General features: G+C 35.7%; 7 protein-coding genes and 1 pseudogene across 14 annotated transcripts; 4 read left to right on the forward strand and 4 right to left on the reverse strand.

The window, feature by feature from the left end:
* Positions 1–6973: 6973 nt before the first annotated feature.
* On the forward strand, positions 6974–13386 carry LOC140871790 (phosphate transporter PHO1 homolog 10). Of its 4 annotated transcripts, none has more exons than XM_073274495.1 (15): positions 6974–7104; positions 7670–8300; positions 8528–8599; positions 8717–9026; positions 9119–9167; positions 9381–9452; positions 10228–10357; positions 10500–10620; positions 10757–11015; positions 11097–11201; positions 11294–11338; positions 11428–11574; positions 12203–12484; positions 12577–12713; positions 12898–13386. In XM_073274495.1, the coding sequence occupies exons 2-15, from the start codon at positions 7742–7744 to the stop codon at positions 13016–13018; spliced, it is 2409 nt and encodes an 802-aa protein (XP_073130596.1). In that variant the 5' UTR covers positions 6974–7104; positions 7670–7741; the 3' UTR covers positions 13019–13386. The 4 variants fall into 4 exon arrangements, with proteins under 4 accessions (XP_073130596.1, XP_073130600.1, XP_073130599.1 ...); XM_073274499.1 differs by having other exon boundaries at positions 10757–10934; XM_073274498.1 differs by having other exon boundaries at positions 7008–7104; positions 7673–8300.
* Positions 13387–14348: 962 nt separating this feature from the next.
* Positions 14349–18926, reverse strand: LOC140871710 (serine/threonine-protein kinase VIK-like). Its single transcript, XM_073274369.1, has 11 exons — positions 18581–18926; positions 18272–18346; positions 17629–17745; positions 16866–16960; positions 16438–16558; positions 16267–16346; positions 15877–15936; positions 15657–15778; positions 15485–15570; positions 15283–15398; positions 14349–14807 (listed from the first exon to the last, which is right to left on the reverse strand). Exons 1-11 carry the CDS (start codon positions 18890–18892, stop codon positions 14681–14683), a joined length of 1311 nt encoding a protein of 436 aa, XP_073130470.1. The 5' UTR covers positions 18893–18926; the 3' UTR covers positions 14349–14680.
* A 4709-nt stretch (positions 18927–23635) lies between these two features.
* LOC140872003 (uncharacterized) lies at positions 23636–24330 on the forward strand. Its single transcript, XM_073274742.1, has 2 exons — positions 23636–23858; positions 23945–24330. Exons 1-2 carry the CDS (start codon positions 23636–23638, stop codon positions 24328–24330), a joined length of 609 nt encoding a protein of 202 aa, XP_073130843.1.
* A 4953-nt stretch (positions 24331–29283) lies between these two features.
* LOC140872004 (uncharacterized) lies at positions 29284–44048 on the reverse strand (annotated as a pseudogene).
* A 545-nt stretch (positions 44049–44593) lies between these two features.
* LOC140871828 (uncharacterized) lies at positions 44594–48202 on the reverse strand. 2 transcript variants are annotated; one of them, XM_073274565.1, is made up of 4 exons: positions 48012–48202; positions 45927–46165; positions 45152–45251; positions 44594–45062 (listed from the first exon to the last, which is right to left on the reverse strand). In XM_073274565.1, the coding sequence occupies exons 2-4, from the start codon at positions 46104–46106 to the stop codon at positions 44806–44808; spliced, it is 537 nt and encodes a 178-aa protein (XP_073130666.1). In that variant the 5' UTR covers positions 46107–46165; positions 48012–48202; the 3' UTR covers positions 44594–44805. The 2 variants fall into 2 exon arrangements, with proteins under 2 accessions (XP_073130666.1, XP_073130665.1); XM_073274564.1 differs by having other exon boundaries at positions 45927–46186; positions 48012–48198.
* A 345-nt stretch (positions 48203–48547) lies between these two features.
* LOC140871776 (uncharacterized) lies at positions 48548–54653 on the reverse strand. 4 transcript variants are annotated; one of them, XM_073274466.1, is made up of 12 exons: positions 54494–54651; positions 54279–54350; positions 54117–54172; positions 53773–53832; positions 53349–53450; positions 53165–53241; positions 52765–52888; positions 51135–51199; positions 50798–50867; positions 49972–50047; positions 49314–49404; positions 48548–49061 (listed from the first exon to the last, which is right to left on the reverse strand). In XM_073274466.1, exons 3-12 carry the CDS (start codon positions 54163–54165, stop codon positions 48903–48905), a joined length of 873 nt encoding a protein of 290 aa, XP_073130567.1. In that variant the 5' UTR covers positions 54166–54172; positions 54279–54350; positions 54494–54651; the 3' UTR covers positions 48548–48902. The 4 variants fall into 4 exon arrangements, with proteins under 4 accessions (XP_073130567.1, XP_073130568.1, XP_073130569.1 ...); XM_073274467.1 differs by having other exon boundaries at positions 54258–54350; XM_073274468.1 differs by lacking the exon at positions 54279–54350 and having other exon boundaries at positions 54494–54650.
* A 6133-nt stretch (positions 54654–60786) lies between these two features.
* LOC140872205 (uncharacterized) lies at positions 60787–62569 on the forward strand. Its single transcript, XM_073274999.1, has one exon. The coding sequence runs from the start codon at positions 61288–61290 to the stop codon at positions 62374–62376; it is 1089 nt and encodes a 362-aa protein (XP_073131100.1). The 5' UTR covers positions 60787–61287; the 3' UTR covers positions 62377–62569.
* Positions 62570–68059: 5490 nt separating this feature from the next.
* On the forward strand, positions 68060–68728 carry LOC140872005 (uncharacterized). Its single transcript, XM_073274743.1, has one exon. It carries the CDS (start codon positions 68060–68062, stop codon positions 68726–68728), a length of 669 nt encoding a protein of 222 aa, XP_073130844.1.
* The last annotated feature ends 2511 nt before the right edge of the window (positions 68729–71239 follow it).

A 71239-nucleotide genomic window follows, 5' to 3' on the forward strand; every position in this document is an offset into this window, starting at 1 on the left:
TCAGAGTGTTTGTTATTCAAGCCGAGCCACAGATGTTTGTATTGATCAAAGAAGCACAGAAGTCTGATCCAAGCATTCAGGTTTCAGTAGAAAAAGTCAGATCTAGGAATCAGTCTGAATTCCAGGTTAGAGATGACGTTTTGTTCATGAATAACCGTATTGTTGTGCTTGATATTTCGGAGTTGAGACAACGTATTCTTCGAGAGGCTCATTGCAGTCGGTTCAGTGTTCACCCTGGAGGTCGTAAGATGTACAACGATCTGAAGAACCTATTCTGGTGGAAGAGAATGAAGAGCAATGTTGCGAGGTTTGTATCTCGATGTTTGAACTGTCAGCAAGTAAAAGCAGAAAGGAAGCAACCGGGTGGTCTGTTGCATAGTCTATCTATTCCTGAATGGAAATGGGATCACATTTCTATGGATTTTATCATGAAACTACCGCGATCCATTTGAGGATGCGATGCTATTTGGGTAGTGATCGACCGATTGACAAAGTTTGTTTGTTTTATTCCATACAGGATGACGTATCGTCATGATCAGATGGCTGAGTTATATGTTAGCAATGTTGTGAGATTGCATGGTGTGCCGAAGTCGATCGTTTCAGACCGAGACCCTAGATCTACTTCGCACTTTTGGTATAGTCTGCAGGAGGCACTTGGCACTCGATTGCATCTGAGTACAACTTATCATCCTCAAACCGATGAAAAGTCAGAGCGGACTATCTAGACGTTAGAGGATATGCTGCGAGCGGTAGTGCTAGACTTTGGCACTAGTTGGCAAGATTTTTTGCCTCTTGTTGAATTTTCTTACAACAACAGTTTCCAAGCGAGTATCGGTATGGCGCCTTTTGAGGCTTTTACGTTAAGAAGTGCCGGTCTCCATTGTTTTGGGATGATTTGTCCGAGTCACCTGATTTGGGACCGGATATGCTTAGAGATATGGCAGAGCAAGTTAAGATCATTCAGTTGAGAATGAAGTCAGGTCAAGATAGACAGGCAAAGTATGCGAATGTCAGACGTAGATCTTTGAGTTTCGAGCAGGGAGACCGTGTATTCCTTAAGATTTCTCCTTTCAGAAGTACTGTCAGATTTGGGAAGAGAGGGAAGTTATCTCCGAGATTCATCGGGCCGTATGACATTCTCGAGAAGATAGGCCATCTTGCCTACAGACTTGCACTTCCTCCATCTTTATCTGGTATTCACGACGTTTTTCACATCTCTATGCTGCGGAAATATCATCCAGATCCTTCTCATATCCTTCAGCCTGACGAAGCCGAGTTAGACGAGACTCTGAGCTACTTTGAGCGAACGATTCAGATCCTTGATCGGAAAGAGAAGCAACTCAGAACCAAGTTGATTCCGTTGGTGAAAGTGCAGTGGAGCCATCATGGCATTGAGGAAGCGAGTTGGGAGGCAGAATCCGACATGAGACAACATTTTTCTGAGTTATTCGGATGACGTGAGTTCTTCTTACTTTCTTTAGTTCTTTATTCTATCTTATGAGTTGTGATTCTTATTGATTTCGAGGACAAAATCTCTTCTTAGAGGGGGGAGAATTGTAACGCCCCGTTTTTATCTTAAATGAGTTTATTTGAGTTAATCGAAGATTACAGAGTTCAAGAGCCGACTTGTTTTTTTATCAGGGTCTATTTTGCAAATTTTGGATTTTCAAGGACCAAAACGCAAATATCAAGTTTATTAGATATTTAAGGGAGCTTAGAATTGTTTTCTTGACTCCATCTCCTCCAAGCCGTCTCCTTCCCCCATTAAAGCGCCTCCAAGCTTTTCCAAACTTCCAGATTTCCGTCCGAGCTTGATCCGTCCGTTGGAATTTATTTCTGAGGGCAGATTAGCGATCACTGCAGCGAGAGCTCCGTTATATCATAAGTTTTTCTACGATCAGATACATTCTAGTTTTCGGATGTTGTTAGAATCGTTCGAGATTCGAGTATGTTGTTCTTGGCAGAGTTCTGATCATTTATTATCTGTCGGTTTTGAATTAGAGCGACGTTCGAAATTGTTATGATTTTTGGAAGCCATTTTCAAAAATCTAGTTTAGAGAGTTGTTGGAATTTCCTTGTTATTGTTGTATTAGCATTGATATGAGTTGATATCGATATTGAACTGTTGTCTGCATTTCCGGTTTGTTCAGTTTATAGCCGTTATGCCGCTGGTTTGAGTTTTGAGATTTGGAACCGTTTGAATTGTAGAACTTTGGCTATTGAGTTTGGTTGTCGTTGTTGATCATCTTGTGTCTTCGTACAGATTCATTTGGAGTTGTCGAGCCAGGTGTGGTCAGCATTGGATCGTCTAAGAGATTGGATGAAGAACGGTAAAGAGATTTCCTTGAGCCATTGTTGTTGTTTATGTTGTATATTTTTTGATACAATTTTTTGTTGTAGCTTATCCAGAGTTGGAACTACTGCATTGCAAGGTAAAAGAAGTCATCGTTAGCGGGATAGCATACTCAAGACAGTTGGTTCTCGAGTTTCCCTTAAAAATCACATACTTGCATCAATATTTGTTCTAGCATGTGGAACTCGTATTTTGTTGATTGATTGAGTTTTTATTATGTGGCTTATGTTTTTATGTTTCTTATGCATGCATCTTGAGCCAACTTTGATTTCAGCGGGCAGAACAGCCCTTTTTTTTAGACGTTTGGGGGCTATACTGTGAGTGGCCAGGGTGTAGAGGTTCACCTAGAGTCAGCATACTCCTTATAGTTGCACCAAATTCTAGAGGAGTAGGATACGTGGCACCACCTCGATGGGGAGAATCGGTGAGTTGTTACGTAATCTCATCCTCGAGATCCCAAAGCACAACAACAATCCCTTGTTTATTAGAATTGATATCCCGATTTAAAGTCATGCATTTCATTACGTTGATATTGATTACGTTGATGTCTTGAAAGCATGTTAGTTGTTGTATTACTTTTTATGTTGTTTTTACTGGGAATATCTTCTCATCGGAGTTATCCGACTGTTGCTTTGTTTTGTATGTGTACTTGGTAACAGGTGGGGCAGGATCAAGTCAGCGAAGACCCGGTTAACAACAAGAGGGAGAGTTAGTGGTGGGACTCGGTTTAGAAGTCGTGTCAGCATGTCTACCTAGTTATGTTGGAACATGTCTAGCTATCGAACTTCGTTGGTTTGTTGTATTGATTATGCGAGCCTTTCGGTTTAACGTTGTTGTTGCATGTTCTATACTTTGAGCAGTTGTTAAACTCTAGAACTTCTTATACTAGTTGAAGGAAATGAGTTTGTAATGTATGTTCATGTTTTAAAGTATTTAATGTCTTTGAATGGAATTGGTTAGCCTTGTTCTGTTTTTGTTTTTTTCTGGCAGAGGGCGCGCTCGATCGCACGAGTTTGTAGGATCGAGCGCCGCCCTTCATTTTGTTGAGGCAGAGAATCTCATTTTTTTTGTGCTCTCGATCCTATGAGTTCATAGGATCGAGCGCGAGGCTTGAGTTTTCCGGCAGAACTTGAGGCATAATTGGTGCGCTCGATCGCACGAGTTCAAGCGATCGAGCGCAGACCTGTTAAAAAAAAAATTATTATCTTGCCTTGACATTTGATTTATGTTTGAAGTTGGTTTATATTATATTAACGTTAGATGATTAGAACCGAGGTCTCACATATATACATTTCAAACCTTTTCGAACCATAATATCTGAATAGTTCACGAATAGGTTCGAATATTTTCGAGCCGAACTCGAACTCGAACTTCATTTTGAGCCGAGATCGAGCCAAAATATTTGAAATTATCGAGCTTCGAATCGAGCTCGAACTCGAATATACTTATAACGAGCCGAATTCGAGCCTTAAAATTTTGTCATTATTTGGCTTGATTCGGTTCGTTTGCACCCCTAATCTCATGATATGATCTTTATCAAACATTCAAACTACAACCACTGGTATATATAGGGTTGCTTGATATTCGATAACCACTTGAATCATCTCAGAGAACACATAGTTACATGATTACATCACATGTACGACTAGGGAACCCCTTTTCTCTAAAGCACAAATCTTTCTCTGCCCAGATATTACATGCACTGTTATATCTTCATATCATATTGGATATCCACGTTCGTTGGCAAGCGGTGAGTCCCTTATTGGAATCGCCCAAGAAACACCGAGACAAGAGAGGGAAATTTTGTGAATGAGCAAGAAATCTGATTCTCGAATGTCCTATTTATAGGCGAAGTTCTGAAGACAAAATCCCTCGATCGAAAGTTTCGATCTCTGCATGCTAGCCACGTTTTCGAACTGTCCTGATCGGAAGCTCCAATCTCTTCTTCGAAAGCTCCGATCCCATGCATGAATCTACGTGTCCAAATACGACACATCACCAGTGCGCATGGCCTAACTTTCGAAAGCTCCGATCTCGCATTCGGAAGGTCCGAACTTACCCTTTGCTTTCGATCTCAGCTGCTATGGTTTGGTGCTTCCGAACCCACTTCGGAAGGTCCGATCTCTTCGGTGGTTCCAAAGTCCTAATTCCAAATTTTTGATCCGATTAATCACTTGGTTAATTTAGATTTGTATCCCTTAATCATGTTTAACCATTAACCTCGTAAAATGGGATACGGGTTACTAAAAATTTCCTCTTAATTCAATTTATTTTTTTTATTAAAGCTACGTTATTTAAAATTTGTTTTCATAGATTTTTTTTCTAGTTATAAGATTTATTTTAAAATGTATACTAGTATTTGTAAATAAATTTTGTAGTAAAATTATAATTACTTATACAAATTTAATGAAAAAAAATATATAAAAATAAATATGAAATAATTCATATTTGTTTTATCAAATATATTTATTTAATAATAGAATAAATATGAATAAAATATTTATTTTATTTAAGTACTGTTTAAAACGGTCAATTTTGTTTTGAAGTTCATAAAATCGTAACCAAATCATAATAATTTCGGTTTGAAATTACAAAACCAAAATTACAAGAAAATCGGATTATGGTTGATTCGATTTGATTTTCGGTCCTGAGTTTGGATTTTCGATTTTTTTCGGTTTAGACCATGCATATTATGCACGCCCGCCTAATCCTTGACCCCTCCAAGAGGGGTGAGGAAACCACACGCGGAAACTTCCGCATGCGGTGATGTTGGTGCTCCCCGCGTTGAGGAGAGAAAATCTTCTGTTACAAATTGGTGTAACATTGTCTGTTACACCAATCATTTTTTGACAAGTGTGTGTTATTCCACTACATCAAAGTTCAATTTCTCTCTCTACCAAACACATGACAAGAAGTGATTGGTGTAACATATAATGTTACATCAATTTGTAACAGGAGATTTCTTTCCCGCGTTGAGAGGCGTTGCGACGTGAAGCACGCCATATATTTTTTTAATTTTTTTTTAAAAAATTACAAGCATTTTTAATCATGTGTCATTTTTAATTATGTGTGTTTTTTTTAAATTCAATCATGTTATGTTTTTAATAAATATTCATTATGTCTCGATTATATAGACTACATTTTTTAACACATATTAAGAAAAATCTTTGGAAAAATAAATTTTGTACAAATTTTCTATTTTTTCACCATTTAATATATTCAAAAAATAATTGTACAATTTTTAAATTGTAGTTAATAAGGGTATATTAATAAAAGTGTGTAAAAAATATTAGTAAATATGATATATGATTATATATTTCAGACAAAAAAAAGGACATATAACTAAGAGGGAGGGAGTATTTGTAAGTGTTAACATTTAATTATGTATAAGGCTGCGTTTACTTGCCTTGATTAATGATGTATAACATAATTAATATCGACTAATTCTATGTTTAGTTGCAAAATTAAAAAAATCATTATAAATCCTTGCGTATCTTTGGATGCTAAAAAATAGAATTTGGATTTGGATTTGAATTTGGATTTGGAATTGAAATTTGAATTGAAATTGGATTTTAAATTCATGAAATTCAAATTATATTTTGGTTTTTGGAAAAATATTAAATTACATATTGGAATTTAATACCATAAATTTTAAGAAAGTGATATTTTGTAAAAAAAAAATGTTTGGAAAACTTACATTTATAACTAAAGTTTATAAATATATTATTATAAATAATTTTATTGTTTTTATGAACCGAAATCCCATGAAATCCCATGAAATTCGATCAATTTTGTAAGGATTTCACTTAATTAAATGAAATGTCATGAAATCTCATCAAATAATAATCCCGTTTTAAAATTCCATTTTACTAAATACCAAAACAGTATTTGCAATACCAAATCCCATCAAATCCCTTCCAAATTCAGTCCACCAAACACAGTGTTAAGCTCGTTAATAATTAGATTTACAAATGATTTTTAATCTTAAATTTTAGAAGGGATTATAAATATGGACATAGTGAAAAGAAAAAAAAATCAATCTCAAATTTATTCATCAAACTAAACATATTATTATTTTTCATAACCACTTCATATCCTATCAAATTATATTAATAATTACATTTTAATCTATCCTTATACAATATCATCTCTCAAAGTAAACGTAACCTAAGTGTATTTTTTTCTCAATTATGTGCAATTTAGTTTTTTTAATTTATATACAAAATTATTAATTGAATAAAATAATATTTTAACATCATCATTATGAGTTTTCAAAAAAAAAAATCATCATTACAACATCACCATAAAAACATTGTATTTTTTTTTTCCGATACCATAAAAACATTGTTAAAAACATATGATGAATCAACACAAACATCATAAAATTATACGATCAAATTATCAACTCCACTATCGTCACACCTTTTTAAACATGCTCTCATCCGCTTCTCTAACTTCCTCCATAAAACAAGTATGACGGTGTTCCTTTTCACCACGTGTCTTGTTTAATTTATCCTCTTTGACCATATCTGACCCAAGTCCACGTAGCGTCCACTGATACCTGTGTGGTCCCGCCCACAGCAAATACTTTTCTCCATGCGATTCCGAAAGAAGCCGAGGAGCTGGGCCCCCGGTGCGCAGAACAAATTCTTCTCGAAAACCAGCGCGATTTCATTTCTCCGCTCGCATTTCGAAATCAAATATTAACGCCTCTGTTCTCTGTTCCAGTTTGCGGCGCTCCTCCGTTCAAGGTAGATTTCTTCACGCGATTTTGATGAATGTGTTTATCTTTCTGTTTCTGCGTTGCGTTATTGCTTGTTTTAAATGTGATCGCATTTGCAATGAGATTATTTTTTGGAATCGATTTTGTCGAAATGTTTAATTGTTTGTTCAAGTTTCTATTTGTTGTTGATTTTGCACCGGCGCTGATTGCATGCTGCTGGTATGATGTCAATCTCTGAGTTCTCGTCCGCTTTTTATGATTTTTTTTTCCAACAAACGTTCGTTTTCCTCGCGTCTCTTCAATTTTAGTGTTTGTACTTTGTATTGATCTTGTGCTTCATCAGTATTTTAGCTACTTCTCCTTTAAGTACTGAAGTCGGTCGATAGGATGTGGTTGTCTTTGGATTGTGGGAAAAAAATAATGTTTTCTTTATGCTCACTACGTGAATTTTCCATTACTTTTGACTTATGTGAAGCTTATATCAAAAGAACCATGACTTGCAATTCAATGATCTCAAGTTTCTTCATGAGATATTTCTGTCCCAGGTAGCAGTTTCATCCTTTTACAATTTATGATTATGATTTGTGGTGCAGAAGCACGTTCAGAGGCAAGGTTAGTGAACATCAAAAGCGTATACAGCTGCACTAATTGAAGTTGAACGCCAGATGAAATTCGGCAAGGAACTTAAGAAACAAAAGGTGCCTGAGTGGACAGAGGCCTATGTAGACTATAACGGGCTTAAACGGATACTACAAGAAATTCGCAGTTTCGAGCAATGCCAGAAACCTTCAACTCCATCTGGAAATTCTCTAAACATACCGGTAGAGGATTTCACGGATCTCAATATGCATGATCAAGATCCTTCCACGCAGGTGGACATTGAGAACCAAGTGATAGCTGTCAATTCAGAGCAGCAGCAGAACTCCAGAAAAATATATAAAACCAAGTTACTTTCGATCCCCAAAGGAGGAGAGAACGAGATAAAATTCTTTAAGAAACTTGATGATGAGCTCAATAAAACAAATAACTTTTTTAAGGACAAGGTGGAAGAAGTGATGAGGGAAGCAGCTTTGCTTAATAAACAAATGGATGCGTTTATTGCGTTGCGAATCAAAGTGATGAATCCATATTTTGATGGATCAGGTTCTCTGAAATGCCTTAACACAGATATTAGCAATTTGGCACCTTCAAAGATTACATTTCCTGGGAGAGCAGACACTTCTGGTGGGTGCTAATGACAATGAACTGCTCATGATTTTGAGTATTTCTCTTCCCAATTCTAAATTAATTATTTTTGGGCTTTTTATATCATAAATGTTTTAATAAATCTAAAACAGCCTCACTATAATGTGGTGTCTGGTGTTTTACTTTGGTGCGGTCCTTGGGGTGGGAACTCATCCCATGCTTTGTTACAGCCTCTTTCAGTTCTATTTAGTTGTTAATTTATGCAGGAAGTAAGCAAATATATAGGGGATCTGCGGCTGAAATTAATTGCAGCAGTCTGCTCAAACCTGGCTCTCCTGGTGAGTGACGAAGTTCTGTTTTAAATATTATATTCATTGTATAACATACCAACTATTGAGTTCCATAAATTAATATATTTTTAGTAATAGCGCATTTGAATTTGAAGTCTATAACAGGCTCTAGCTGTCAAGCACAGGAATCTAGTTGTCAAACTAAATTTGAAACTCATTCCATGGAAAGTTGCACTTCTGCCGCAACTACTGAGGAAAATCCCATGGAATTCAGAACATCACATTTGGAGATCCTTGATCGTGTAACGATATCAAACACGTATGATAGTCCAATATCAACTATTAAAGGAGTTCTGAAAGACTCGAAAGATAAGGGCTTGAGTTGTAACCGAGAAGAACTCAAACAAGTTGAAGAAAGGCTGAAGCTTGTGTTTGTTGAGTTCTATCAAAAGCTTTACCTTCTGAAATGTTACAGGTACATGACATCAGAAGTGTGCACCCATGCTAATGTGTTTTCAGAAATGTACTATTCTGCTATATTGATGTCATTTATACTTGAATAAACAGCTTCATGAATTTATCAGCCTTTTCCAAAATCCTGAAGAAATATGAAAAGGTGCCTTGACTCTTGAGTATTAATAAATGCTTTCTATGTTTCATGGCACATTTTTTGTGCAAAGCATTTAATGCAGATATATATATATATATATATATATATATATATATGTGTGTGTGTGTGTGTGTGTGTGTGTGTGTGTGTAGAATCATGATCAGCAGTGTGCATTATTTTCTGAAATTATTCACATTATTTACTTGTTGAATGTTCCAGATAACATCTAGAAGGGTCGCAAGATCCTACATGAGAATTGTAGATAATTCTTACATAGGAAGCTCTGACGAGGTATGTAGCCGCATCATATAGTTTTGCTAACTTTTCAATTTTACATCACGATTTGGAGTTTAGTTAATACATCGTGCACATATTAGCCTAAACAACAAACATACAATTTGTGTATGATGGTGATATGTGCAGTATTACATTCCTATGTCCTTTCAACCCATACAGTGTTTGAATAATGACTCAAAGATATGCTGGGATGGGACATAATTTTAACCTTTGATTAAGGAATAATTAAGGCTCTACAATCATTCATGTATTTCCGAAAATGTTGAACCTTGCCCATATCCTTGAGGGAAAAGCTTGCTCTTCTATATTCATTCACACTCATTTGGGTTTATACCTCTAGAAAATCATTCTTATGTTGAAGATGCATTTATATTGTATTGTGATTTATAAACCAGTTAAATTTCTATCTACACTGCATATATCTTTTATAGAAGAGTACCATGTTTAAAAAGAAAATAAATAACAAAACTAATCAGAACTATGCACCTCTTTGTTTGCCTTTAGATTGACGGATCTGAGCTGCATCTATCTCAACTTTGTAATCCAAATCTGTTGTGTATGTTAGGCAACAAGAATAAAATTGAGGATTTGAAATTCGTACTTCAAATACAACACATTTCTTATTTATTTTGGTTTCATCCAAATACTTCCATCCAAACATTTGAATCAGAAACTTGGTATTCAAGAAGCTATCATTTAGTTTTGGGTTTGTATGTTGCTTTCGTAAATGACTATTGACATCAGTCTTATTTTCTACATGTAATATCAGGTGATCTGTCTAATGGAGAAGGTGGAGTCTGTATTCGTCAAGCATTTCTTGAACTCTAATCGCCGGGAAGGCATGAAGTTACTGAGGCCAAAAAAGAAGATAGAAAAGCATAGTATAACATTCTTTTCAGGTTAGTGATACTATTAATTGTATATTTTTTTCTTGATTGTTCTTGAAGAGCTCAAGCTGCATGGCTTTCGCAGCTCTATGGTGAGTTATTCAAAAAAAGTGAACATTCTGTATGCTCCGCTAACTCTGTCTGCAATCTCCAGGCTTCTTTTCTGGTTTCTCAATCTCCCTACTTGTTGCTGTTGTTCTACTTATCTGCGATAGAAAACTAATACAGAAAAAGAGCAGAACTTCATACTTGAATGTTATCTTCCCACTTTACAGGTGAAAAGGGCATTGATATTAACTTCTTTATGTACTAGCATATACTATCAAGCTTCAATTCCTATAATTAACATTACATTGGAGCTTCTTGTCAGTCACTCTTTTTACTTTGAGATTACATTTGTATTTCTTGCAGTTTCTTCGTATATATAGTCTTCCATATGCTATTATATGGTGCAAACATATACTTCTGGAACCGTTACAGAATCAACTATCCTTTCATCTTTGGTTTCAAGCAAGGAACTGAGTTGGGCTACCGAGACGTCTTTCTCCTAAGCAATGGTCTTGCAGTGATTGCTTTAGGAACTTTCCTGGTACACTTGCACATAAAGATGGATTCAAAAAGTCAACATTTTGAGACATACATTGAACTTCTTCCATTGGGACTAGTCATTGTGAGAATGAAAAGAAGTATTTTCACATCAGTTTCTGTTTTGTGTATCCATATCTTGACCAAATATCTTCTTTTGATGTAGGTTGTACTTGCCGTTATGTTCTGCCCTTTCGATGTCATCTATCGGTCAAGTCGTTTTTTCCTCATTAAATGTGTGTTTCATTGTATTTGTGCTCCTTTTTACAAGGTAAAATTGATGTGGCAATTCTCTGGACAGACAGTATTAAGCAAATTTATTTTGGTATGGTAGTTACTGATATAATTTATCCATTCTTGTAGGTTACACTTCCTGATTTTTTTTTGGCCGACCAATTGACAAGCCAGGTTTCATGCCATGCTGATGTTTTCTTTAGTTATGAGAGTATTATCTCGTCTGTCAGGTTTTTAAAATATTTTATGCCTGCTCGCTGCAGATACAGGCTTTAAGGACCCTTGAGTATTATGTTTGCTTCTATGGTCGAGGAAAATTATCTCAAAGAAGTAAATGCAGCAGTCATGATATCTATAATGTTTTTAATTTTATTGTTGCGGTTATCCCATATTGGTTCCGCTTCATGCAGGTTCATATTTTTCCCTCTTTTTCTAGTTTTTATCGGGCAAAGTTAAATTCCCTCTCTTTATTCAGCATAGGATAGTATAGCCATTTGGATAGTTTGTTTAAGTTATGCATATATATGCTGGTCAGACCTTTCAGCTTATAACTCTTTTATATTTAAACAAGTTCTGACTTCTTAAAAGCATTTACTCATATAATCAAACGACTGTCAGACCCAGGATTTTTAGAGAGAAGGGACAGGAATAGGACTGAACCAAGGCAGATGATTCGATCTAGTGACAAAACTTGAATTTTATGAAAATTACACACGGAAATACAAATGTTATTGTTTGAGAGTAGCGACAGTTCTCCCCCTCACCCCCGTGTTCGGCCTGCCGATGGTTCAACATATATTATGATGCCTTTTTGTACCTTTAATTTTACCCCCACACCAAGGGAAAATATTGAGCCTGGCCCGAATTATTTGGTTCCTTTGGTAACTTTAATATTATCTTCTTGTTCCTTTTCAATGTATTCTTTTGCATCCCATAAAATCTGTCACTATTCTGGTAAAGTTTGCCCATTTTAGGTTCAATCATCGCTCGGACATGTAAAGCAACACTGTGCGAGTCATAATTTGTTATTTGTTGTAGTGTGTTCGCAGATTCTTTGAAGGGGAAGACTATACTGCGCATGGATTTAATGGTTTAAGATATTTCTTGACGATTGTTGCTGTTGTTATTAGAACAGCTTTTGAACTGAGAAAGACGTTAACATGGGAGGTATTAGCTGTTGTGAGCTCCGCAGTTGCTACTCTGGGGAATACATATTGGGATATTGTTGTTGACTGGGGACTTCTGCAAAGAAATTCAAAAAACTTGTTTTTGAGAGAGAAACTTCTTGTTTCACACAAAAGTGTGTACTTCGCTGCGATGGTAATTTGAAATTGTCGAATCTGAGGTCTTTCGTAGTTTTTTTTAGTCTTGTCACATATCTTGGTAATTTACCTTCAGGAATCTTGTTGCAGGTTTTGGATATTCTTCTAAGATTTGCTTGGTTACAAGTTGTCTTGCCAGTTGATTTGCAATCTTTACACGGAATGGCTTTATCAACCGTATTTGCATGTTTGGAGATCCTTCGGCGTGGAATTTGGAACTTCTTCAGGTAGTTTTTGCTTTCTAACCGGAGACAATGTTACTTAATTCAGAAGCTATTAAGTCAGTCCACGTGAGCTTCAGCATGAACCATGCAGTTCCGATGCTCAAGCATCCTATATATATGTGGTAATAAAACTTTTGCTGTACGTGTTTACATTTTATTGAAGAAACATATTTTTTTAACATTTCAGGTTGGAGAACGAACACCTGAATAATGTGGGGAAGTATCGAGCATTCAAGTCAGTGCCACTTCCGTTTAACTACTATGACGATGAAGATGAAGACTATGATGATAATGACAAAGACGACTAGTATCGAGAATTCTCTCAAATATATATCCATGCAACTGAATTCTGGCAACTGCAAATAAGTCGTCTGGGGTATGTGGTATAAATTTGAGACTTCGAGAAACCCGAATTTTATGAACTATTGAGATCGATTTTTGGGAAAAATTTCGAAATTCGATGTTACTAGCAGATCAACAGATCCATATTAGTAGATATATCTAATTGTTCTACCCCATTGGCGATACATACGTCAAAATATTTAATCTTTGAAATGGAATGTTCGATGCTGGCCTTAGGTAAGGTCAGACTCAGATCCAACAGCTGCAAGCAATTTTGAACCAAGTTCACTTGTGGTCGTTTCGGGTTTTGATAAATTCTGGTTTCCAAATTTTAATTTGCAAACCAAATCATTTTATTTAGGTTCAGTTATTCTTGTACTACAATTTGGTTAATTCAGTTCTGCTTTTATGGGTTAATGAATAAATTAATTTGTTTTATAATAAATTGTTTTAAAATCTTGATATACAAATAAATAAAATTTATTTGTTTCTTTATAAATTGTTAGTAAAATTTTGAACATATTTTTAAAATCTTGATCATTCAATATAAAATGAGCAATTCAGAATAAATATGATTAAAATATAATAATGTAATTAAATATAAATTAACAGAAGTTAATTCCCTTTTCATCTCTTTAGCTAGATTTTATCACTTTAGATACCGTTTGGTACATTGGATGAAAGTGGAATGATTCACAAATTTTTACTTATCTCATGTTTTTTTTATTTTTTTGTTAATCTAATGTCATCTTATGGCCCGGTATGACATTATATGTGGGCTTAATGAAAAATCTCTTCAAACACATGGTATTAGTGAAGGATAAATAGAAATTAGAAATGACAATTAAGATATTCTATATATAGTAATAAACACAATAATCTTACAAAATTAAAAACATACAAAACAACATAGTGTTCATATCTATGTATTGTTTATCCATATTACATCATGTTTTTAGCACACTTCTATTCATCTTTTATACATCTCATCCATGAAACCAAACAGTATCTTAGTGGATGATGAAATGCTAGCATAAGAGTATTAGTCTTGCACCACATCCAATCATCTAATTTTAATTTCAACAAGTGAGTCTAAATATTTTCATGAACCTTACATATCCAAATCAATTTTAGATCATTTGATCTTACATTAGCGTACTATCCTCTTTAACAGAAAAGAGGTGGTGCGAGAAGACTTAAAGAATCAAATAAAAGCTTATATTATTGGAATCTTCACGTTAAGACGAACTTAGTTTAGGATGCAAATCAATTAAAAACTTTGGAATTGCACAAGAATCTTATTCAAATCTAATAACATTAACATATTTTTCCAACATAATTCACATTTTTCCCAACGTATAGAAACACTTGTTTAAAGTCACTTGATGTTACTCAACTTGAGGTTACATGAGAAGAACCAACCGACAAATGAGAAACTTTCTGTAAAAATATCAGAAATCGAGAAATCTAAGGCCATGACATTGACATTTTTAAAAATCACAAAGCAAAATGACACTAAACAAGTATAAGAGTGAATCCCCAATCCTTCTCCCAGGTTTAGGGTCGAAATGAAACGTTGATCTTTATGCAATCATGCAGTCTTTGATACCTTGTTCTTGTATTTCACATCAGGATGCAAATATGTGCCAGTGATGATCAGAAGGTAGTATTTCCTTAATTTTTTCGAGACTCTTCAGAATCTCCAAGAAAGAAGGTCTCTTGTTCATGTCTGCTGCCCAGCACTGTTCTGTTAACCTGAACAATTTGTAGACTCGGATCAGGATATAAAAATTCTAGTTACTTTCTGTGCCATAATAACAGTAAACAGAGTACTAGAAAATGGTAGAGTGGCAGGTGGTGAAGATGTCATAACTAATCGTTTAAAATGAACCGGGTAGTGTACCATTAGTACCTTCCAAGAAGATATAGGAGGTACAAATAAAAGATTCAACAAAATGAGAAGATGTTATGATTAACTGATATGAAAGTTGTTGTGATTTAGTTGTTTCTAAATCTTGAATCACAAAGACAGCGCAATGGAGACTATTAAATCCACGTAGACAGCCTAACTAGATTGGACTAAGGCCTGAATGGTGATTGCTAAAAATAACCAGTTTTGAATGATTTTTATCAGTGAATTTCCACGTGACAATGCTCTTTTCTTTCACCATACATATTACTACACTGTCTATTACTGTAACCCAAGGTATTAGATTCTATAGCTACTTACTCTCTCAATTCAGGAATAAAACCTTTAGCCCTAAAAAGTGGCCTGTGTCCTTCTGACACATATCGAGCTGCTTCATATGGTTCATAGTGAGACAATGGAGGCTCTCCTTCAAGCATCTGCAACAAGATACGATCACTATCACTTCACAATATGATTTAATAAAGTTTACTCGATCATACACCATAGCAGAAATCAAATTTACCTCATATAATATCATTGCAAAAGAGAAAACATCGACCTTCTTATCATATTTCCGGTGCTTGAAGACCTCAGGCGCCATGTAACGGTCTGGTGAAGTAAAAAGAGCACACATTACTAGAAGATCATTTAAAATCCCCAGCTGTAATAGCAATGCTCTCGTAAAAGTTACTTACAGCTCCCAGTCTCGCCAGTCATTTTGTATACATCATGAGCATGTTGTACTCTGATGAGCTTGCTTAACCCAAAATCTCCTACTTTTAAATGGTCAGCATTCGTGTTGACAAGAAGAACGTTCCTGGATAGTTACCATTTTAGAGAGAGACTCTAATTGCATGCATTACCAGTGTTTTCTTGGTTGATAAAGCCATTTAATGTAGCGAAAGACCAACCAACCTTGGTTTTAGATCTCTGTGTATTACAACATTTGGTTCACTGTGGAGATAAGCCATGCCTCTGTCCAAACAAGATGGTGGTGATCAGACACCGCAATGCACATTTTTATGATGCTGAGTGAAGAAAGTTAATAAGAATGTTTCATACACTTCGGTAAGCATGCCTATCTAGTGTTTTCAGTATAATCATACGCGTTTGGACTTTCCTGGAAAGAAAAATCCAACTTCACTCTCGCTTTATGTGGTTGGGACGTATAAGTTCCCTTTGCTCTTGAAAATGATCTTGTGGCGCAAGACTTTCATTGGTATAAAAGTCGAGAAACAAGGTTTTCCTTACGGTCCGTGATTTCACTGAACAGAAATAAAATCCGTAGAATAATTCCAATTGTACCTGGCAATGTCTAGAGCAAAGTTTATTGCTGTTGATGGATTCAGGGCTCCTTTTTCCTTCAGATGCTGATGAAGATCACCCTATAAAAAGAATGTCATAAGAGAACCTACAGTGAGAATATTTAAAAGTGAAATGATACTTCTACAGGGATAAAATAAACCATTCACTCACCCCTCTCAAGTACTCTGTAATTAACATTAGAGGTTTCTTCTCAGTAACAGCTCCTAGAAATTGGACGATATTTGGATGACGAAGCTTCACTAGCAAATTGACCTCGTGTCTAAAGTCCTGACTGAATTTAGGGCAACAGACAAAGTAATTCACCATAAGTCGGGAGGAAAAGGTGAAAGTAAATAGCCTTAACATGTGCTACTGTTGTGAATAAGGAGGTCTTCAATTATTAGAACTCCATAAAAAAATATATTAATCCAAGAGATCTAGCATGGGAATTAAGATCACTAGATACTATCACTGAGTTCCACATACATCAAACAGTCATGAAAAAGGGAACAGTATTTAAATTAAAGCATCTAATGTCCTTCAAAAAGGAGAGAAATAATGGGAAGTTAGATATTGTGAGATTAAGTCGAGACACATACATCACTAATTTGTCATCTGAAAGGCTTGGGAGAATGCGTTTGACAGCTATTGGTGTTCCACGCCAAGAAACTTTTAGTATCTCACCAAAAGACCCCTACCAATATCAGCTGACCGAAATCAAATATTATACGCATTTGAAGTGACACCAACAAAAATGGATAAAAGAAACAGTGCAAATAAAATCGTAAAAATCAAACAGCTACTGGAAACAAAAGTTTGAGCTACTTAGAACTACACTACAGCCTTAACCCACCGCCTGCTGCCCCTAAAATCCATGTCTATAAGAAAAAAGGAAAAGGCACATTGCAGAACTGAAGAAGATTGTTCAACAGAAAAAACATAACAAGCCCATTAAGGCCAACATAACATGGTTATTGGTTAATATGCTATCGTGCTATGATAATATACAATAAACGCAGTAGGATCAGAAATATTTGAAATCCTACGAAGATAAACCTTGACGCGAACACCTTCACAAAAATAAGCCAATATAGAGATCCTTGTACTCAATTAGGTATGACATGGATTTCAACAGTAAATATCACGCTTCATTATAAATGTGTCCATTTGTTAAAAACTAAAAACTATATTCAAACTTAAATATTGTTAAGAGAGAAAAAATGAAGATTTTATTTTTCAACAAACTATAAATATCAAAATTTCTCGAGTTCCTTTCAGCAAAGAAAGTTGAGTTATCTATAAGCTCATTGCAGAAATCAACGGATGATTGATCGATAACTCGTTTTACAAATAAATACAGACCTTCCCAATGAGAACTGCGCCTGAGAAGTCCAGCTCAGTTGGGTCAATCTCCCAGTCGCACTTCTTCGGAAGAGGAGGCGGCACAGGCCTTGGTTCAAAATGACTACCATTCTGACCCTGCAATATGCCCGAAAGATTTATCCACATGAAAGGAGGCCAAGAAAGTAAAAAAAATCAATTTCCTCTTAAAAATGGAAAAATGAAAGCACAATTTGAAATTCAGCTCATTCGAGCATGTTTCACGAATCTCATTGCCACCTCGAAGGGTTACAAACTGTCAAGTTCCATTGCACGCCATTTCCACAGAAAAAAATAAAAAATTCTAGGGGCTTAGAGGTAAACCAAGTGAAAAGTCCCGCATCTATCCACTTACATGCAGGAGCAGAAGTTGCCTCAAGATTTCAATGCTTCAGTCTCAAAAAAAGTCACAAATGCAAAGCTAAACTCAATAACGCAAATAAACAGATATGAGAAGGTAAAACCCCTATACGCAACAATGGGCATGAAAAAGATCATATTTTCAGAAACTACTAAACAAATACTTACGAGAAATGGTGAACAAATAAAGATGATAGCACTCCAGTAATTGTAAAGTTTTATGTGCATATAGGGAATGATAAAAATCAACATGCGTTGAACTTACATAAGATAGGCCACCATAAGACTTCAACAATTCGATCATGGCAAATTTTTTTGCTCCTTCGGCATCAGCTAAAGGCTGTTTCACAAATACAAAGAGCAGAGAGCCAAAATTTCTTTAAGACATCACAAAATCACCCATCGAGTAAATCCGAAACAATCAAAATGCCAAAGCTCAACAGTCTTCATCAGCCAATAGAATTAAAGATTGAAACAAAAACTCATAAACAAAATGATCACCAAAATACTCGAACCAGAACTCAATTATTACCACGTACACATTACACGAACACTGATTAAAAAAAAAACTCACGGTATTTTTCCATCGATCTTGAGCGTTGACGTCAGCTTCATGGCCCAGAAGACACTTGGCGACGTCGATCCAGCCGTGAATTGCCGCCACATGGAGAGGAGTTCGGTTATCATAGTCCCTAGCTTGCACCAGAGACCGATCCTCCTCCAGCAACTTTCTGACCGCGGCGGCGTCATTCTGGTGAGCGTGCCATAGAATTAGGGACGTCCGGCTCACCCGTGCCTTCTCTTTCTTCTTCTCCCTCTCCGCCGCGGCGGATGACGGCGGCGGATGCGCATCAGAGTGACCCGAGCTACCTTCGCTTGCACTCATTGGTATTTGGATCACTGTTTTACTTTTCTCTTTTTGGACCCTTTTGCTTTTCTTTTATCTTCTAAATGCTATGCTTATATATTATAATAATAATAATAATAATAATAATAATGCTAAATGTATCACAAAATATATCGTGCAACGATATTAATAATAATTATACCATGATATTTATTATAATATCGTTAAATTTTAATATTATATCGTGAGATTTTGTATTTAATGTATCATTAGATTTAATAAATAAATTTTTTTGTATATCGTGTAAGAATTGTTGTATAAATTTAATTGTACATGTGGTATTGCTCAATATAAAATAATACAAATTAGTTTAATTACTTAAAATATATTTAATCATTCCTAAATCTTTATGTGTCGGTTGTAATTATTAAAGATCTTACTCTGAATTTCATGATCGTTGACTTTTCCAAAAGTCAACATTGATATATTTCCTAGCAAAATTACAGAGTTTCCATCATCGAATTATTTGAGCTTTTGTTTTCAAAATATATTTGAGCTTTTTAATTAGTTTGTAACAATAATGATAATGATTAGCCGACAAAAGAAATATGGGCTATAGTTTATAGATTTACTATTTTTATCCATGACCAGTTGGATTGCCTTATGATACACGCAATGAGTTGGATATTTTTTATTTTTTTATTTTTTTTTTTTTGACTAAGTTGGATATTTGATATTTCCTTGAATGGGTGGTGAATGGTGATGCATTTATTATTTCATTTTAATTTCAGCAAATTATTCATATTATTTGGATTATAATATACACTATAGTTCGATATTAAATATTGAAAGAAATAATGTAGAGTAGAGTACAAAAATTTTAAAAAAAAGGCCAAAAGTGCGCTTCATAATATAATGTCCATGATTTATAATTCAATTTTTAAAATTTGAGACGAAATCTTGATTTTTCTGTAGCTTTTGAATATGGGAAACAAAATCGCTCAATTGATTATATTACATCATATTTTCCGTAAGGTATAATGATTTTTTAAGGGACTTCTCTAATTGAATCGTTTAAGATGTGAGGCAAATGTCCCTTTCCGTAAATCAAAATTTTCTTCTAATTGATACATATCATTTTTGACACTCATCTCACCTTATCTAAATGAGATTAATGTCTATCACAAGAGCATTGTGACAGTCTTCGGTGTTGAATCTTTCAAGTTTCAACATCATGACTTGCACATGTTACGCCTTCAACATCCACAGCCCATGCCGAGTTCATGTGTCATAACACTTGATTTAAGGGTACTCCGCAACGTTAAGTTTTTTTTTTAAAAAAAAAAAAAAAAGTTAGCAATGCAAGCTGTGAGCGTTGCGGTCTGTTGGACGCCAACTACAACCTTGTTTATTTATTTTAAAAAAAGTTAGCAATGCAAGTTGTGCGCGTTGCGGTCTCGTTCTCGTTTCAACCTTTGTCCTTCTGAATTTTCTTAGTCATCTTATTTTCCACAAAATATTTTCACTGGTTCGAATGTTGTTCCTAATTTTTCAGAAAATATTCTCACTAGTTCAAATGTTGTTCCTAATTTTTCACATAATATTTCAACTGGTTCGAATTTCGTTCCTAACCCTCAATATTATCACCCAATGTTCCCAATCGATTATTATAATCCAAGGGGTGGCCCAGCTTATATGATGTCACACCATTCTCATCTATTCCCTCATCCACCACCATAGAATATCTCACCAAGTGAATCTCAAAACTTCAATTTCGGAGGATCTGGATCCGACAGAGAGCCAACAACACCAATTTCAAGGTTTGGTTCTAAAATGCCACAACATTTGACGCAGCCCGGGATAGAAAATATTAACCTCGATTATGATGATACGAGTGCGAAAGGAAAGAATGTTCGTCGTAATAAAGGTAAGGTGATGTGGTCAAGTGAGGAAGAGAAATGTCTTGCTAGAGCTTGGGGTCATACTACCAACGACCCAAAAGTTGGCAACGCTAAAAAAGTAAGCATTTCTGGCAAAGTACCGCCACATACTATAATAATAATCGACCCGTGGGAACACCAATGAGAGAATGGAATGCGATAAAATTTCATTATAATCGTATTATGCCTGATGTTGATAAGTTTTCGGGATGGTACAACAATTTGCTCAACAATCGGGCTAGTGGTCAAGGTGACGCTGATGTTATAGCTGCTGCATATGATATGTGGAAAACGTCGAACAAGAATAAGACATTTAAATACGAACATGTGTAGAAGATCACGTCCAATAGGGCATCAGAAGATCAAAATAAATCACAAAGCCAAGGTCACGGATGACGGAGATTTCTCATTGAAATGGGAACAAATGCAGGAATATCAAACAGAAAAATTGGCGATGAAGGAAGCCGAGCTAAGAAATAAGGAAACTGAGATAAAGAACAAGGAAGATAAAATTAAGCAGAAGGACGCCAAGATGCAACAGAAAGCACTAAAATTGGAACAAAAAGATTATGAATTACTTACGAAGGATACCAGGGGTATGACGGAAACCCAGCTTCATTGGCATTTGAAAATAGTTGAAGCAATTGCAAAGAGACATGGCATTCAGTAGATGTATCGGTTTTGTGTTTATTTTCATATGTTATTTACGTTTGTGTCAGTTGTTTGTGTATGTTTATGTTTTTAAATGTTATGTCGGTCCTTGTCGATTGTGTACAAATACGATTGATTATGTTTTTCTTTATTATCAACTAGTAATATATTATGTTGTATTTTATTTTGTTACATCATTGTAATGATTTAACTCAGAGGCGGATCCACTATAGGACCCGGGGGGGCCATGGCCCCCCCAAAAATTAAAAAAAAATTTAGTACTATATAACTAATATTTTTATGCAATTAAATATATAACAATAGCCGCTATAATTGTAAACAAAAGCTCATGTAGCTTAGCGGTAAGACGCTCCTCTACGTACCTATTGGACTAAGGTTCGAATTTCCTCCCCCTTTCTAGAATTTGTTTATTTTTTTACCTTTTATTATCTCTTTTGTTTTCCTTCTTTGTCCCATCAATATTCAATCCCCTCCTCCTTTTAGGTATTTATTTTTTTACCTTTTATTATCTCTTTCGTTTTCCTTCTTCTTTCTCCCGTCCTATTTTGTTTTCTTATTTGATATTTCCCTCTTATCTGTTAATGTCACCAAATATATCTAAATTATTATTATTATTTAACTAATAATAAATTATTTATTTACTGAAAATTTTAAAATTTATTATCTAAAATTATGTAAAATATAATGACATTATAATAACAAATAAAAAAAAGATACCATATTAATCGAAATAAATTCCAAATATCTAAAATATTTATATATTTATTGATATATTTAAAATTTATCATCTAAAGACTAACATTATACTTTGTTTCATATATAATCACTTTTTTATATTTTTTCTAAAATATATAGACTTGTATGATAATTATAAAAATATTTATTTTTGCTTTTTTTCATTAATATGCTCATATAATTAATTAGACTTTCATTAAATATATACATTACTTTCAATAATTTTTTACAACATATAAGTATTCATTAAATTAAACTTAAAAAGTTATTTACCAATTGACATTCTAAAAAAAATTGTTGATATGTGTGAAAAAGAAGTAAGTATATATATATATGGGACGGATTGAGTATAAAATAAATTGATATATATACATATATATATTTTAAAGTAATAAAATAACATATTTGAAATAAATAAAAGAGAATGAGCAAATTAAATGGAGGATGATTTTTTTTTTGTATGCATTGATGATATGTATTAAAAAAAAATTGTCAAAAAATTTTGTATTGATGTTATGATCGAAACTTTATAACTTCTATTGAACGTCAAATTCCTTTAATGTGTAAATATTTTGTTCGAAACATACATTTGATGTTTAATTAGCTGAATGTAACTGACTATATAATTTGTCTTTTCTTTTTTAATCTTGTGTCTACTTATAGGCGGCCCCCCATGACCGAAATCCTGGATCCGCCCCTGATTTAACTCAAAAAATTTTAAATAATTATAAAGTAAAAATAAAATAACCCAATACAATGCAACGAATATATAGTATACCATTGTTTTTTTTTTGTAACGGATAGTGTATCGTTGAATTGCGTGCAACAGATATTATTGTGTTGAATTGCATGCAACAGATATTATTGCATTGAATTGTGTGCCACCGATAGTTTAAAATTTAAACTTTTACTTTATAAATATGGTGTGAAACTTTCATTTTTTTCATTCAATATTTTCAACTTTTCAACACTTACAATAAAAATGTCTGAAAATCCACGTCGTGCTACAGAATGTCTCATTCGTGAGTTTTGACGAAATGAGATGTTGGAAGATGCAGAAGATGATATAGATCGAATGATGATTACACTGCTTCAAGAGGAAGAGCATAGACTCCAAACAACCCAAAGGAATGCACGATCTAGAAATTCAAGGAGATATGTGAATCGGGATCGTGAGGACGGGCATTCTCTCCTTGTCAAAGATTATTTATCTGAAAATCCTACATTTCACGTTGAAGTATTCCGGAGGTGATTTCGAATGCGTAAAGAGTTATTCGTTCGCATAGTCGATGCTCTTACAAATTATTCGGACTACTTTCGATGGAGTAGAGACGCTGTAGGAAGACAAATCTTGTCGCCACTTCAAAAATGCACAGCGACTATTCATCAATTGGCATATGCAGCCCCAGCCGACTCTCTCGATGAGTAAGTATGGATGGGTGAAAGAACTGCATTGAACTGTTTGATCATCTTCTGTCAATGTGTGATTGATGTATTTGGGGCACGATATTTGAAAAGACCTAATGAAGCAGACACTCAACGGTTGCTTCAAATGCATGAAGAGAAGCACGACTTCCCTGGAATGTTGGGCATCCATGACTGCATGCATTGGGAGTGGGGGAATTGTCCCGTAGCTTGGAAAGGACAATATACTAGATGTGATTATGGTGTCCCAGCGATAATTATTGAAGCGGTCGCAACTACAGACTTGTGGATATGACATGCTTTTTTTTTGGCATTGCAGGGTCGCGTAGTGATATAAATGTTCTTAACGAATCACCGTTATTCAACGTCGTCCTACAAGGAAATGCTTCGAATGTTCATTTCACAGTGAACGAAACATCTTATACAAAAGGATATTATCTTACAGATGGAATCTATCCAGAATGGGCTGCTTTCGTCAAGAGTTTTACATGCCCCGAGGATCCCAACAAGAAGAAATTCAAGGAGAGACAAGAGTCTGCAAGAAAGGATATTGAGCGGGCATTTGGAGTGCTCCAAGCTTGTTGGGCAATAGTTAGAGGTCCTGCACGATCTTATTATAGGAATGATTTGAGGAATATCATGTACACATGTATTATTTTGCACAATATGATTATTGAGGACGAGGAAGTTGAATCAATCAACTAGTCGGATGAAGACTCTCCTCCACCAGCACGAATTGTCATAGGATCTACCCAAGAATTTCGAGAGTACCTCTAGAATTATAGCGAGCTACGTGACAGAGAAGCACATCACCAACTTTGAGCCGACTTGGTTGAACACATATGAGCACACTGTACGAAGGCAATTATTGAGAAACAAATTTATCATTCAATATTTCGGTTGTGCACATTTATGTTTTTTAAATTTATTTCGGTATTTGTCACTTGTGCACGTTTATGTTTTTTAATTTTAATTTATGTTGGTCTTTATTTGTTGTGTACGATTGCGATTCTTGAATTCAAGCTATACTTTAATTATGAATATTTTAATTATATCATTTTTATTTTATTAAATATTCATTATAACACTTGAAATTGTAATTTAATATATTATTAGAGTTAATATTATTAAAATAAAAATATAAATTTAATAAAACTATTTCAGATGTGACTTATTTAATTAATACATTCATGAATTTTTTTAATAATAATAATTAAATTTTCATTAAATATTATTTAAATAAATAAAAATATTAAAAAAATTAATAAATTTACTTTACGTTAGAAAATTTTGATTAAAGATTAATTAATTACATAATTATATTAAAAATTAATTTATAAAATTACTTTACGTATTTAACATTATTTAAGTTAATAATTTTTATTATATTATAAGAATTAAAATTTAAATATAGATAATAAATAAGAATGAAATAATGTGTATAGAAATGATGAGTGGGACGACTCATAAAAAAGTTATTTTTTGGATTTAGAATTATAGAGAAAAGTTATAAATTTTTGTTTTTTAAAATTTTGAGGTGGCAATGATGTGTCATGGTAGGTCCCGTGCTGAAGTTGGATATACAGATTCAGGATTGTGGTTACCCTAATTAATTATATGTATGTATGTAAAGTAACATTATTTTTTTATGCAATGTACTAAAGTAGTTCTTTTCAACATAGTGTGCTTATGTCCTCACTCAGTCACACATACCATGAAAAACTCATTCACACGCACTATGACAAACTTCACAAGGGGTCACTCATCTCATAATTTCCCAATGTAAGCACGTTTAACTTTAGAGTTCTTATGTGATGAGTTCACAAAAAGAAGATGCACCTTGTTGACATGACAAGTACCTAAAAAATCTCTTGTACCTCTAATCCTAATGTGTGATTGGTCCATTCATGCCACATGTCGCTTATTTATTAGTGGGATTTATATCTTTCAAATATTCACCACTCATATTACGAACCGTTCTAAGAAGTTTGACTTCACGTGTCATACCTCTATTCTAAAAATATACACGATCTCATATTACATCTATGAATATACAATAGTGTGTGATACTTTAATGTCCTTAATTAATTTACTTTTAATTTCTCATTACAAATCGGTTTGATGGGTGCAGTTCATTGTTATTATTTTAATTTAATCGTGATACAATTATTATATTAGATTATCTTAATTATATAGAAAGAGAAAAAGATCCCAATTTATAATATTTATTATTTAACGGGAAATCAATAATATTTAGCCTTAAAGGAGTACATCGGCCTTTTTAAGGTCACTCAAATTCTTCTTCTATAAATAAATGGCATTCTCTCCATTTTGAGGTAAGTAACTTTCTTATAATAAAAAAATTCTTTAAATTTGGTTATTTCAAGAGGTGATGGCTAATTTGAGCGTCGGAGGATTATCCGGCGCTTCTAACGTTCGTTCTTGAAGCAGATGACAGCCCCAAGGAGATCAAATATTGGATTTCGAATCTTTTAAATGATCCGTTAAAGCAGGAGATCATTCGAGTTTTGGACCTCCTGATTTGGTGGACCACCCGAATCTCCCTGATTCAGTTAGTCAATTTATTGCCCACGTCATCTTGGCACTACCTATGGGAAAGTCGCCTATTCACTGAGGATGCAGAAGCAATCACATGTCACACGTAGCATCGGGGGTGTTCAGAATCTACCACATGTTGTCCCCCAAGAACAAAAGTTTCTTATCACTCCTTATGCCTTGAGAGCCTTGATGGAGGATACCGTATCACGTGCCACAATCGAAATATTAGCACGCTATTTAGCTACCCAACAACAGAGTCATGAAGGCAGAAAAAGCCAATGTGGGTGAAAAATTTTCTCTGGGAAGACAAGTCAATCCGGATGAACATATCACTCTAATAAAACAAGGCAAACCGGGTGAACAAGTATCTCCAATAGAACAAGTCAATCCGGATGAACACGCCACTTCAGGAAAACAAGTCAATCCGAGTGATCAAATCTCTCTGGGAGGACAGTCAATCCAATTAACACACTACTCAAGGAGAACAAGTCAATTTGGGTGAATACGTTACTCTAATAGAACAAGGCAATCCGGGTGAACAAGTCTCTTTGGGAAGACAAGTCATAATCCAGAAGAACGCAATTCAGGTGAACACATCTCTCTGAGAGAACAAGTCAATCTGGATGAACACGCCACTCTAGGAGAACAAGTCAATCCGGGTGAACACACCACTTCAGGAGAACAAGTCAATCCAGGTGGACACACCACTCTAAGAGAACAAGAAAATCCAGGTCAACATGTATCTCCAGGAGAACAAGTCAATCCGGATGAACACATCACTACAAGAGAACAAGACAATCCGTGTGAACAAGTTTCTTTGGGAGGACAAGTCAATCCAAGTGAACACACCACTCAAAAAGAATAAGTCAATTCGAGTGAACACATCACTCCAGTAGAACAAGGCAATCCAGTTTAACAAGTCTCTCTGGGAAGACAATTCAATCTGGGTAAGCACACCACTCCAAGAGACAAGGCAATCCAGGTGAACACTTCTTTTTGGGAGGACAAGTCAATACGGGCGAACACATATCTCCAAGAGGACAAGGCAATCAGGATGAACACTTCTATCAAGTACAAGTCAATCTCGGTGAAAACTCACTCTAGGAGAACATGCAATTCGGGTGAACAACTCTCTTTGGGAGGAATTTGTTGGCAATTTTGCCTACTAGTCATCAGCCACAGGCAAATTATAACTAATATAAGAAACAAGTCATATCGATCATAAAAAAATCACAAAATTAAGCAACAATAAAAAAATTAAACAAGTCATAACGACAATAAAAAAAATTAAACAAGTCATAACGACTATAAAAAAACTCAACAAGTTATAGCGACTATGAAAAAACAAGCAAGTCATGACGACTATAAAAATCCAATGAGTCATAGCGACTAGAAAGAATCCAACAAGTCATAGCAATTATAAAGAATTCAACAAGTCATAGCGACTATAAAGATACCAGCAAGTCATTACGACTATAAAAAATCCAACAAGTCATAACGACTATAAAAAAAATACATAAGTCATAGCGACTATAAAAAAATACAACATGCAGCAATGACTATAAAAAAATAAATCAAGTCATATCAACTATAGAAAAATAATAATGTCTAAATATGCATTATTTGCCCATGCTTTAAATACTCCTAAAGATTTCTACTCTCGACCACTTGGAACGAACTGCAACTGCTCGAAAATGGGGAGCTTATTATAGGTATTGATGGGTGTAGCTCATTTTTATTATTTTAATTTAATCATGATAAGTACTATATTAGATGATCTCAATTATATAAATATAAAAATACAAATAAAGCCAATTTATAATATTTATTGTTTAAAAATAAATCGATAATATTTAGCTTGAAAAAGGTCAATTCGCCTTTTTAAGGGTCATTCAAAATTTTCTATAAATACATGGCATTCTCTCCATTTTGGGGTAAGTGATTTTTAAATACTCAAAAGTTTTCTACCTTTGGTTATTTCAAGAGGTGATCGCTGACTTGAGTGTCAGAGGGTCTTTGCTGGGTACTCGGAACCTCTAACATTCGTTCGTGAAGCAGGTGACAGTCCCGAGGAGATCAAATATTGGATTTCAAATATTTTAGATGATTCGTTGGAACATGAGATCATTCGAGTTTCGGACAAGGGTGGAGGTACCTTATGAGCTAGAGCTACTCGGGCTGTAGCCAAGGTGGCCCAAGTTTTTTTAAAAAATTGTTGTGTTATATATATTTTTTGAAATAATTTTATATGTTATATTTGGACCAATGTTATACTAACCTGGGTAGTCCAATTTAAAAAATTAAGTAGCCCACATGTAGCCCAATGAAAAAATTAAATAGCCCACATATCCCAAAATTGGGTCTTTCTGTCCTTGTCATCCTGTTATATTTGATTTAGTCTAACCTTCATCTCTATCAATTTCTGTGTTTTAAATAATATTCCCATTTTTACAAGGTAATTAATTTGTTCTCTCCATTCTATTTTTTCTGCTTTGCATATTGTTTGTTTTAAAAGTGACTGCATTTGCAATGAGACAATTTTGAACTACAATTTTTTAATTCCTAAAAAGGTTTAATTATTTGTTTCATTCGTTCGAATTTCTATTTATAGTTGATTTTGCACCGCGCTGATCGTGTGTTGCACATAGTTTTTTTTTTTGGACAAACAATATCTCTTTTATTTTCTTCATCCTTCGAATGTCATGCTAAAAACAAATTTGGATTGTGATAAAAGTTTTAGTCAAATGTTTTGAAATAATATGAGTTCCATAAAAAAAATTGTTGAAGATCTTATTAATGAAAATCTTTTTAAAGCTACAATGAAAAATATCTTACTCATCATTCTAATTGTTATGAATTATTTTGTTTCTCGTTAAAAATTTCTAGCCCAAATGGATTTGGAATCCTGACTCCGTCGATAGTTTCGGGCTTCCTAATTTGATGAATCATCTGAATACCGGGAGTTCAAATAATCAATTTATTGCCAGCATCGCGGTTATTTCATACATAAACAATATGGGACGAGCCACTAAAATGAAACAGAAAATTTGGTAAGTTGACCGTATCCAAACAAATTACACGGAACAATTTGCACATATCTTCACACGTAATTTCCACTATAAACGGTAAACTAAACTATACAAATCAATGGTCTTCCAATGCTATAAATTCATATTATTTACCATCTTAGACTTAGTATTTGTTACGTAAGGTATTTATCCTCAAATATGCCCCAGTTTTCATGCCAATTCCTCTTGGTGCTCCTCAAGGGTCCTCTTTCGTGCGCGCAAGTTAAGCTTAAGGTTTTTGGGTACAGGAGGCATCCTACCCCTAAGGAATAGAACTGCAAGTGCCTTGTTCTTCTGGAAAAGATCAAAGACCTGAGATTGTAGTGAATATAGGAATCATTGGAGAGTTGAGTCGGATTTATATGAAACCATTTAGCTTACTGATGAGGCTTCTATCTCTGCGACCCCTTCACAATTCTGACCTCCTCCCTTGAGTAAATCACAATACTTTGCAGGTTCATTTTTATCCTCGAATGCCTGATCCAGATATTGAATGAATAGTTGAAAACATTGTCCCTTTTATATAGTAATGACAAAAGAGTAAAGCTATCTGTGTTCGGGTAATAAGCTTGTAGATTTTTAGGAACATAAGAAATGATCAAGCCCAAATAATATGCAAACTCATTGTAAAGTACAAGACATTGAAAGCAAGGAAATATGACATGATGCATCTTGCCTTCACATACAGAATGTGCTAACAAAAAGTATCTCCGTCTCCTTTCAAAAAAAAAAAAAAAAATTGGGCAAATCCAAGAATTACAAAAATATTTGACTAAAATAACAACGAAGTGACCATCATACATTCTTCTTTAAAGTGTAAAAATTGAATCTTCTAATTTTAGTCAAGCTTTATAATATGTAATATAGCTATTGATAAGAAAATAACATAAATTTATCATGATTAGACAAACGGATAGACATTTGCAGAAGGAAAAAAAACCGGTGACTACAATTAAAATACCAGGAACTAATCTATATTTTGATGATGAAAGAAAGAGTCGATTTGATACAATCCACAACAAGAGAATCAAAGTTAAATACAATTAACAAGGAAGATGATACTCTCTTCTGTTGCCCTAGTTCAAGGGGGAATATTCAAGAGTTTAACAATCCTAATGGGCCCTTCTTTTGTGTACTTTTGAGTGTTGGGGGCCAATGTGAACTGAGTCAGTGATGAATGGGTATGTAGTGGGAAAATCCACAACACCACATCAAACATCAGGAGACTTCACATGAGGAAAATGTAGGTGTTCTGGCCAGAAAGAAACATGAAGTATATGACACACCCTGAATGAACTTCTATTTTAGAATAGATTCAAATCACAAAATAATTACTTCTCAAGACTTGCACCAACAAAACCAAACAGTTAGGGATCAATGATAACTCTAAACTGTTACTAATAATTCTGTAACATCAAATGAAAAGAGTTAAGAATAACTCGATAAAGCAGGTGAGTAAGAACTTATAAGCATACCCTCTCGGACATCCTCAACGAGCATAGGAAATTTAGAACTGGTTTCTGACTGGTTTGACTGGATTCTGTTGGAAATATATTTAAATAAAATTTTTGAATAAAAATAATGGATCATGACTGTGAGAGTGTCTTTTGACTCTCCACATTCTTGAATTAATTTGAGACTTTTGGCTCTCCACATTCTTGAGTTAAATGAAAGATTAATTGATTTAATTAATCTTATGACTCTTGGTGTGCTTTTTGAAGTTTATAAATAGTGTTCTCATTTCCTCAATCCACACACATAATATTCAAGATCTCACTCAATAATTCTCTTTCATTGTCATATTGTTAGCTTTTCATTTGGCCTCCGTTAAATTTTGGTGATAAAGTGAAGGTACGATTCAAGTTCGCCGGAGTAGTGAATTGTGCTTATTTTGCTACTGGTTTTTTCGTTGTATCCTAGGAAACAGACGTCTGTACGTGTTGATCCTCAAACATCTTGTGGAGGCGACGAATCTGTTTTAAGTAAACTATACTTGTTATAGGCCTCGGTTTGCTTAACTATTTCCTTATTCGTTTCATTCATATTGTTCAGTATTTACATACTCGTTATATTGTTGTATTATACTACGATCATTACTTGTTATTAGTATATTGTTTCTGTTCAATTCACGTTTATCATTTTGGCTAACAAACTTAAAACAGACTTTTCGGTACTCATTACGTGATTTGTTTCAGAAATGGCTTCTGCTTCAAGTGAGACTACTCATGTTGCCCCTATTGTCACGGTTTCAAATCGTGTCGTTCCTCCGTTGCCCCACGTAGTGCTGCCGTTCCTGTTGCAAACAGTCACGGAGAAAATCCAGAGAAGTTCACTGGTGTGGACTTCAAGAAGTGGCAGCAGAAAATGCTCTTCTACTTGACGACGATGAACCTGACTAGATACTTCTCGGAGGATGCTCCTAAGCTCAAGGAGGGTGAGGGAGATGTTGAATCCGTCAGTGCTTTGGAGACATGGAATCATTCTGATTTCCTATGCCAAAATTACGTACTGAACGGATTGGAAGATTCGCTCTACAATGTGTATTGCGGAAAAAAAACGGCCAAAGAGCTGTGGGAATCCCTTGACAGAAAGTACAAAACCGAGGATGCGGGGGCCAAGAAGTTTCTTGTAGGCCGCTTTCTGAATTTTAAGATGGTGGATTCCCAGCCGGTTATCAGCCAAGTTCAAGAGATCCAAGTGATTCTTCACGAGATTCACGCTGAGAAGATGGCGTTGAGCGAATCCTTCCAAGTGACGGCCATTGTTGAGAAGCTACCACCAGCATGGAAGGATTTCAAGAACTACTTGAAACACAAACTAAAGGGGATGAATGTTGAAGAACTCTTTGTTCGACTTTGTATCAAGGAAGACAACAAGTGCTCTGAAAGACGACTGTTTTCTCCAGTTGCTGCTAAAGCAAATGTTGTCGAGCATGGCCAAAGCTCGAAAAAGAAACATTTCAATCTTTCGAACAAAAGGATAAAAATGGGACCAAAATGATGTCATTTCTGAAATGAATCTGGTTGGTTCAAATCCAAGGGATTGGTGGATTGACACTGGTTCCACTAGCAATGTTTGCTCTGACAAAGAGATGTTTGCAAATCTTGAGGAATCCGAGAACGGGGAAATGTTGTTCATGGGAAATTCTGCAACTTCTGAAATCAAGGGACAAGGAAAAGTGGTTTTGAAGATGACCTCTGGAAAAGAGCTGACTTTGAACAATGTATTATATGTGTCAGAAATCCGTAAGAACTTGGTGTCTGGGTCATTGCTTAACAAGCATGGGTTTTGCATTGTGTATGAGTCAGATAAAGTTGTTTTGTCTAAGAGTGAAATGTTTGTTGGAAAAGGCTATGTAAGCAATGGGTTGTTCAAACTCAATGTAATTGTTATTAAGCATGTGATCAATAAAATAAAATCTTCTGCTTACTTGCTTGAGTCTTCTAATTTGTGGCATGATAGACTAGGACATGTTAATTATGATACGATTCGTAGATTAATTAACTTGAAAAGTATTCCTACATTCAAAATTGATACACAACACAAATGTGAAACTTGTGTTGAGGCAAAACTAACAAGATCATCTTTTCAAACAGTTGAAAGAAAAAGTAAACCCCTTGATTTGATTCACTCTGATCTATGTGATTTAAAAGGAGTACAAACACGTGGTGGAAACAAATACTTCATTACTTTTATTGACGATAGCACAAAATATTTTTATGTGTATCTTCTTAAAAATAAAGATGAAGCTATTGAAAAATTTATCCACTACAAAAGTGAAGTTGAAAACCAACTTAGCAAGAAAATTAAGGTGCTAAGAAGTGATCGTGGAGGTAAGTATGAATCACCATTTGCTGAGTTTTGTGCTCAACATGGTATCAAACACGAAAGAACTGCACCTTACTCTCCTCAGCAAAATGGTGTTGCAGAGCGAAAGAATCGCACTTTGAAAGAAATGATGAATGCAGTGTTACTGATTTCTGGTTTACCACAGAATATGTGGGGGGAAGCTGTTCTGACAGCTAATTACCTTTTAAATAAGGTACCCCGGAAGAAGCAAGATAAAAGTCCATATGAATTATGGAAATGAAGAATACCTTCATACCAATATTTGCGAGTGTGGGGGTGTCTTTCCAAGGTAGCCGTACCTACTCGGAAAAAGGTAAAAATTGGACCAAAAACTGTTGATTGCATTTTCATAGGATATGCACACAACAGTAGAGTCTATCGATTTCTTGTGTATGAATCTCAAATTCTTGACATTCATAAGAATACGATAATGGAATCAAGAAATGTTTCGTTCTTTGAATATGTATTCCCTTTAAATATAAGGAAGAACCAAGTTCATCCAAAATATTACATGAGACAATGGAAAAAGAACAAGAGGCTAACTACGAGGTTAAACCTAGACGTAGCTAAAGAGCTAGAACTGAGAAATCATTTGGTCCAGATTTCAACACTTTCATGATGGAAAGTGAACCTCAAAGTTTCAAGAAAGCTGTTAATTCATCTGAAGGACCTCTATGGAAAGAGTCTATAAATTCCGAAATAGAATCCATTTTGCAAAATCATACGTGGGAACTAGTAGACCTTTCTCTTGGAAGCAAACCACTAGGTTATAAATGGATTTTTAAACGGAAAATGAAATTATATGGAACAATAGATAAATATAAATCCAGATTGGTAATCAAGGGTTACCGTCAACGTGAAGAGCTTGATTGTTTTGACACTTATTCTCCAGTAACAAGAATAACTTCAATTCGAGTGATACTTGCAATTGTCGTCTTGCGAAATCTTGAAGTACACCAAATGGATGTAAAAACTGTCTTTCTAAATGGAGATTTAGAAGAAAAAATTTACATGGAACAACCTGAGGGATTTTCTTATATGGAACAATAGATAAATATAAATCCAGATTGGTAATCAAGGGTTACCGTCAACGTGAAGAGCTTGATTGTTTTGACACTTATTCTCCAGTAACAAGAATAACTTCAATTCGAGTGATACTTGCAATTGTCGTCTTGCGAAATCTTGAAGTACACCAAATGGATGTAAAAACTGTCTTTCTAAATGGAGATTTAGAAGAAAAAATTTACATGGAACAACCTGAGGGATTTTCTGTACCTGGGCAAGAAAATAAGGTTTGTAAATTGGTGAAGTTTTTGTATGGCTTAAAGCAAGTACCAAAACAATGACACAAAAAATTTGACAAAGCCATGCTAAAAAGTGGATTTAAAGTCAATGAGTGTGACAAATGAGTATGCGTAAAGAACACTGAAAGTGGCTATGTCATTTTATGTCTTTACGTATATGACATGCTTATCATCGGAAGCAATGATAAGATGATCAAATCCACTAAAAAACTGCTGAACTCGAAATTCGACATGAAGGATTTGGGATTAGCCGATGTCATTCTTGGAATTAAAATCCATAGAACATCAGAAGGGATGGTTTTATGTCAGTCACATTATGTGGACAAAATACTTGAGAAATTCAATAAGGATGACTCTGCATTGACTAGAACCCCGATAGATACAAGTCAACATCTATCAAATAGTCGGGGTGAGAGTATCTCCCAATTAGAATACTCTCGAGTAATTGGAAGTCTGATGTACTTAATGAGTTGTACACAACCAGACATAGCCTATGCAATAATCAAATTGAGCAGATTCACGAGTAATCCAGGAGCTGAACATTGGAAAGCAATTATCAGATTGTTAAGGTATTTAAGATACACTCGTGATCATGGGCTGCACTATACTAGATATTCTGATGTTATTGAAGGATACAGTGATGCAAACTGGATATCTGATATGAAAGACTCAAAATCTACAAGTGGATTTGTATTCAATTTAGGAGGTGCAGCAATTGCTTGGAAATATTATAAACAAACTATAATAGTCAGATCCACGATGGAATATGAGTTTATAGCACTTGATAAGTGTGGTGAAGAGGCTGAATGGTTGCGTCTATTCTTAGAAGATGTTCCAGGATGGGTGAAACATGTACCGGCTATTTGCATTCATTGTGATATTCAATCTGCGATCGGAAGGGCACAAAACAAGATGTATAATATAAATTCTAGACATATACGTCGTAGACACAATACCATTAGACAACTACTCTCAACTGGAGTTATCTCTATTGACTATGTAAAGTCAAAGGATAAAATAGTGGATCCGTTAACCAAAGGGTAAAACAGAGAGTTAGTTGAAAATTCTTCAAAAGGAATGTGACTGAAGCCTATGGAATAAATTGGTGCGAAGGAAAACCCAATCTATGCTGACTGGAAATCCCAAGAACTAGGTTCAATAGGACAACCTAATCGCACTGGTTTGGTAGATCACTGTGGGGGTTATCCCTAGTCTATTCCTATTGCAAACAGTAAATTTTGAGGATAAGCATATTGCTTTAAATGATTCTGATGAAATTCAACATAGAATCACCTATGTGAGAGAGAAGTAGGGCTGCTTCGAAGGAGTTGCAAGACTCAATTCTAGACCCTCTTACAGAACCAGACGTGTGTTAATGGCCAAAACGAACACAATCATGAGAACTGAATTGTATCAGGGAGAGTCCTGTGTGAAGTATATCTTAATTTAAACAAACGGATGTACAGTTCAAATACATCGCGTCTACTGTCAACCAGTACATTACTATGATTTCACAAGGAAACGTTCAAAGGGTAATTGTGACGCCCGAGGCTGAAGAGGCAGGGAGTGATCGCCGGTGCCAAGAGGTTGCACGGACAATGAGCGGCTCCTGGTAGGCTTCTAGGCGGAGGGAGACATGAATGAAACGATCTCGTGCCGGAATGAGAGGGGATTCTGAGACTGTGTAGGTATGGGACTACATAGTTGAGGAGGGTTTAAAAGATTTCATATGTACTGCTCATATCAAGAAGGTGCATCTTCTTTTCGGAAGCTCATCAAATAAGAACTCCAAAGTTAAGCGTGCTTGACTTGGGGCAATTATAGGATGGGTGACCCCTGGGAAGTTTTTCAGGGTGCGTGTGAGTGAGGACATAAGCACGCTGAAAAGACCCATCTTGATACAGTGGGGCGTTACAGTAATACCTACATATCCTATGCCAGATTAAACTGTAGAGCTTTATCACCAAAATTCGTATCAATTTTCATTCATGTGGGGGATTGTTGGAAATATATTTAAATAAAATTTTTGAATGAAAATAATGGATCATGAATGTGAGAGTGTCCTTTGTCTCTCCACATTCTTGAATTAATTTGAGACTTTTGGCTCTCCACATTCTTGAGTTAAATGAAAGATTAATTGAGTTAATTAATCTTATGACTCTTGGTGTGCTTTTTGAAGCTAATAAATAGTGTGCTCATTTTCTCAATCCACACACATAATATTCAAGATGTCACTCAAGAATTCTCTTGCATTGTCATATTGTTAGCTTTTCATTTGGCCTCCGTTAAGTTTTGGTGATAAAGTGAAGTACGATTCAAGTTCGTCGGAGTAGTGAATTTGTGCTTAGTTTGCTACTGATTTTTTCGTTGTATCCTGGGAAACAGACGTCTGTACGTGTTGATCCTCAAGCATCTTGTGGAGGCGACGAATCTGTTTTAAGGAAACTGTACTTGTTACAGGCCTCAGTTTGCTTAACTGTTTCCTTATTCGTTTCATTCAAATTCTTCAGTATTTACATACTCGTTATACTGTTGTATTGTACTACGATCATTACTTGTTATTAGTATATTATTTTTGTTCAATTCACGTTTAGCATTTTGGCTAATAGCTTCTCCACTTTGCTCATTTGGAAAACAGAAGTCCAAGCTCTCTTTCAACTTTCCCCGAATGAAAAAACACCATCAGCCATGAACAATCGCAAACACGATTTTGTACATGCCGCCCATAGGGTGACGTGTCCCCCCATGATTGGTCCAAATCAGTGTCCCACATGGGGCCCACTGATTTGGACCAATCAAAACACGCCACGCTACCCACAGAGCACTACCCTGTCGATAGCATCGACATCTCCACCAAACACAAGCATGTACAAAAGAGTCGAGTGGAAAACAAATTTAAATCACCTGCGATTTCTCCGAGTTTTCATAGTGCACACTTGATTTTCTTGGTGAGTCAATACATAAACAGATTTTGAGGTCACTCTCCAAGGATTTGCTTGCAAGACTGTTCGTAGAAATACGCAAAATACAATATTCAATTACTCAAAGACTTGATCAAGTGCTTAAAAATTTTATATTGTTCATAATCATGCAAAAAAGAGTTGGGCCTTCTCATCATAAACTTTTTTGACTCTGACAGTACAAAGCCTGGTATACTTGCATATCAAATTTCAATCTCTCTTCCAGATGTTTACTATTGGAGAATCCATGAATCATTCACCGTGTAAACATAGAAAGGAGAGTAAAAACAAATTTGAAACAAGATTTGAAGTATCAATACGCAGTTCACACACCATCAACTGGATCATATAGCTAATTAGAGCATTTACTTGAAAGTTAAAACAAACAAACAAACAAAAAATAAATGCATAAGATGCAACTATGAATCAAATTTAGTAATCTTCAACCAATAAAAGCGAAAACGAAAAATGCTTTGTAGAAAAGAGTGTTGACTTTAGCATTAGTTGCAAATCATCTGGTCAAAGGCAGTCAAGATGATCCAACGGCTTAGACTAACAGAATCAGCTAAGGTGGTTAGTTGGTTAGTAGAGTTAGTTTAATTAGTCTTGGTCCTGGATTAACAACTTGGATAAATATCAAGATTAATCTCCAGAGATAACACTCAAGATTGAGATCTGAAATTGGAGTTTCTAAATCCTTCGAAGAACATTGAGAAACTTGCTGCTGTGAGCAAGATCAAAGATCATTGATAGAAGTGCTACCTGTCTTGGAGCTGGAACTTCTGAGAATCGATCGCATTGTTCTTGCGTATAGAAGCTATTATTCTTCTGTGTAGTTTTTCTTGGGGTTATACCTATTGCGAGGGATTGTATAGAACACTTCTTGGTTGATTGATTATTAGTGAATTCCTTTGGGTGTTACCCAAGATCCTTGGATGTAGGATTGAACAAATCCGAACCAAGTAAATCGTTGCGCATTTATTATTTGTTTGGTATTTGTTCTTATTTCTGGAATTGCTTGTTGATTGATTGCATGACATTCGCTATGAATTGTCATCGTGGTTGTGATATATATTGATTTCTTGTGCTTGGATTTACAACAAGTGGTATCAGAGCCTCAAGATTAAGATCTTGGGGCCTAAGGATCCGACTAGGTGTTCTAATATGTCTCGGCTACAAAGAATTTCCATCAAGAACTTCAAAGCTCTTGAGTGAACGATCAAAGAATGTCTACGAGCAGGGGATACTCTTTAGCTATGCCCACATCAAGGTTTGAGGTGGAAAAGTTTGATGGAAAGAATGACTTCAATCTATGGAGGGAAAAGATGATAGCACACCTGGGAAACTTAGGATTAGATGAAGCACTGAAAGGAGAATCAAAGATTCCAGATACAACCGAAAACAAGCTTGAAATATTGAAGAAGGCTAGGAACACTATAGTTCTCAGCCTGAGTGACCAAATTCTCAGAAAAGTGGTAAGGGAAAAAACGACAGCTGATATGTGGCTCAAATTGGAGCAACTCTACATGACAAAAACACTGCCCAATAGGATATATCTGAAGCAGAGATTCTATAGTTACAAGATGAATGAAAACAGGTCTATTGATGAGAACATAGATGAGTTCACAAAGTTGTTGTCAGACCTGAAAAACATGGATGTAAAAATAGATGAGGAGGACCAAGCTATTTTCTTACTCAACTCACTGCCGAAGGACTATGACCAATTGAGAGATACCCTAAAGTATGGAAAGGAAACTCTTACTCTTGAAGAAGTCACTGGTGCAGCCTATTCCAAAGAACTTGATCTAAAGGCTAATGGAAGGCATCTTAAGCCTATGGGAGAAGGACTAAATGTAAGAGGTAGATCACAAGAAAGGAAGGGATCTGCCAACAGATGGAGATCCAAGTCAAGGTCCAAGTCAAGGCCAAGAAGAACATGCTGGTCCTGTAAAAAGGAAGGTCATATTCGAAGGTTCTGCCCCTTGAGAAAAATGAATCAAGGACAGGAAGACACTCCAAATCCAAAAACAGCAAATGTACTTCAAGGATATGAAGAAGCTGAAGTGTTGACTGTTTCCACTGATGATCCAAAGGATGAATGGATCCTAGACTCTGGATGTACGTACCACATGTCTCCTAGAAGAGATTGGTTCCATGACTTTCAAGAAACAGACACAGGGTATGTGTTGCTGGGGAACAATCAGCCTTGCAAAATTAATGGCAGTGGATCTGTTAAACTCAAAATGTGGGATGACTCTATTAAAATCCTAACTGATGTAAGGTACATCCCTGAGTTGAAAAGGAACCTAATATCTTTAGGTACCTTAGACCAAAAGGGTATGAGCTATAAAGCACAAGGTGGCACTCTCAAAGTAGTAAAGGGTTCTCTTGTTATTATGAAAGCTACCTTAAAACAGGGTCTCTATGTGCTTCAAGGAAACACATTATCATCCGAGGTAAATGTGATCACATCTGACCAAGATCATACACTACTGTGGCATCAGAGGCTTGGTCACATGAGTCTACAGGGACTGCAAGAGCTCAGTAAACAGGGCTTCCTAGATCAGAAGGAAGTTAAGAATCTGGAATTCTGTGAAAGCTGTGTGCTTGGGAAAACTCATAGGCTAAAGTTTAAAACAGCCACTCACAACACAAAATCATCACTGGATTATATTCATGCTGACCTCTGGGGCTCCCCTCAGGTAACACAATCTCTATCCAAATGCCAGTACTTTATTTCTCTGATTGATGATTTTTCCAGAAAAGTATGGATCTATTTTTTGAAGTCTAAAAACCAAGATTTTAGTAAGTTTGTAGAATTGAAAACCTTAGTAGAAAATCAATCATCAAAGAAAATTAAAACTCTAAGGACAGACAATGGCCTAGAGTTTTGCAATCATGAGTTTGATGATTACTGTTCAAAACATGGCATTGCTAGACATAGGACGTGTACTTACACTCCACAGCAAAATGGAGTTGCTGAACGCATGAATAGGACAATAATGAACAAAGTAAGGTGCATGCTAAGTAAGAGTGGACTGCCTCAAAAGTTCTGGGCAGAGGCAGCATCTACAGCTTGTCATCTTATAAACTTGTCACCTTCTTCTGCTATTGAGTTTATGGTACCTGATCATAAATGGTCTAACATTAAACCAAGTTACAAGCATTTAAGGACCTTTGGTTGTTTTGTTTATATTCATACTAGTCAGGGAAAATTAAGTCCTAGAGCCAAGAAAGGTATCTTCTTAGGATACCCAACTGGTGTAAAAGGATATAGAATATGGCTTTTAGATGAACAAAAATGCATTATCAGCAGAGATGTAGTGTTTAATGAGTCGGTCTTTTATGCTAATAAATCTGTTCCAGCAGCAGCCAGCTCTAAACAAGCTGAGCAGCCTTTTCAGGATGAAGATCAGTATCAAACATTCAACAATGGATAGTATAAGGATGAAGGTGGAGCAGATCAAGGTCCACCTGAAGACTCTTATGACATAGCTCAAAATGAACTTCAAAAGTCTATTGGTAAAGGTGAACAAGGTCATGATACTGAATGTGAAACCAATCTGAAAGATTATAAATTAGCTAGAGACAGAATCAGAAGAGAAGTCAGGCTGCCCTCCAGATTTGCATCATCTGAGTTCACTGCATTTGCTCTTAATATGGCTGAATTAGTGGAGTTGCAAGAGCCAACATCTTATGAAGAGGCAATGAAAAGTAAAGACAGTGCTCTGTGGCAGATTGCTATGCAAGAGGAGTATAAATCCTTGATTAAGAACAATGACAACAAAAGAGTTATTGGATGCAAATGGATTTATAAGAGAAAACCGGGAATCCCAGGAGTTGAGAAGCCTAGGTACAAGGCTAGATTAGTTGCAAAAGGTTTCTCTCAAGTGGAAGGCATAGATTATCATGAGATATTCTCTCCTGTAGTGAAGCACACTTCAATCAGAATTCTACTTGCCATCACTGCTATGCAAGATCTTGAACTTGAACAACTAGATGTCAAAACAGCCTTTCTACATGGTAAATTAGAAGAAGAGATTATGATGGCACAACCAAGAGGGTTTGAAGCTAATCTCAAAGCTGAACAAGTTTGCTTGCTGAAGAAGTCTCTTTATGGGCTTAAACAATCACCAAGACAATGGTATAAGCGTTTTGATGATTTCATGCTTCAGCAAAGCTATGAAAGGTCCAAATTTGACAGTTGTGTTTACTTTAAAAGGTTGCATGATCAGTCCTTTATCTATTTGCTGATATATGTTGATGACATGCTTATAGCATGCAAAGATTTGACAGAAATCCAGAAGCTAAAGAACCAGCTTAATCAAGTATTTGAAATGAAAGATCTGGGTCCAGCAAAGCAGATTTTGGGAGTTGAAATTCGAAGAGAAAGACAGGCCAGGACATTGAGTTTATCTCAGGAACATTATATAAACAAGGTATTTGAATTATTCAATATGGCAGACGCAAGATCGGTAAGCACTCCTATTGGTGCGCATTTTAAGCTGCAGGCTATGAAGAAAGATCAAGAGGAACTAGAAAGTTTGCATATGAGGGATGTGCCATATTCTAATGCAGTAGGAAGTATAATGTATATGATGGTTTCAACTCGGCTAGATATAACATATGGCTTGGGTCTTGTGAGTAGGTTCATGAGTAAGCCTGGAAGGGAGCATTGGAAGGCAGTTCAGTGGTTGTTAAGGTATTTAAAGGGATCAAAACAGCTGAAGCTTCATTATTCAAAGCCTGCTGCTTCAAACACTTATGAAGTCACTGGCTACTGTGACTCTGATTATGCAGCAAATTTGGATAAACGAAGGTCAATCTCAGGGTATGTGTTTGCTTTTGGAGGAAACATAGTGAGCTGGAAGTCTAATTTACAGAATGTGGTTGCCTTATCTACTACTGAGGCAGAATATATAAGCCTAACAGAAGCAGTCAAAGAAGGAATTTGGATTTCTGGATTTGTGACAGAGATGGGTTTTGAGCAAAGCAGTATTTCTATATTTTGTGATTCACAAAGTGCAATCCATCTATCGAAGAATTCGGTATTTCACGAACGAACAAAACATATAGATGTAAGGTTACATTTTGTGAGGGACATTGTATCAAAAGGGTTGGCTAAAGTTCTGAAGATTGACACACAAGTTAATCCAGCTGACATTTTGACAAAGGTTGTACCAGTTAACAAGCTCGATCATGCATTAAGCTTGTTGAAACTGGTGGAGTAATCTAAGTTAGATTAAAGTGGGAACTCATTGGATTCACTTGATAGCAACCGAATCAGTCAAAGGTGGAGATTTGTAGAAAAGAGTGTTGACTTTAGCATTAGTTGCAAATCATCTGGTCAAAGGCAGTCAAGATGATCCAACGGCTTAGACTAACGGAATCAGCTAAGGTGGTTAGTTGGTTAGTAGAGTTAGTTTAATTAGTCTTGGTCCTGAATTAACAACTTGGATAAATAGCAAGATTAATCTCCAGAGATAACACTCAAGATTGAGATCTGAAATTGGAGTTTCTAAATCCTTCGAAGAACATTGAGAAACTTGCTGCTGTGAGCAAGATCGAAGATCATTGATAGAAGTGCTACCTGCCTTGGAGCTGGAACTTCTGAGAATCGATCGCATTGTTCTTGCGTATAGAAGCTATTATTCTTCTGTGTAGTTTTTCTTGGGGTTATACCTATTGCGAGGGATTGTATAGAACACTTCTTGGTTGATTGATTATTAGTGAATTTCTTTGGGTGTTACCCAAGATCCTTGGATGTAGGATTGAACAAATCCGAACCAAGTAAATCGTTGCGCATTTATTATTCGTTTGGTATTTGTTCTTATTTCTGGAATTGCTTGTTGATTGATTGCGTGACATTCGTTGTGAATTGTCATCGTGGTTGTGATATATATTGATTTTTTGTGCTTGGATTTACAACATGCTTGCTTCCGATAGAGCATACCATCATAGCTACTGCTATCAAAACTCTGCTGGAGGGGGCGGATTCAGGAATATTATTAAGTAAGGGCAGACGGAGAACCAAAAATCACAAATAACAAAATTTAAATACAGTACTCCAATAATGTAAATAATATTGTTACATTTTAAATTTAACTTACAATATACCCCTACAACTTGATATTTTTGGAAAATTATTAGTAACTTCAATCGAAAAACTACAAAATATATATTTTCAGTATAAGTAATTTATAATATTCGTATTAATTTTCACAACAAAAAAAATTTCTTCATTGCGGTTGTTACGACTATTAAAATCAAATTCAAACTCACAAGCTTGTAAGCTAACAATTCCTGCTTCAACAATTTGTTTTCAGGTTTAAAAAAACTTTAAACTCATTTGTGTTTAGGTTTAAAAACTTAGTGTTTGAGTTTCAATTTTTTAAAAATTATGAGCCACAAATTTTCGGATCACTTTGCACATATTAAATAACGAAAAATAACTTAAGATTTTTTACCCCTCTCTTGTATTTTCGTATTTGGTTCATAATCTATATTCATAAATTATAAATTTATTTTACATGTAAGGATATTAAAAAAGAAAATCAAGGGAAACCAGCTGCCCTCCCTTGCCCCTTAATCGAGCCGCCCCTGGGGAGATGCCTCCGCATACAATAGGCGCGTGATTAGACCTGCCTCACGAATGCGTGAATCAATATAATTTTTACGCGCATGTCTTTTACTTTGATAGTGTTGTTTTTGTACGCGTAAAGTTATCTTGAGCATTTGTGTCAACATCTTTTTTAAGGAAAGTATATTATAATGGTGACTTTAATCTATTTGATCTTGTTTTTTTAAAAAGAAATATCAATCTAGAGCACAAATTCAATCGAATAAAGGTTTTTTAGGTCGAAAAAATCATGTAGAAACAAAAGTTGAGAAGAATCCAATAGAGAGACCCATCTTACCTTTCATCTTGTAGAGAGCTTTACTCTTTCCAACCTAGCAAGGAATTGTGATGGGAAATCTTCTGTACAGTTGAGTTAAATTTAATTTGTTTCAACTTTCATGACTATACTAATGCTATAAAAATATTTAAATTTTTTTAAAGAGAAATAATTGGACATTTTTTGATCGATTCCTAAGTCATATTTGTAGCTATATTCATCCAGGCGAATAATGTCAAAATTTGAAAATTTTTAGAATTTCGAATCAATTTCTAATTTTTTTTTTTGTCTGTAGACTGTAGACATTGTTTCCGATCAAAATTAATTAGTTATTTAATTTTTTTTATTAATAATAGGTTGATATTGTAAAATGAAAATACAGCCTTCAAAGTGAATTTGAAACTAGTTAGGGTATCTTAGCTTATGAAAATATTTCCGGAAATTACAAGCAAATAAAGCCCAAAGATATGCATGTACTGAAGTTACTATGGCAATGTAGACCACTCTAAGCAAAACCTCAACTATCCTTCTTCGTTTCGTCGAATCATTGACTAGAGAAACCCAGAAACTGGTTAATAAATCTAGCAACGGGTAAGGCGTCACCAGGCTCATATGCTACAAGGTTCTCGGTGTCCATTTCCGAAATGGTGCTAAAAAGTGTCTGGGGATGAGCACAGAACAAATGCTTCCTTTCCGCAAGTTCTTCTGCTAGCTCACTTTGATGGTTGTCCATTAGATCCTCGTTAACCACCACGATCAGAGGTTTTCTCAGTCGCAGGGTCTCGAATATGCTCCCTGAGCCTGTCCAAACGAAGGAAGACTTGGTTTTGAAATTCTACGATCAAAAGAGATTATTCAATTAGTAAAGCAAAACGCAATAAATGACTTACCTGCATGACTGATAACAAGAGAGGCTGATCTCAAATGATCAGCAATACTTGGTGAAAATGTGAAATAATCTACTGAAACAAACCCATCTTCTCCAGCAGACTGGAAATAAATGTCATTATGTCAAAATCATAAATAATAGCAGGGGAAGAAAACTATGTTGACAAAATAAAACACATGCACTAGACTCAATTTGGCATGTTCAAATTCTACTTTTCTAGATTTCTATATTCATTATGGAAATTAAGAAAAGTGCACCTTCAAGAGTGAGGTGGCGGCTATCTCCAGCAGATGAGTAACTTACTATATTATCATTCACTTCAAAATCGTGACGTCAAATTCAAGACGAAATGGACTCTTAGATCATTTGATGTGGGGTTAAACTTAAAGGAAATGAGATGAGATGACAAAGGACTCTTATCACATTGAAGTGAAAACCAAGATACAAGAGGGATTCAGAATAGGCCATTCTCAAACACAAATATTAAAAATGACTCAGAGATCAGTTGTTGCAGGCATAAGATTGAAAGAATGGAAAACGTGAAAAAGATGAAATGCCCAGAAAAATAATCAATTTCACAATAATAAAAATACAGTGCTTAAAGTGTCTCCTATAGATGATTTTCTGATATTAATATTTCATATTTAAACCTAGTAGCTACGAGATCAATGTTTAAAGGACAATTAGAGCTAGATGACAGAGACATCACAAAATTTATCCACGAAGATCACCATGTTAATTAAAGAAAAAAATCAATTGAAAAAACTTAATATTACCTTCATGGGGATGTACGAACCGCGCCCCATTTGAATGAGGAGATGGGTGTATCCCTTTTTTAACAATGTTTCCCTAACTTCCTGAGTGTCTACGGCTCTAACCAAGGAGTCAAAAGAAGTAGTCCCAACAGTCACAAAGACTATCCTTTTCAACTGCAAACTATCATCAACTTTGTCCATTTTATATCCTCCAGCAATATCTTTCACTTTCTCGAGAAAGCATACGAAAATGGCATGAACTTTCGGACATAATCAATGCACTACAAAGTCAAACCAAAAATTTGATCATGTGAAGTTCATCAATAAATCATTAATGAATCAACAAATCTAGCATGAAAAGTCTTGGTATTATGCATTTATCAAAGAGAAAATATATGAAGTTTAAAAAGCAGGTAAAAAACAAATCCACAGAAATCCATGTACCCCAGCATGAGGTTATAAAAACTTGGGAATAATTCTTTGATATCAGATATTCAACAAGTACGAAGAGATATTCATAATTCCCAACGAAACAAATTATCAATATTTTCGATTGCATCATCTTTTCATCATCCTTACACCACCCAAACCCACGGCTGAGCTCCGCCTTGGGTTCATCCAGACCCGACCTCTCTAGCCTCTTTCGATTCCACGGAATATCGAGCAGTCCAACAACTCCAACAAGATTGAAAAGGTAAGAAATTTTCATATTTGAACACACCCTTTACTTACATTAATGCAGTAAACAATTTAAATTTCCTCATCTCTCCATCAACTCAGCCTTCGTAACACAATTCACATGACAATGGAAATCAAATAATTTTAAACAAGAATTCAACAAAAATTCCAAGAGAAAATATAGAAACTTACCAAAGCCAGTAGAGTGGAAATGGATCACACTCGAGATGAAGAGAGGGAGCAGGAAGAGAACAACGAAGAAATGGAGAATAGATTGATGAAGATGAAACTTGAATTTTAAAGGCAGCCCCAGTATCAGATTTTAAACACAAGCCGAATTCAATAAAAATTACAATTTAATGTAAGACCCTATTCCCCAATCTTTTTCTAAGAAAGATTATATAAAAAATCCCAAATCCATTTGAGCGACTTTTAAAAAACTGAAATCGAATTGACAGATAATTTTCCAAAAAAACAACGAATTATCGATTTAAGTTTGTAACCGAACAAAATATGTTGATTTATTTATATTCGATCGTTAAATCAAGTATTTGTTCAGCCCTAATAGCAGGGACATTTGGGGTCAATTTACCAAAATCACATACCCATTTGGTGTGTTTTTATATAGATATAAATGGAATCTTTCTTGAGACGAGCCATTTGGTGTTTTTAATCGTTCTGTAGTATGGGTCGGGTAGTTCGGGTTTCAGTTAGTTCGGGTTGGGTACCCAACTAACACTACCCGAAACGGAACCGACAACCTCGGTACCCGACTTTAAGTCAGGTTCAGGTTGGGTCCGTTTCGGGTTTCTTGCTTTTTGAAAAATGAATTAAAAAAATGGAAACAAACAACTACAAATTAATATTTCCTTGAAGCACCAAGAAAATTATGTCAAAAATCTAGGACCAACAATTCAACAGGAACCACAAAAGTGACAGAAAACTTGAGTTTAGCACGATTCTAAGATGAAAGTTGCAGATATCTTCACGCCCGTTAGATACTTGAAGCAAATGAATGTGTAATTATGTTTCATATAACATTGAGTTAAAACAGACAAAATTAATAGACAAAAAAATCTAAAGTAAAATCACCAGCTTTAAGATGCAGGAAAGGAAACAACAGCAAATGATAAAAAAAGCCAGCACCAAATTATTCAAATTCGATACCTAAATTTATATAATAAGTGTAAGTTTCACACTCAAAAGGAGCAAAGAGGACAAAGACCACTTATGCATCAACGACATTTCAAATTTCATGGCCAAACTTTATAAACCATTGAATTTCCAACTCAAAATAAGTAAAGCCGCTTCCAGCTAAACTGCTGGCACTCATAAGTCATATCCGCAGTAGCCGGTCGTGCTCCTCTCACTGAACCATAAACCATTCAATTTTACATTCAAGTTTACATTGCCCTTACGAGCACTTACCAGATCAAGAAGCAAGTCTCCAGACTCCAAATCTCGAACCAAATCTCCAATTTTGAGGTTGAATCGATGGTCAGCTACAATCTAGAACCAAGTCTCCAATTTTGAGCCATGGAAGAATAAGGGGAATGCGGCTCTTCCCTCTCAGCCTCTCTGGTCTTCTCTAGGTTACAAACTTACGAGTTACGACACCAAACTAATGTGCCACGGGTATTATTTATCCAATTCCAAAGTCCAAACCAAATAAACAATAATTCATGTAACTTTTTTTAAAAAAAAATATATCAATAATAATCAAGTACTCGGATATTTCGGATAGTATATGACTACCCAAACCCAAATCCACTAAATATTAATCGGGTTCGATTACTACCCGAACCCCGATTTAAAACCCGTACTATCGTATTTTTGTACTCGATCGGACCGAACTACGAATGCCCACCCATAGTTGACAAACATAACGATTAAAAATACCAAATGGCTCGTCTCAAGAAAGATTTCATTTCTGTTTGAGGTTCGAATTATTGTTTCCAAATCTTTGACTTAATAATTACTGGTTGTAATTTGATTTATATTTAAATTGAAATAATATAAATAATAATTAAAGGTCATATGAAATTTGAAATGATAAAAAGAATAATTAAAAAAAGATAAAATATCAGACCTCGACATCGTGTTTAAGCTTTAGATTTAACAATAGTAACAGTTATAGCCTCCAAGGAGATGTTCGAGTAGGTAACCTTTTCGCAAATGGTAAGGAGTTTGCAAATGAACACTACATGAGTAAATAAAGATACAGCCATACAGTAAAACCAATAAGGTTTCCACCATTTCCCAAAGAAATAAAATGGGATATTGAGATTTGTGTTCATCGTTCCGGCACTTTCAGTTATCTTACTTTTGCCGGCGCATTGCATTTGTTTTGAAGATTTCACCTTCCTTTCTTGTAGCTCGACCAAACATGTCCTTGATATTATGCGAATCTTTCTCCACTTTAATCTTCTTAGTCTGCCGTGTGGTTCGGGTAGATTTCTTGTCGACGCCATTGTTCACCTGCAATGGGAGAAGACACTTATAGTTTCTTGTCTTGATGATGTCAACACACAAAACCTGAGCTAGTGCTTCCAGTGATCATAACGGTTCAGCTGCTGCTTGCTTTATGTATAATATGGCTATAGTTTAAGAAAATATGCCACTATAAAAAAACTCTTAAACTCCCAGCAAGGAAACAAGGTATTCGCCTGCTCTTATTATACCACACATTCCACTCATATACATGAAAGCAGAGTATGTCAGTGGATATACCTGTGTCGGATTAAACGAGGCAAGATCACTTCCCGATGAAGTTGGAAGAATATCAATTGCTGGTGTATTTCTTCTTTCATTTAAGTTTAATCTACGAGCACAAACAAGAAAGTATTAAAGGAATACACAGATAAGGAGAGACTTAACTGTCGCTCAAGGAAAGCAAGCAGCTCAATGCAGCATACTTTAAACTGGAATTATAAGTCTATATATGATCTGGTTAAGTTCTTAAATTCCAATTGAGTAAAGATGATATGGCACCAGTTCTCCCTCTTCTTGACAATGAACAGTTGTGCAACCAAGGATAAAGGTACATAAACTTTAGCCGTGCTTGAGAAAAATAATAAGAATAGAGTTGATTTCTCAAAATAATAGTTATTACACAATATTTTAAATCTCTAGCTTCGTTGGGAATTATGGAATATCAACAGAGACATGATACAGCCCTTTTAAAAAGTTAAAGAAAGTTTAATCTACCATAAATATTGTAAAAGTACTTTTAAGAGCTTGAGACAATACTTCAGTACTCTACCCATACCAATGTTGGACAATTTAGTTTTTATGCAGAAATATACTGTGGTCTGCTATTGTAGTCTTTACATGATACATATAAAACTTTGAAAAATAAAAAATAAAATTAGATAATTGAAAAATATACTGTAATTTGTCGCAGAGGAGTTTCAGCCAAGGCTCTTCCACCAGGTATTCTCCCAATATTGACACTGCATCAAATACTGTTGGCATAAACAGATGTTAATCAGGACTACAATTATAGCTGGCCTTCTTTCAACATTGTAGCATCTGAAAGTGCATGATATCTGGATAGACGAATGCATAGATGAAATGACTGTTTAATATTTAGTATAGCAGATTAATTAGGTGGTGAATGTACTCCATGTTTCAAGTACTTATGATATTGCGTAATAAGCCTATGCCTCAACACGAAACACAGTTGGCATACGAATGATCACAAGAAAAAGTTTACTGATCAACAGTGAAGCTCGCTCCCCGTGATGTTTTGGATTGAATAGCAAGTTGTATTTCCACACTATTGGATATAAAATCCATCCATTCAAACCCACTGATCCTTATATTTGGATCATTTGTTTCTTCACATGGCCCGACAACCTTTTGTTGCTTTTCTGTTCTAACCTCATTGCCTCCCATAATGAAGTTATTAACCCAAATCCAAAAGTTGAACTAGGTCGACTCTTATGTTTGAATTGATCAATATGATCCCTTGAGCGGTGAGCCCAATCAATTTAATAGAACCACTTTGTGCTCACATTAAAAGTGAATTTCCATATTTTTCTTAATCATGCTACCTTTAATTCTTCCAAGATTGTTTCATATGTCTCCTCCCTGTAATTGCAAACATGCAAGGTGTACATAACAAACCTTTCTTATTTCAGACCTACTAAAACTTGGTCAATTCATTCAGCTGAAACGAAAAGAGTCTCAAATTTTATTCAATAGAAACATACACGTATCTTTCTCATCTTGAGCAGCGAAATTCTTATCCAATGTTGGTAGTGTCCGCTTCAATTGGTGTACCTACAATTTACGAAGGTGCAAAATCCATGTAAAAAGTAGCGGGAAGACTGTGGAAGAGGGCACTTTTTCCCAGATTGACCGACTCTTAGGATGAAACTTCTAGGTGAAAACCTCTAATTCCTTTTTATATTATGCCCGTGTCGAGCAATTTTTGCCTTTTTGGTCTCTTATATCTTCACATGGATATTATCAGTCTTCACAATAAAGTAAAATGAATGTAAAATAACGAGTAGCCACAAATTAATTTCAAAAGATATCGAGACTAACCTTATAGCACAACCAAATCTGTACCTTTGAATCGTTAAGCCTAAAAAACTTGGTAGACCCAACTTCTGTCCAAAGAAAGAAAAATATGGAAGAATCCTCCAAGCCTTTTTCAATAATATTGTTATAAGGGTAAAGATGCATTCAGGTGCCTGAGATTTATAAATGAGGTATCCACAGAACGTCATTCTGATTGATCAAGTTTTCAAAGACAAATTGGTCATACTGGAAGAATTACATCAAATTGTCATCCACTGTTTTCTTAAAGAGTTGAAAAGGCCATCCTACCATTTGTACTTCCCTCCTCTCAGTCCAAACCCCCTCCCCACATTGTAAGGATTATATACCACGTGAGGAGATGAATCCTAGGTGCATGAAATTTAAAATGTAAATCAACTTCATTAGCATCTTCTATCATAATCACACATGGGTTCAAACTTGTAGAATTGATGCATATACTTCGATTCAAGTGGCAAGCTTCTAACATTAAACAGATTACTTAAACTATAGGATATGAATAAAACACCGAGGTCTGAAACCCTGTGAGAGGAAAGAAAACTTCAAATGTAACATAACTAGCCAAAGCTATATGGCGTAAATAATGTCAAGCAGCAGGCTTAAAAAGTGCAAGGCATGAGCATAGGCAACTTAGAAAGTGAAGGAAAGATGCACCTAGCCGTATAATTATTATTGTTTAATTCATCAGAAATGAGACTAACTCACTGCATACAGCAACAAAGGTTAGCCTCCGGATGCAGCGTTGTTTTGTCACACTGTACGACAGACAATTATATAAGGAAAAAAGTCAAAGGGAGGTGTGAATGCGAGCTTGCCTTGTCTATTCCTAACCAGTAGTCTACAATGGGCGACCATCGGCCAACGGAGCATACTACACATCCCCTTGGGGTGCACACCAACCCTTGAGCGGTGAGTGACACACGTATCTCCCCGGTATGTTTGTTTCACACTTGCATACATGACATACATACATACATCCACACGGTTTACATTGTTTGAATACTATCGTGATTTGTAATAATATGTATCTCCGAACTGTTTCGCTTCGGCGGGGTAGGTTTGCAGCCTAATAGTGAAGGTCATCCGGAGAGAGGCATAGGTCCTGAAGAGGAGACTTGAGGTTGTTTGCTATTTTGTTTTGTTGCATCAGTGGAGTATCTATTAGGTTTAAAAATCAAACACTGTACAGTATTTTTAGTCTGTCATGTTTTGTTGTTGCTTGTAAAAACACTTTTGTGATAAACATTCGATCATGCCATTTATCTTGTGCCCACGAATTAGTAACTAACCTGTTATTTTAAATTAATTAGTTAACTTGTTTTTGCATTAATCATCTGGTAAGGACGATGGACACAACACTTGAGACTATACGTTTGACACGGAAGTTTGAAGCCAAAGGCAGATTTATGCAACTTTAACAGGTCCATTTTAACTCAGAAAACTTGACCATGGAATATGCAATGAATATTCCATTAATGTTTTAAAGCATCATCGAGGCTAGAGTTAATTCTATCTTAAAATAGTATTCAAGTGAGTCAAGAAATACGGATTGTGAAAAAACAGGCAAAAGCTCAATAACGGAGCATTTCAATAAATACCAATGCAAAATAAATACCTTTGACATCACAAACTACTTGCATGGCCTTATCAGCCATTGATGACAGAGACTGATATCCTGGGTAGCCAGGAACATAAATTATCTCGTCTAGTTGCCTGAATTTCCCTGGATCATCACCTTTCTGCATACATCATAATGGAGGGTCGACAAATCTCGAAAGAATAAAAAATGATTACTTACATATTTTTTACCTCATTAGAGAGCCTTAAGAACGTTGATTTCAATTTAAATTGCAGCATGCATTTGACGTTTATGCATTAAATCTCGTTCATCTTGAAAATGAAAATTTTACTGCTGCAAGCAATAAGGCTAACTAGAAGCATTTTACAAAAGGATAGAGCAACCAACACAAAAGATACTTTCGAAAATTCAGACCGCCAAAAATATGATTGAAAACCTTCATTCGTGCTTCATGGAAAATTGGCAAAAGAATGAATACGGGATCGACTGGAGTGGCGATATACAATTGACCATCTGTCAGAAACAAGCCAGTAAGTAATAAGAATATGAGGGCAAATGGTTTGCAGGTTTCTCATTACCAAGTATAATGCCCATCCATGTGAGTGGATTCAAGGATTTACCTTCGCAAACATAATCACCAAGGAACCAAGACCCATAAGATTGTTTAAACCAGTGAAGTTCTTGAAGAACTCCATCACTACAGAGATAGCATGTCGCATCCCCTGCCACATACATGAATTGTATCAAAGTGTTGGACATACAAACGAAGCCACACAATTGTAAAGACCATCAATTGTAAAGACCATCAGAACAACTTTGCTTACAGGATGATGCAGAGGAAAGCAAACAAAAAACAAGGAAACAAAGCAGAAAAACTATCATGTGACATCAACTCAACAAAAACAGAATTCTGGTCTATAGACAATTTTTTTATGACTGGTCCATCAACAAATTTAACATAGCAGAGTTCAAATTTTTCTTGCTCGAGTCTTAGTGATTCATAGGAACGAACAAGAGAGAGAGAGATAACAGTCTGAAAGTTACCAGTTTTTGGATGTCGGAGTGACAATAAATCGTTCACCTGATTCTCTTTGGAACAACTATCTGCAAAGTGCAATCATAAGCTAAAATGAAAATTCAAAAAATCCAACCAAAGGATAAAATATATAGCGCGCTGTTGAAAGCCACAAAGAGGCGGAAGGGGAAATTATTTCGCAATCGTTATAATGCGTTGAAAGCAAAGGGCTTCACAGATATGATTAACAAATATTAGTAATAAATCATCCATATTAAAAAGGGATTAACCAAACAAGCAAGAACTAGGAAAATTTATAAAAACCAGAGAGAAATAAAGATCAAATATGCAGCCTCGGACTGTACTGGAATACCTGGTGCTATTAGCACACGAGTTTCGTTTACGCCTTCCCACCAAGCCATCTCAAGACTTAAAAAAAACAGACCGAAATTAGAAAAGAATCATTCTCGGATCAACAATAATTATTTGAAGAAAAATGTAAAATTATCCTCACATATGGCCATAAATAAACCACCTTTACTGTTGACTTAGTGTTGCAAAATACTGAAGCTGAAGCTCAACGAACAAATCAGTTTACCCGTAAAAACTAGCACGATCCACCACGCATTATCAATGGCAGTGATGAAAGAATGCGAGTGAAGTAAAAGTAGCAAAATCAAGAAATGACTTGAAACAAAGAATTAATATAAAAAATTTAATTTGAGATTCAAACGAATTGTAAACCCTAACCTTCAGAAATTTTCCTTCCCTGTCCGCGGCAATATCCCGCCAAAATCTTCCACAGGAAGCGTGCGCCCGACTTGAAACCGAAGCAATGAAATGCGATTTCAGTCAGGGCAGAAAAAAAAATTTCAAAAACCCTTTCCAAATCTCATGTCATTCGTCTCGAAAAAATCATGATCGACAATTTTTCGGTACGAAATTCTCTACTACATTTTGTGCTATAAATCGTGTTATATTTTGCTAAAAAAAACCCCTTTGCACAAATTATTAAAAATTAAATTCACTAAACAACATAAATAGCATTCGTCTCGAAAAAACCATGATCCATAATTTTTCGACCCGAAATTTCGTAATTATTCTCCACCCAAAGTAATATTAATAATATATTTTTATCTTAATTTTATTAACATATTGGACTTCAACCCATGTATAAATTAATTTTAGATTTACTTCACATAATTATTTATTGTTAAAATATTGAATATTAGAATAATGAAATAGCATTTTTTAACTATGTTTTAAAAAAAATTATTAATAGTTTAACCAATTCATATTTATAATTATTTAATTAATAACAAATATGTCAATAAGAGATGCAATTTTTCCTTTATTTATTTAACAAAATGTAACTTTTAATTCGTAATTTGTATCTCGAATATTTTCTATAAATTATCATTGCATAATTGATGTTATTCTTGACAAAATTGTGAAAATACAAAACTTTCATATGTTAAATACAACATTTCACGAGGAATTGAGTTGTGCTTGTTGTGTATGAACAACACATTTCGTGATATTTGATCTTAGATATTGCGAACAATACTTAGAGTTTTATTATTATCAAATTTAATTTTGAACATATCTAATAAAACTTATATATTCCTAATCGAAGGTTTCATTTTTTTAAAAATATAGAGAAATATAAGTTTTTAAATAGTTTTTTTAATATATATTAAAAAAGAGTGACAATTTTTTTTTACTTTTCAATGAACATTCGGGATCCCGACAAGTGTTAGGTATGGGATCGGGAGAAAAAAGAGGTTTCGATTCTTATGGGGACGGGAATTGGGTTTTAGGGTTACGAGACGGGTCCCTATCCGATTATACCCTTAAATTTCAGTAGGAATTGGAGAATTGGTATTGCATAGGTGTCAAATCGGCTAGCGAGACGGGACGCGGCGGGCCAACCCGATGAGCTTACGTGTAATTTGTCGGGTCCGACTCGCCACCACCCGTCGTTAGGCGGGACGAGGCGTGATGACCTACCGTTTGGTGGGTTGAGAAATTGTCAACCTCAACCTAACTCATCTATTCTATGGCGGGTGAGCCAACCACGCAACGGGCCTAACTCATTTTGACATCTCTAGCTATTGGTAGTAGAGCAGTCAATTTGGGTTAGGCCCGCCGGGTCGGCCTGCTCCGCCCCGCCACATAATTTAAGTGGGTTGAGTTGAAATTTTTTCAACCCAACTAAAGGTGGGCGTAAGTGGACCAAACCGCCTAGGCCCGTGACCCGCGCGGGTTGGTCCGCCGCAGGCATGGAGAATTATTGTTTTATTTTTATGTGATATATGTATTTTTTAAGGAAAGTTATGAATTTTTTTGTAATTAATTACTTTATATAAAATTTACACGTATGAAATCTATAATTAAAATTTTTATTAAAATTTTTTCATTAATATTTATTAATGAAATAAAATTTATAATTAATTATAATGATTTTTATTTAATTTTATTTGTAGTGAGCCAACCCGCGAGCCGGCCCGCCTAAGTCGCAACCCACCTTGGGTTGGGTTGGGTTGAGGATTTTCAGCCCGTCGAAATGATGGGCCGGTCCGCCTTCCCGCCATGAGTTGGCTTGTATGACAACTCTAATTGATAGGTACACTTGCAACACTTTCATTCACGAGTAGTTTAATTACAACTTGACCCCATGCTTATGAAAAAAGTTTTTTTTTTTTTTTTTTTTTTTTTTTTTTTTTTTTTTTTTTTTTTTTTTGGAGAGGTATGAACAAGCTTTTATTTGGTCTCGAACTTGGCAACTTTCACTCGGGAATCAATTTCATGCAAGTGCTTGTGAATTTAATCCAGTTACATTATAGTTTTAGTACAAATAAAATCGAATTTGAAGAAAAAATTTCGATTCGATCTCGAGTTTTATTAGAACTTCACATTACTATTTTATTTTTTTTTCATTATGCTCGAGAAAATCGAACGTGTTTGTGAACCAAGTTGTAGCTCTTATAAAGATTTCAACTACATTTATTTAAAAATTGTACGAATGAGTTTTTTGTCGTTTTACTAAAATTTATGGTTGGTGGTAACGGTAAAACTCAAAAATTTTAAATTGTACATGAGTATATCAACTCAAACACAACGTTTTGATTGTTCACCTAATTAGGATAATAATTAATCCCAACAATATGGTCTCAATAATTGTCCTCCTTGCAATCAATGAAAATTCATAGGACTGAATGATTGTTATTTACTCAAAGTTATAACTGGTAATAAATGTAATTCAATTCTTTTAAATTGTATAGTAATTCAAACATCACGTTTCGATTAATCTATCAAACAAAAACAATTATTACATCCCAATGATAAAAAATAAAATAAAAAATCCGTAGGTTCAAATTCATTGATCCGAATTCAACATTATATTACACAACACAAATGCAAGAGACACTCAAAATAACCAAATGTCGCATTTTGATGAAATGATTTTATTTTATTTTGACAGGTGGATGGTGAAATTTGATTTACAGGGGAGTAATTTGATTTGGGTGCGAATAATAAATTTGAAATGATATCAACCTAGAACTTATTTTAAATCCTTCGTAATTTTCACTATATTCACATAAATTAACAAATTGGCGGGTTTGAAATTTACTCAACATAAATTTATCTAGACAATCCAATTAATTTGAATTTCATGGCTCCAAATGAATCAATACAAAAACACACAATGAGAAAATAAATTTTAAATTCCATATGATGATTATAGATTATAACGTTGATGAGTATATGTATATTTTTAATATATTTATAATATATAAATAAATTAAGTGGGTCAATTTGCGAGAATCGCATTTTTAAATGATTAATTCTTAATTTTGGAGTCATGGAGTGTCACGCCTCGGGCCCAGGCCCGCGACTACACACAATGGGCCCCTATAGCAACTACTTCGTATTCGTCCTCGCTTTACGAAAATGATTAACCCAAGTTGCTATAGAAGTCCATTGTAGCCCATTTTAAACATTTCATTTTTTCCATGTGGGACAGGGGTCTCACAATCACCCCTCCTTCAGAACGCGACGTCCTCTTCGTGACCTGAACTCTCGATCCACAAGCACCAGAAATCTAGAGGTGACTCCTACGGGTTCAAGAGGTGGTGGCTCCCGTCGTGTAGCACTTTGTCCCGCAGGTTCAAGAGGTGGCTCCCATGCACGTAGCACTTTGCCCCACATAGCACTTATTTTTCGGGGTCTGCCGGCTGGTAACCTTCTTCGATACCATTCTGTCACGTCCTGGGCCCAGGCCCGCACCTGCGCGACTGCACACAATGGGCCCCTATAACAACTACTTCGTATTCGTTCTCGCTTTACGAAAATGATTAACCCAAGTTGTCATAGAAGTCCATTGTAGCCCATTTTAAATTCATTTTAAACATTTCATTTTTTCCATGTGGGACAGGGGTCTCACATGGAGGACTAATTTGCATATTTTAGACCTTAGTAGGGTTAATTGCCAATTTTTTGGGTCTAAGAGGGTTAATGAGCAATTTAGCTCATTCTCATCTGTAAATACCACGCAAACTCTCCAGGTAAGTAACTTTTTAGCTTACAAAAGCTCTCTGCTCTCCTGTTTTGTGTGGAAGTGATCGCTGACTTGAGCGTCGGAGGGTTTTCGTCAGGTGACCATCTGACGCCTCTAACATGTGTTCGTGAATCAGGTGACAGCTCAAAAGGAGATCGTACGACTTCTTCAGGTGACCGAAGGAATAGGAGATCAGAAGATCATTCCCCCTCTACAGGTGACCGAGGAAGCATGAGATCAGGAGGACGTACGACTTCCCAATTTACTTGCTAATTAGGGAGATAATTATTTCGCCTGCATCAAATGTGGTATAACATTATACAATAAAAATAAGTCTTAGATAAATAGGATATCGGGTAAAACATATATGAGTTAGAAAAATACTGAAACGAATGATCTTCTGATAAGCTCTCGAGCATCAAGCTGTTGATGATACGTTGTATAATCTAATTATCTGCGTAGGCCGTAAACAAAGATACTGAGATTGATATCTATCGAGGACAACAACAACAACAACAACAACAACAAAAAAGGATACAAGTGATATCGAAAGTGATACTATATATATTATATATTATATAAAAGTTGAGTGTATTATAGTAACTATTTTTTGGTGTGTCAAATTACCAAATATCATCTTCCAATTCTACATTTTTTTGTCCACCTTTTTCTCAACTTCCTTCTCCCACTAATCCCTTCCACATTTTAGTCAACCAATCTGTATCATGTTTGTTTCTATAATTAATTTTACACGTATATGTCTCAAATATAAATTTGATTATATTATCATATTAAAATTATATTATCTTATCAATAATTAATTTTCAATTGCTAAATAATACATTATTTCATAAAAAAATTCATAAATACTCGTATATTATTATTATATCACACACGCAACTGCGTGTGCATCTATCGCTAGTTATTAGTAATAAGACACGTCCTTCCCAAATTCATTGGCATCCAAGTAGGTACAACTCTTTATATCCACCAGTCGTTTAGAAGAGGTGTCAAAATGGGTTAGGTCCGTCGGGTTGACCCGCCCCACCATACAAAATTGGTAGGTTGGATTGACAATTTTTCAACCCGCCTAAAAGGTGGGCCGACCTGCACCACCTCGTCTAATGATAGATTGTGGTGGGTTGCGGATTGGACCGCAAAAACCCTCCAATTTACGCATGAGCCCGCTGAGTTGGCCCATCCTGCCACCTAAAATAAGTGAGTTGGATTGGTGTTTTTCCAACATGCCTAAAAGGTGGACCGCCCCATTTAATGGTGGGTTGGGAGGGATTGTGGGTCGGCCCGCTCCGCTGGTCCGTTTTGACACCTCTATCGTTTAATACGAGAGTCTATACTGTCACAAATATAAAGAAATAAAGGCCATTATTGACCAACAATTATAGATGAATATATGACTGGTAGATGAAAAAAAAATATAAATACAAGTTATATGATAAAAAAAAGTAATTTATTATTTACAAAACAAAATAATAACATTACTAAATTACTAGTACTATAACAATCACACCATACATCCTTCAAATTATATTATTTACATTTGTAGTTTATCAGCAAAACATAATAAATTACTAGTCTGTGTTTTCACGTAATTCGCACATAAAATTAAATTCTTACGTGAAATATATTCAGGTTTAAGTAATTTCTGAAAGTTAAAAATTTGATGTTTTGTTTTTTTTAAATTGTATTTTGTTCAAAAATTAATAAAATGGTGGGGAAGGGTATTTTGGGGGAAAAAGTTAATATGTCAAGAACATGGTCTTACATTCTTATTTTATATACAACAAGTATATTGATGCACGCATTGCATGTTTGTATAATATTTTTGTAATTAATTTGATTTATATTCAAATAAGAATAATATTATAGTTGTAAAAATCATCGAGAGACTAAACTGCAATTTGAAATATCGAAATTAAAAATTAAAAAAAAACAAAAAACAAAACAAAACAAAAACGTAATATCTATATCACATGAGAATAATTTTGGTAAAAAAATGGAGTATAAAGGACAAATTCTTTATATATATATAGAGAAAGATATTGATTATGGATATAAACTTTATTATTGCCCAAAATATAATACAGTTGTATATATATATATTTTTTAAGGGCAATTTGCTGAAAAATCCCCAAATGCAAATATGTTTTGTTTTGGGGTCCCTAGTCAGAAAATGTGGTACAAAATCATACATCATGTGGTACAAAACCATATAAAATGTGGTATAAATTAACAAAAAATATGATAAAAAAAAGTAGCTAAGAAGTGAGCAAAACATATTTGGATTGAGGATTTTTCAGCAATTTACCCTTTTTTTTAATCGGCATATTAGTTTTTTTAAAAGGAAACTTGTATATTAGTTTTAATTAAATGTGACTTTTTCGTGCCCGCACAGCTAATGAACCTATAAAATAACAGCAACTGTACAAAAACTACGGCGCCACGCCAGTTTAACCATTCGGTCTCACTCCTCCAGCCTTAACGTAAAGATGCCAAAAATTCCAAACTCCGACAATTTTCTCACTTTTCACGCCTCAAAATCAAGAAAAAGTCCTACACTTCGCCCTCTTCACAGATTTCTTTGATTCTTCACATTATTAATCCTATTGTAATTGCTTTATGCTTGCGCGACTCTCACCTGCACCCAGCTTTTCTCGTGTGTTCGGCTCATTTTTCACGTCAAGGTCCCGTCTTCCTCGTGTTTCATGATGTCACTGATCTATTAAATCATATTGGCTTTGTGGGTTGTTGTTGAAATGTGTAGTTTCGTCTGAAATTTTTAGGATTCAATGGCCTGCGCCGTGTTCTTTCGGAGGTATGATTTAGGTGCTTGTAGGTCAGATCTGAATGGTAGTTTTTTCCTTCATGCATTAATGTGAGTGTGACTTTGAAGAAAGGCTTGTTTGGAGGGTGATTGGTTGAATTGATTTCGTTGGGATTGTAGAGAAAGCAAGAATTCTGAAAAATGGAGGTGTCGAATGGGCTAAGTCCCAGGCACGGCATAAATTCGATAAACAGAGAGAAAATTGAAGGTCATGGAGGGCCGGATCTTCAAATTTTGGATTTGGAGACTGAAAACAATGTTCGATCGGATCACCATTTTCACTCCATGAGTGCACTGGAGATTTTAAGGGAAACGGTGAGGATTCTGCGGTATAATTTGTCCGGTTTCATGGCCATTGCAGCAGTGTTAATTTGTCCTGTTTCAGCTGTGCTTTTGTCGAACGTGTTTATAGATCAATCCCTTGTTAAGAGACTGACTTTAAGACTATTGCTTGTTGCAAATTCTAGTGGACTCCCTATCAAGCCTTTTATCAAACAGTCGTGCCAAAAGTTGTCGGAATCCGTCGTTTCTGCGACAATGTGCTTCCCATTATTCGCCACATTGTCGCTTTTGTCGAAAGCAGCTGTAGTTTACTCGGTTGATTGTACTTATTCGAGGAAAAAGTTCGATTCCTCGAAGTTTTATGTGATCATTTCCAAGATTTGGAAGCGTATTTTGATCACATATCTGTGGGTATGTGGTGTAATATCTGGCTGCGTCACGTTGTTCCTCGTTCTGTTAGTCGTAGTGAGCAGCGTGTTTTCTGTAATGGGATTCCCACCAGACTTGATTCTGTATCCTGCTATGGTAATAGGATTGATATTCTCGGTCACTTTGGCGAATGCTATCATCATCTGCAACATTGCGGTTGTGATCTCTGTTTTGGAGGATGTTTTGGGGCCACAGGCTTTGTTAAGGTCTGGTTCATTAATCAAGGGGCAAACTCAAGTTGGTCTTCTGATATTTCTTGGATCGACGATTGGAATGGCGTTTGTGGAGGGTCTGTTCGAGCACAGAGTGAAGACTTTGAGCTATGGAGATGGCTCTTCCAGGATATGGGAAGGGCCTCTTCTTGTCATAATGTATTCTTTCGTGGTGTTAATAGACTCGATGAATAGCACCGTTTTCTACTTCAGTTGTAAATCTTTTCGCATGGAATCCGCAAATGAAGAGAGTGAGCCGGTTTTGGAATCCCTGACTCTTCATTCAGGATCAACAGATACTCAATGAAGTCATTCTCGATTTTCGTTATGGTATGAGAAGTTAGCTGTTTATTCTGGTCATGACAACTGAAGAATAAAAAGTTGAGAGTTAGAAGATTGGATCATTCATACTTACAGATGTTATAGTTTCTTTTGTTTGATATTTTTGGATCTTTTGTTGTTTATTTAAGGCGATTGATGGAAGAAGTTGTAGCCTCACAATACTTTGATATGCATTTTATTTTGAGGATGTCATGGCTTTTTCCAATAGAGTTTGATAAGAATCCTTACTCGACCAAATTTATATAGTGTTTCAAATGTTCATTAATGTTATCGTGTTTCCGATATTGATGGAAGAGATTTATAAAATTGGCTTCGGTAATTTTATCCATGTGATAGAGAGAAACAACTTGGTGTCATGTTGCCTTTTTTTTTTAAGTATCAAATTTATCAGTAAATTTTGTAAGACCGTCGATTTAATATTTACAATAAAAAGTAATATTTTTAATATAAAAAAATAATGTTTTTTTTTGGGAGTTCAATCCAATGGAAATATGTGTCATAAAATTAACTATGAAATCGTTTCATAAGAATTTTGTGATTTACATTTATGCATTTAATACTTTGCCAAATATATCTTTATAAATTTTGATAATTATAATATTGTCTTATTTTATAATATAAATCCAACTAATTATAGAAGTTTATTAAGTTATAAAATGAAATGTACAAGCGAGTGCATAGAGTACTTGTTTTCAATGTTTTCCATTAATTAGTAGAGAGCTAGGTTATTTAAAAATAAACAAATGTTACAATTACTACTAAAAAATTCATATGCATTTCCGCAACTGAAGTTGGAATTGATTAGATTCTTATAAAATCATTTTTTATTAGGCTTCTTTTGGACGAGAGTATTTGATTGATCTCAAATGAGTTCATGTATTAAGACTCTTGAAGGGGCTTCGACGTGACGAAAAAACTGCGGACATATTCTCTTCAGTTACATGTGTGCGAGATCCATCCTTTCGAGTTGGATTAGTGATCTTGTTTTCGCCAGAGGTGTCATGAACTGTGTGAACACTTGCTTCACCGTCTTTTTTAGTAGTATTTTTCTTGGTCCCCACTTGATCTTTATCATTCACTTTAGACTTATCTTTATTTGGGTCTTCGTTATTAGGGTGAAGAGATGACGAGCCTTCAGTCTGAGCCTTTTTCTTGGTGCTTTTGCGCTTACGGGTTTCTAGGTACTGAGCAACTACATCTTTTGCTGTCAATTCTTTCAGATTGATTCTTGATATTTATCATATTTTATAATACTTTAAAAAAATGAGTTATCTTCAGTTGACACGTTGCTTCCGCCAATTCCGGAGTATCAACGAATCCTCGTATGTTCCCGGTGGAGATCTTTCGTAATTCTAATCAAATTTGAATGCATTAAATATTTGTGAAAATTTAGTTTACACCGGACTTGAACATTGATCCGAGACTTGCTTATCTCGCGCAAAAAAACTACTTGAATCTACCTAAATTACTCAAGGAATAATAATCAAGAGTAGAGCGATATAGTGCTTAAGAAAGTGTGTACCTTAATAATGAGGTGACTTGAACTATTTATAGATATTCGGAGAGTTTCACGGGCTTAAGCCTTTTATGGGATTTTGTAGAATTCAGGGCCTGCTTGATTTAAATATATATAATATTTATATAAACTTGGGCCAAAAGAATATTTGGAGTGGACCTTCATGATTGGGCTCAGACCCAGTTGATTTTTTAGGTGTAACCCATCAACTCTCATATACATCATTTTAATAAAGAATCACAGAAGCATATATGACACCTTCTCACATTTCAATTTTGTAAAATGGATTTTTGATCCGATTAATGGAAAATATTATGTTTTCATACAAAAAATATTACTTTTTTATACGTACATATATAGACTAAGGTGACTTATATCACGAATATAGAACTTGAACTCATCTCACAAAAAATCATAATCATAAAAAATGGATTAAGATTGAAATCTAAAAGATTTCAAATATATGAAATGTTAGATCAGCATGCTACCAGGCATTGGACATGAGACCTATAAAAAAGTCCTACACAAAAGTGTATGTAGGTTCTTTGTCCAATATAATGGATGATAGATGTTGCACTCGATGACTTTCACTCGATTTAATGTAACATGTACTCTTATGTCACTCAATTTGTCGCAATTATATAATTTAAAATAAATATATAAAACACGCATTTACACGAGATACACATGCTATTACAATTTGTGAAAGTGAATTGAATTGAATCAGAAACTTCTGATAAGTTTTTATACAAAAGATTGTAACTACTATTTAACGAGCTAACTAACTATTAAATTGACTTTTAAAGTTTTAATTACAATTATCAATATGAATTTATATTCTAATATTTCCCCCTCAAGATGGAGATATATGTTCGTGATGGACATCTTGGACAACAATGAAGACAATGTGGAATGAGGAAGCGGCTTTGTAAACATGTCTGCAAGTTGAAGGTGGGAACGAATAGGCATGAGTTTGATGATCCCATCAGTGAGTTTACTTCGAATAAAATGACAATCAATCTCGATGTATTTGGTCCGCTCATGAAAAATCGGATTGTTGGCAAGGTGTATAGATGATTGGTTGTCACAAAAAATGCTGACTGGTGTGGGAGAAGCAACCTGGAAATCCTTGAGAAGCTAGAGAAGCCATAGTATTTCACTTGTGGTACTTGCTAAGGCGCGATATTCAGCTTCAGTGGACGATTTGGATATTGTCACTTGTTTTTTTGTTTTCCATGAGATGAGTGCATCACCAAGAAATGCACAAAACCCTGTAACTGATCTTTTTGTGTCTGGACATGTTGCCCAATCAGCATCAGAAAATGCACGCAAATGAGAAAATGAATTGGTTGGGAAGAATATGCCTTGTCCAGGAGTTGATTTGAGGTATCGTAGCAACTGATGAATTGCCTTCAAGTGAGTAGTGCGGGGTGTAACAACATATTGGCTTAATTTATGGACAGAAAACATGATCAGGCCTGGAAAGAGTTAAATATAAGAGTTTTCCTATGAACCTGCGATATTGAGTGATGTCTTGAAGTAAATCACCCTCAGACAAAGTCAATAGAGCTCGAGAATCCATAGGTGTAGTGGCTGGTTTGCTACCCAAGAAACATGTATCATTTAACAAATTGAGAGTGTAATTGCGCTGAGATAAGAAGATTCCTTTTGCTGACCGTGCAATCTTAGGACCAAGAAAATACTTAGGATGACCAAGATCCTTAATCTTGAATCGGCTTTGAAGTTCAGATTTGAAATTATGAATAACATCAAACGATGGCCCAACAATGATAATATCATCAACATATACAAGTAATGCTAAGAATGAAGACCCTGAGCCTCTGATGAATAATGTGTAGTCTGCTTGGGATTGTGTAAAGTTGGATTCAAGTAAGAATGTGGAGAACTTTGTATACCATTGGAGGGATGCTTGACGAAGACCATAAATTGATTTATGTAACCGACAAACCAATTTCTGAATGATGAAGCTTTCTGATTTGAGACAGAGTATCCAAGAGAAAGATCCATGTAGACTTCTTCAGTGAGATCACCATTAAGAAAAGCATTATTAACATCTAACTGAGCAAGATCCCAAATATGATTTGCCGTTAATGCAAGTAAAACTTTGACAGTGGCCAACTTAGCAACTGGAGAAAAAGTTTTGAATAAATCAACACCTTCTTGTTGAGTATATCCCTTGGAAACCAAACGAGCCTTTTGACGATTGACTGATCCATCCGCTGCATATTTTACTTTATAAACCCATCAACAGGCGATGGAATATTTTCTCAAAGGTAATGGTACCACAGACCAGGTGTGATTGGATTCCATAGCATCAAGTTCCTCTTGCATGGCAGCCCTCCAAGCAGGAATTTTTACAGCTTGATGAAAGAATTGAGGTTCATATTGGGAGGAAACAGTAAGCACAAAATTCTTATGAGATGAAGATAACGTATGTAGGAGAGGCGCTTTGTAGTAGCCCAGTTTCATTTTACAAGATTAAGTGATTTTAAACATTTAGAAAGTGACATATAATTTTAAAAATGTCAAAACATGTTTAAGGAGTCCTTATATGGTGAAAATAAGTGGAAAATCAGATCCAGAACGTCCGAAAATGGTAGGGTAGGTCCCGGGAGTCCAAAAACAGTAAAGGAAAGGGTGTTCACTTCGGAGCCACCGTTGTGCAGATCGGAGCTGCCGGTACGAACGGAAGTTCCAATGCAGCAACGGAGCTTTCGATGTGCTGTCTGAAGACGTGGCGATGAAAATTGTACACGTAGCCACATGCAACACAACGGAGCTTCCGATTGTGCTCTATAAATAGGCCATTTGAGGGCCTCATTTTGCACCACAAATCATTCTTTCCCTCTCATTTTAGGTGTAGTCTAGGTGTTTTAGGTGATTTTTAGCCTTCCTAGGCTTGGTCCGGAGGTTGGAGAGGCGCTCCAGGCTTACCGCGGAGCAGTGCCCAAGTTCTGGGGCAATCGTCATCAGTGGGCTGACGACGGACTCAGGTATAACTCTGGCTCCTTATAATAAATAGGGAGTATGATATAGCGTATTAAAGGCTTTTAGAATAATATTATAATGCATGAGTACTTTGCATTGTAGTGCGTACTATAGGTTTGGACATTAGAGCTGGTGTAGCTTGCCTGGTAGAACTAAGATACGTAAGTACAAACTGAGATAGTCAGCTGAATATACATGTTTATGTGTTGCATAATTATGTGTTGCATTATTATCTGTCATGATATGCATGATTTACTGTTCATGATTTGTATGCGACATTTGCATACCATGTTGAGCCTGTTATCCTTTTGAGATAGCCAGTTGTTCTAGGGTCGCTCAGCCCTAGGGTTATTGTTATTATACGATCAGGTACCGTGTGACACCCACTGGACCGACGGGGCAGCGTGTGCGGTTTACCCAAGATGGTGATAGTCCAAGATCGGGTTCAGTATGTGTGGCACCCACTGGATCTTCGGAGCAGCGTGCACATATTGGAGGCGCCTGTGTACTGAGCATGATTTTCCAGATATGATCCCAGTTACCCAGAGCATTCATAGTTCATGTTGCATGCATCATATAGACCTGTATATTCAATACTTTACGTACTGGACGTAAGCGCTCACATCCCTGTTTTTATCTCGGACACCCCATTCGACGTAGAAGGTTTTGCAGGTGGACCAGGAACGAGATCAGTAGTTGATCGGTGACCAGGGCTTGGTAGCAAGGGTCATCAGTGGATTTCTAGATTAAGATTTTATTCGGTATATTCGATTTGGTTGTATCAAGATTTATTTATCTTGGAATTATTTATCCTTAAGATTTTTCGCTGTTATTTCTCTGCTTATATTTAATTTAGTTAAATGCATGCTTAAGCTTCTGATTAGTAGGTGATCACGGTGCGGGTCACTACATTTATGGTATTAGAACATGCATAGTAATCTTGAGATCTAGATTGTTGAAATTGGGTTTAATCCTTTGATCATCAGCGGGACATGGTGACAAAAGTAGCCATAGTAGCGTAGGTGGATGCTGGGGTGATCAGGACGATCGAGAGCATCGTCGGGGCCGTCATCACCATCGCCATGATGATCATAGGCGCTTCAGTATGCACAGGTTTTTACAAATGGGTCCGAAACCATTAGTTGGAGATGAGTCACCGGAGGATGCGGAGACCTGGCTTCGGCGTATGGAAGTCTGCTTCCAAGAGTTCCGTTGCATAGAGAAGCAGAAAATGGAGACTCTTGACTTCCTCGTGAAGGGACTAGCTCAAATATGGTGGCGTTCTGCATCCACACCATTGATAGCAGCTCGGGGATTTTCTACCTGGGAAGAATTCCGCACGGCTTTTCATAAGCTATATTTTCCTCCTGCTCTCCGACAGGCAAAGGCGAGCGAGTTACTGAGTTTGCGTCAGGGATCGATGTCGATTGACGAATACCGGCTGAAGTTCTTTGAGTTGCTGCCCTATTGCCCCCAGATTGCTGACAGCACAGAGGCAAAGTATAATCTGTTTCTCCAGGGTCTTAATCAAGAGATCCATGATTGGGTTGCTGTGGGGAATGACATGACTTACGAGGGACTTGTGAGTCGATGTCATCAAGATGAGGACAGTATTCTCCGTAATAGATCTTTCTTCTCGTCTAGACCCACGAGTTCTTTGGGTCCCCACACTCAGTCATTTAAGAAGTTCGGATCTTCTTCATCTACAGGATCTGGTGAGACTCGTCAGTCGGGCAAGAAAAAGTTGCAGTGTGATCATTGTGGAGAGACCATCTCACTGAGAATTGTATAGCCGCTGCTGGAGCTTGTTTCATCTGTGGAAGTGTTGATCACTTCAAGAGAGATTGTCCCAAGCGTAGTGGACAAAGTGGACAAGCATCTAGGATGCGATCTCAAGTGAGTAGACAGTCTGAGGCATCAGTGCAGCAGAGGACCCAGAGTAGGCATCATGGAGATGGTCAGCAGTCTCGGATGCAGAGTTAGATTTATGCTTTGTAGGGATCTCAGATGCAGTCAAAAAAGAATGATGAAACTCAGAATGATTTTGACGGATGATGTATTTGAGTTTTCCGTTTGATAATTTTGTTTTGTGATAACAGAATATTAATAAGTTGTATTCTGACAATCATGTGGATTTATGATTTGAGAATTTTCTAAATATAATTTCAAGTATTTTCTGATCAATATTCAACTGTGTTGAATTAGTTAATATTTGCATAACCAAGGATTAGAGCTGTGATAGTTTTCAGATGATTAGTTCTAGGCTTTTTCCTATAATGATTCAAAAAGTCAGTGATTTGACATAGTGCCAGATTTGACTTGTTTTCTCAAGAGACTCAGTGTTTGGGTCATTGGTTATTGATGATGGATTTTCATCATACATTCAGTGATAGATTATACCAAGTGCTGATGACTGTGATGGGTTGTTCAAAACAGGATACGAAGCGCGACCTACGCCGAGGTTTTTTGGGAGGTTTATTCCTGATAGGCTATTGGGGGAGGCTATCTCAGTCTTGATATTTTGCACAGTTATAGCAAGGGGTATAATTACCAAAAAGGAATGTTCTTATGAATTTGATATTGGTACTGGATTAGTGCCAAGATATTTGAACGCTATCGTCTGACTTTATCAGAGATACATATTTTAGTTTCTGTTGTCAGAATAGTCTTGGAAAGGATTCTTTGACAAGTGTACATTCTGGATGGATAGTTTTCGCAGGTGGTACTAGGGGAGAACCAGGAGATTCGATCAGTATCGTCTGGACTTATCAGATTTATAGATAGTGATCGGGGTCATGATCAACATGATGATTTGGGCTTTTTATTAAGTGATTGTAAGACTTATTTGAGTGGTTTACATATGAGATTAGAGATATGATTTTGAATTGTCAATTCATGACAATTTTCATCAAGACACAGGATTGATAATAAGGGACGTGGACTGTAATCAGGATTGGAAATGGTGGTGTGTATTCCCATTCTTGCTCTGGAAGTCTTTTGTACTTCAGAAAAGTTATTGGAAAGTTACCCCAGTGTGGAGACCATGATGTTACTAGTGATTATTTGGATTCAATGGGGTCTTGTAAAATGATATGAGAGAATAAAGAACTTGTTGTTCTTATTCAAGTCCATATCGGTACTTAAGATGTATTTGAAGGACGAAATTATCTTAAGTGGGAGAGAATGTAGTAGCCCGATTTTATTTTACTAGATTAAGTGATTTTAAACATGTTAGAAAGTGACATATAATTTTAAAAATGTCAAACCATGTTTAAGGAGTCCTTATTTGGTGAAAATAAGTGGAAAATCATATCCAGAACGTCCGAAAATGGTAGGGTAGATCCCGGGGGTCCAAAAATAGTAAAGGAAAGGGTGTTCACTTCGGAGCCACCATTGTGCAGATTGGAGCTGCCGGTACGAATGGAAGTTCCGATGCAGCAACGGAGATTATGATGTGATGTCTGAAGACGTGGCGATGAGAATTGTGCACGTAGCCACATGCAACACAACGGAGCTTTCGTTGGCACATCGGAGCTTCCGATTGTTCTCTATAAATAGGCCATCCGAGGGCCTCATTTTGCACCCCAAATCATTCTTTCCCTCTCGTTTTAGTTGAAGTCTAGGTGTTTTAGGTGATTTCCAGCCTTCCTAGGCTTGGTCCGGAGGTTGGCGAGGCGCTCCAGGGTTACCGCGGAGCAGTGCCCAAGTTCAGGAGCAATCGTCATCAGTGAGCTGACAACGGACGCAGGTATAGCTCTGGATCCTTATAATAAATAGGGAGTATGGTATAGCGTAGTTAAGGCTTTTAGAATAAGATTATAATGCATGAGTACTTTGCATTGTAGTGCGGACTATAGGTTTGGACATTAGAGCTGGTGTAGCTTGCCTAGTAGTACTAATGTACGTAAGTACAGACTAAGATACCAACTGAATATACATGTTTATGTGTTTTATTATTATCTGTCATGATATGCATGATTTACTGTTCATGATTTGTATGCGGCATTTGCATACCATATTGAGCATGTTATCCTTTTGAGATAGCCAGTTGTTCTAGGGTCGCTCAGCCCTAGGGTTATTGTTATTATACGATTGGGTACCGTGTGACACCCACTGGACCGACGGGGCAGCGTGTGCGATTTACCCAGGACGGTGATAGTCCAAGATCGGGTTCAATATGTGAGGCACCCACTGGATCTTTGGAGAAGCGTGCACATATTGGAGGCGTCTGTGTATTGAGCATGATTTTCCAAATATGATCCCAGTTACCCAGAGCATTCATAGTTCATGTTGCATGCATCGT

This window comes from Henckelia pumila, unplaced genomic scaffold, assembly GCF_033568475.1.
Source record: "Henckelia pumila isolate YLH828 unplaced genomic scaffold, ASM3356847v2 CTG_461:::fragment_3, whole genome shotgun sequence".
NCBI lineage: Eukaryota > Viridiplantae > Streptophyta > Magnoliopsida > Lamiales > Gesneriaceae > Henckelia > Henckelia pumila.

Bases quoted from the DNA above. Each gene is read 5' to 3' on its own strand.
- LOC140871790 (XM_073274495.1), top strand. From the start codon at position 7,742: ATGAAATTCGGCAAGGAACTTAAGAAACAAAAGGTGCCTGAGTGGACA. The intron at 8,301-8,527 runs GTGGGTGCTAAT...TAATTTATGCAG, and splicing joins TGGGAGAGCAGACACTTCTG to GAAGTAAGCAAATATATAGG. The intron at 10,358-10,499 runs GTTAGTGATACT...TGCAATCTCCAG, and splicing joins TAGTATAACATTCTTTTCAG to GCTTCTTTTCTGGTTTCTCA.
- LOC140871710 (XM_073274369.1), bottom strand. From the start codon at position 18,892: ATGAGTGCAAGCGAAGGTAGCTCGGGTCACTCTGATGCGCATCCGCCG. The intron at 17,746-18,271 runs GTAAGTTCAACG...GGCATATTGCAG, and splicing joins CTTATGGTGGCCTATCTTAT to GGTCAGAATGGTAGTCATTT. The intron at 16,559-16,865 runs GTATGTGTCTCG...CCCTAAATTCAG, and splicing joins TCAGATGACAAATTAGTGAT to TCAGGACTTTAGACACGAGG.
- LOC140872003 (XM_073274742.1), top strand. From the start codon at position 23,636: ATGGGTGAAAGAACTGCATTGAACTGTTTGATCATCTTCTGTCAATGT. The intron at 23,859-23,944 runs GTGATTATGGTG...TTGGCATTGCAG, and splicing joins GAAAGGACAATATACTAGAT to GGTCGCGTAGTGATATAAAT.
- LOC140871828 (XM_073274565.1), bottom strand. From the start codon at position 46,106: ATGGACAAAGTTGATGATAGTTTGCAGTTGAAAAGGATAGTCTTTGTG. The intron at 45,252-45,926 runs GTAATATTAAGT...ATTTATTTCCAG, and splicing joins GTTCGTACATCCCCATGAAG to TCTGCTGGAGAAGATGGGTT. The intron at 45,063-45,151 runs GTAAGTCATTTA...TCGTTTGGACAG, and splicing joins TCTTGTTATCAGTCATGCAG to GCTCAGGGAGCATATTCGAG.
- LOC140871776 (XM_073274466.1), bottom strand. From the start codon at position 54,165: ATGGCTTGGTGGGAAGGCGTAAACGAAACTCGTGTGCTAATAGCACCA. The intron at 49,405-49,971 runs GTATATTTTTCA...TTGTGCTCGTAG, and splicing joins CTCCTCTGCGACAAATTACA to ATTAAACTTAAATGAAAGAA. The intron at 49,062-49,313 runs GTATATCCACTG...CTCCCATTGCAG, and splicing joins CCTCGTTTAATCCGACACAG to GTGAACAATGGCGTCGACAA.
- LOC140872205 (XM_073274999.1), top strand. From the start codon at position 61,288: ATGGAGGTGTCGAATGGGCTAAGTCCCAGGCACGGCATAAATTCGATA.
- LOC140872005 (XM_073274743.1), top strand. From the start codon at position 68,060: ATGGGTCCGAAACCATTAGTTGGAGATGAGTCACCGGAGGATGCGGAG.